This window comes from Hordeum vulgare, chromosome 3H (genome assembly GCF_904849725.1).
Source record: "Hordeum vulgare subsp. vulgare chromosome 3H, MorexV3_pseudomolecules_assembly, whole genome shotgun sequence".
Lineage (NCBI taxonomy): Eukaryota > Viridiplantae > Streptophyta > Magnoliopsida > Poales > Poaceae > Hordeum > Hordeum vulgare.
The window spans coordinates 29,448,018-29,520,106 of record NC_058520.1 but is presented as its reverse complement, the minus strand read 5'-3'; the positions used below and the strand labels follow the sequence as shown (position 1 = coordinate 29,520,106).

At 43.9% G+C, this 72,089-nt stretch overlaps 1 protein-coding gene and 1 pseudogene across 3 annotated transcripts; both read right to left on the bottom strand.

The window, feature by feature from the left end:
- Window positions 1-17,338: 17,338 nt before the first annotated feature.
- Window positions 17,339-18,578, bottom strand: LOC123439403. 3 transcript variants are annotated; one of them, XR_006630083.1, is made up of 3 exons: window positions 18,379-18,578; window positions 17,479-18,274; window positions 17,339-17,378 (listed from the first exon to the last, which is right to left on the bottom strand). XR_006630083.1 is itself a non-coding variant. In XM_045116122.1 (2 exons), exon 2 carries the CDS (start codon window positions 18,176-18,178, stop codon window positions 17,567-17,569), a length of 612 nt encoding a protein of 203 aa, XP_044972057.1. In that variant the 5' UTR covers window positions 18,179-18,274; window positions 18,379-18,578; the 3' UTR covers window positions 17,412-17,566. The 3 variants fall into 3 exon arrangements, 1 of the variants encoding a protein (XP_044972057.1); XR_006630082.1 differs by having other exon boundaries at window positions 17,342-17,385; XM_045116122.1 differs by lacking the exon at window positions 17,339-17,378 and having other exon boundaries at window positions 17,412-18,274.
- A 1,002-nt stretch (window positions 18,579-19,580) lies between these two features.
- On the bottom strand, window positions 19,581-60,176 carry LOC123441428 (annotated as a pseudogene).
- Window positions 60,177-72,089: the final 11,913 nt, after the last annotated feature.

Sequence of the window (72,089 nt, the reverse complement as noted above, 5' to 3'; positions counted from 1 at the left end):
CTCCGTCATTGGACCTATCTCCTGCCTCATCGGCTTCATCTTCGTGTCGCTCGACCTCCATTCCATATCCGGAGGCGTTTAGATAGGACGACGGAGATTCAGCTGGTTCAACATCGGGGCCGTCTTTGATTATATCTTCGAGAAGTTCTTCCTCTTCGAGGTTCCTGATATGTGGATCCATAGTTCTGCAAAAAACGGACATTTGATTAACTAATAAACTAACAAACTATATAAGAGGGGTTAGAAACTTCGAAGTGTCGTTTTATATAGGAGGACCTTTAGTCCCGGGTCTTGGCTAGAACCTAAACTCTAAAATACCAGCCGGGCGGAGCCCAGTCCCGGACACTTAAGCATATACAATAGCAAAATTAAACTAGTTCTATTAATTTTCTTGCTAAAAATAAACTATTAACACTTAAGCATATACAATAGCAAAGTTAAACTATTAACACTTAAGCATATACAATAGCAAAATTAAGCCATAATCTAAGAAACACTATTAACACTTAAGCATATACACTATACAATAGCAAAATTAAATGACAAAAAAAACATTTCTTCTTCTTGTAACCCTAAACTAATTTTTCCTCTTCTTCTATTTCTCCTCTTATTCTACTTCTTCTTCTACTTCTACTTCTCCTCTTCTCTTCTTCTACTTCTCCTCTTCTCTTCTTCTACTTCTCCTCTCCTCCTCTTCTAATTTTTTCTCTTCTTCTACTTCTCCTCTTCTTCTATTTTTCCTCTTCTTCTCCTCTCCTCCTCTTCTTATTCTCCTTTTTCTTCTTTTCTTCTCCTCCTCTTCTTATTTTCCTTTTCCTAATTCTACATATTACTAACCCTAATAATCTAGCACAAACCTAATAACAATAGGAATTAAATGACAAAAAAATATTTTTCTTCTTTTCTTCCTTTCTTCTCCTTTTTCTTCCTTTCTTCTCCTTTTTCTTCCTTTCTTCCCTTTTTCTTCTTTTCTTCTCCTTTTTCTTCTTTTCTTCTCCTTTTTCTTCTTTTCTTCTCCTTCCCTTTTTCTTCCTTTCTTCTCCTTTTTCTTCCTTTCTTCTCCTTTTTCTTCCTTTCTTCTCCTTTTTCTTCTTTTCTTCTCCTTTTTCTTCTTTTCTTCTACTGGCCGGAGTGTTGGGGAGGAGGGGGCGGGGGGCTTACCGGCCGGAGGTGTCGACGGCGCGCGGCGAGGAGGGCGGCGCGCGGTGAGCAGGACGACGGCGACGGCAGGCGGCGGCAAGCAGGACGGCGGGCAGCCTGACGGCGTCGTCGAGTTCGTCGTTGTGCCGCGCCGGGCAGGGGAACGAGAGGAAGAAGAAGAGAAATGGACGATTTGGGTTCGAAATTTTCTAACTCCCGCTTATACAGGTGGATCTTTAGTCCCGGTTCGGGGCTTGATCCGGGACTAAAGACCCCCTTTAGTCCCAGGTGGAGCCACGACCCGGGACTAAAGGCCCTTTTTCGGGCACACCAGAAGGCGGGAAGCAGGGGCCTTTAGTCCCGGGGTGTGGCAAGAACCGGGACTAAAGGGGGTCTGTAGTCCCGGGTGGAGCCACGACCCGGGACTAAAGGCCCTTTTTCGACAGACCAGAAGGCGGGAAGCAGGGGCCTTTAGTCCCGGGGCGTGGAAAGAACCGGGACTATAGTGTTGCTTATATAAACCCTCGCCCCTGCCCACCATATCCCCTGTTTTTTGGTTGTTGAAGTGTGACCATGCCATGCTCTTGCCACTCTAGTTCATGCACATGATGTGTTCGATGAAATGCCCGAGCCACTCTACTTAAGCTTTCTCCTCTCCAAGCTCGACCTCCAAGCTCCATTTTCCTTAATATTTGTCTAGGTTTGGCCGTGCACCAACTGCACAAGTGTTTTAAAAGGTTAGCTACTTCATCCTTTCATTTGTCACTGCTAGTGTAGCTCATTTCAAATGCTCAAATTAACTTCTTAGAGTCTGCACATGCGTAGGGTGTCGTCCCGTGCCCGTCCGCACCATTGTCCATCGCCCCGTGCCGATCTCGTCGCGAGCACCACCGTGGTTAGCCTCTTGTTCTTATCTTCTTTTTAAAAGAAAAAAAATCTTACTTGTATGATTTAGATACATACTTGTATAAATTACTCACTTCCATTATTTTTTGTTATTATATAGTGCGATGGTTTTGGTATCCGCCTCCGTCGGCCCTCGTCCTGTCTATGATTCGGATGTGGTATATATTATCTTTTATAACTATTTGTTTTATTTAGTGTTTATGACAATTATGACGACCAACGTGACATATTTTTTTAATCTAGGAGGTATGTGAACCGGAAATTCCAACCCACATAAAAATTCTTGTCGAGAAGTTAAATTTGGTTGAAAAAGAAAACAAATACTTGAAGAAAAAATTGAAAATAATTGAGGATAAGAATATGGAACTGGAGTTGCATGTCGCCGATGTCATCGATGATCGCAAGATGAAGATCGATGTGATGCGGTTGAAGATGGATGCAATGCGCTTGAAGATGGATGAAATGCGCTTGAAGATTAGGAATATTAGAAAATATGCCATTGATAAAGAGGCTTGGTATCATTATGCTGTTGGGTCAATTGTTACCTTAGTTGCGATTTTGACCGCGTTTGTTGTTGCATTTAAATGTTTTACATAGTTGTATGTTGTTTTATGAGAGAACTTTATGTATTTATTTTTTGCAATAATAACATTTGATCACTACTGTTCTTTGGCTTTAATGTGATGATGAACTTGTATTAATTTGGTCATATGTTCTGCAATGGTTTTTTGATATATTTAATTTCATAATAGAGATGAATCGCCAATTTGACCCTGAAATTGAAAAGCACTACAAATAAACTCTGAAAATGTTGAAAGTTGGCATGCTATCATCATTTCACCCACATAGCATGTGTTAAAAAGTTGAGAGGGCTACGACAAAAACTGGATGCACTTCGTGTGCAAAACGGACAATCTCTCTCGAAGTATCAGGGTTTCGAACGAGAACTCATCTCTTACATGGATACTATGAAAATGAAAAGTGTTTGAAATTTAGTACATTCCATACATGCATTACATAAAAGGTTTAATACATTACTACATTATTGCACCAATATTCCTATCTATTATTTCTGTTTTCTTCTGGGTCGTAGCCATGGAGAATCTTCATCATTCAGTAGGATGCTTGGGTCAGTTTTCACTTTGAAGGGCGGAATTTCATGAAACTTATTATAATCTTGTGACATGTCTGTCTTGTCATCTACTCCCAGGATGTTTCTTTTCCCTGAAAGAACTATGTGGCGTTTTGGCTCATCGGACGATATCTTCTTTTGCTGATTTCTTTTTCTCGTTTTTGTAAACATGTCCTTCACATAGAAAACCTGAGCGACATCATTGGCTAGGACAAATGGTTCATCCATGTACGCAAGATTGTTGAGATCCACTGTTGTCATGTCGTACTTTTGGTCTACAACTACCCCGCCTCCTGTCAGCTTCACCCATTTGCACCGAAACAAAGGGATCTTAAAAGTAGGTCCATAGTCAGGTTCCCATATCTCCTCTATGTACCCGTAATATGTTTCCAAACAGTGCCCATTCTCGTCTGTTGCATCAAAGCGGACACCACTATTTTGGTTGGTGCTCTTTTTATCTTGGGCAACCATGTAAAATGTATTCCCATTTATCTCATACCCTTCGAAAGTACATATAGTCGAAGATGGTGGCCTGGCCAAACAGTACAGCTCATCTCCAACGGTGTCGTCATTCATGAGATGTGTCTGCAACCAACTGCCGAAAGTCTTCTCGTGTTCCCCTTTAATCCAAGAGTCAGCCTTCCCCGGGTTTTCGAAACGTAGAATATTCTTGTGTATCACGATATACGGAGCCACCACGGTGGAATTGTGTAGAACTGTGTAGTGTGCTTGAGAGAAAGAATGCCCGTCCATACATACTTTTGCTTTCCTTCCTAGTGTGCCTTTTCTTGTCAGCCTACCCTCATACCGAGATTCAGGAACACCAATCGGCTTAAGGTCAGGAAGAAAGTCCGCACAAAACTCAATGACCTCCTCTGTTCCATAGCCCTTGGAGATGCTTCCTTCTGGCCTAGCACAGTTACGAACATATTTCTTTAAGACTCCCATGAACCTCTCGAAGGGGAACATATTGTGTAGAAACACAGGACCGAGAATTCTAATCTCTTCGACTAGGTGAACTAGGAGGTGTGTCATTATATTGAAGAAGGATGGCGGGAACAACAACTCAAAGCTGACCAGACATTATACCACATCAATCTGTAACCCTGATAGACTTTCTCGATCGATTACCTTCTGAATTGCATTGAGGAATGCACATACCTTCACAATTGCCAGGCGAACATTTTCCGGTAGAATTCCCCTCAATGCAACCGGAAGCAATTGCATCATAAGCACGTGGCAGTCATGAGACTTTAGGTTTTGGAATTTTTTGTCTTTCATATTTACGATTCCCTTTATATTCGACGAGAAGCCAGTCGGGACCTTGATACTGAAAAAGACTTCAAAGAAGATTTCCTTCTCTTCCTTAGTAAGAGCGTAGCTGGCACGCCCTTGAAACTGCCCTGGATGCATGCCATCTCTTCCTTTATGACGTTCCTGGTCCTCCTGTGCTTCCGGTGTATCTTTTGACTTCCCATACAAGCCCAGGAAGCCTAGAATATTCACGCAGAGATTCTTCGTCAGGTGCATCACGTCGATTGCCGAGCGGACCTCATGGACTTCCCAGTAGGGTAGCTCCCAAAATATAGATTTCTTCTTCCACATGGGTACGCGCTTATCAGGGCCGTTATGAACAGGTTGGCTGCCAGGACCCTTTCCAAAGATTACTTTTAAATCTTTGACCATATCAAATACTTCAGCACCAGTACGGATGACAGGCTTCCCCCGGGGTTCTGCCTTGCCATTGAAATTCTTGCCTTTTTTTCTTTAAGGGATGCTCGGGCGGAAGAAAACGACGATTGTACGGGTACACATTCTTCCAACATTTGTTCAGATATATACTTTCTGTCTGATCCTAACAATGTCTGCATGCATTGTATCCCTTGTTTGACTGTCCTGAAATGTTAATCATTGATGGTTACGAAAAGCAACGCTCGAAGGTCAAATTCCTCTTGTTTGTGCTCGTCCCAGACACGTACACCTGGTTCGGCCCACAGCTGTAAAAGTTCATCAACTAATGGCCTTAGGTACACATCAATATCGTTGCCGGGTTGCTTTGGACCTTGGATAAGCACTGGCATCATAATGAACTTCCGCTTCATGCACAACCAAGGAGGAAGGTTGTAGATACATAGAGTAACGGGCCAGGTGCTGTGACTGCAACTCTGCTCCCCAAAAGGATTCATGCCATCTGTACTCAGACCTAACCATAAGTTCCTTGCGTCAGCTGCAAATCTCGGGAACTCTCTCTCGATTTTTCTTCACTGCCGACCATCAGCGGTGTGCCTCAACTTATCGTCTTTCATACGATCTTCCATGTGCCATCATAACAACTTCGCATGATCTTTATTTCTGAACAGACGTTTCAACCGTGGTATTATAGGAGCATACCACATCACCTTGGCAGGAACCCTCTTACTGGGTGGCTCGCCCTCAATATCACCAGGGTCATCTTTTCTGATCTTATACCGCAATGAAGTGCATACCGGGCATTTATCCATATTCTCATACTTCTCACCGCGGTAGAGGATGCAGTCATTAGGGCATGCATGTATCTTCTGCACGTCTAATCCTAGAGGCAGACAAGCTTATTTGCTTCGTACGTGCTGGCGGGCAATTCGTTCTTTCTTGGAAACATCTTCTTCATCAGTACCAGCAACTTTTCGAATGACGAGTCAGTCACACCGGTCTCTGCCTTCCACTTCAGCAATTCCAGTGTGCTACCCAGCTTCTTCTGGCCATCTTCACAAGTTGGGTACAACAATTTGTTGTGGTCCTGTAACATCTGCTCGAACTGCAACCTCTCCTTTTCTGTGTCGCACCCTCGCCGTGCATCAGAAATGACCCGGCCAAGATCATCAGCGGGCTCATCTGGTTCCCGTTCTTCATCCTGATCTTCTTCTTCATTGTCTTCCATTGCGGTATCAGCATACTCAGGGAACATAGATCGGTAGTTGTCATAATCGTTCTCTTCTTCTTCATCCTCGTCTTCCATCATAACCCCTCTTTCTCCGTGCTTGGTCCAAACATTATAGCCCGACATAAAACCGGACCGAAGCAGGTGGCTCTGAATGACTCTTGAGGAAGTGTAATCCTTCTCATTCCGACATTCAACACATGGACAAAACATATAGTCACCACCATGCTTGTTCGCATCGGCTGCATCTCGAAAAGAATGCATGCCTTCTCTGTAAGCGGCTGTGCATCGGTCACCGTACATCCATGGATGGCTCATCTGTGTTATACGACAGTATATCAAATACAATCACGATCCTAAAAATTAGTACCGCACGGTCTAAACGAGGAAATATAGTTGCTAACCTTTTAGAATAAGTAGAAATAAAGAGGAAGAGGTTTAAGCGTGGCTCAGGCATCTCATATCGTAGTTGTGTTCGGTGAACTGAAGCGGCATCGCTCTAACACACATTTCAACAAACACCTGTAGTGCATAAAAAAAGTGGAGAGCTAGCACACACCCACAATCCTCCATCCAAGAAAAATGCAAGGAACAGGGGAGAGGGGGGCTGTGCTATATATAGGCAGAAGACTTTAGTCCCGGTTTGAGATACAAACCGGGACTAAAGGTGACGCACATGCGGGCTGCCCACCGCGTAGCCCTTTAGTCCCGGTTTGGGACACGAACCGAGACTAAAGACTCCTTACGGGCCGGGACTAAAGCCTCGAGGGAGGCATTGAGAATTGGGGCGACGTGGCCGGGCGTTTAGTCCCGGCCCAGAGGCAGGCCGGGACTAAAGGGTCCCGGCCAAAGGCCCGTTTTCCACTAGTGCCGCGTGATGAATGGAAACAAGAGGGGAGGCGTCGTTGCCTTGGTTTGGGGGACAATTCAAGGGGCGCCTGGTTTCCAGCGACAAGGAGAATCGATGGATCTAGCTTGGGAGGGACTCCCTAGTATCCATCCATCCATCCATCCATCGGAAGATTTGGTTGATTTCTACCTTGTATTAGACTGTCACTTGTTTCCTAGTTGGGGAAGACAATGTTGTGTGTGTGGTAAGGTCACCACTAGTGAGAAGTGATGATCACATCTTTAGCTGATTGCAACCAAACAGTATGCTAACACATTGGTCTCTTCATGCAAATAGCCTAATGCGGGTAACCAAACTACATCAAGATATTGGTTTTTAGCCTGCATTAGCTCTACCAGGTCCAATCGAGACAAGTATGCAAAATGGCCAAAAACATACTCCCTCCGTTCCTAGATGTAGGGTGTATAGTTTTTTGCACCAATATTAACGCATGGCCTGGAAAAGAAACCTTCGTTGCTTTTGGACGTAAATGCCCCTACCATAATCACGTGAGAGTAGGGAAGAAAAAAAGGAATCCTGGATCCTCTCTCTCGGTAGTTGAGTTTGTTTAGCATAACAAATCCCAGAAATCCTACGATGGCGCATTCTCCCCCGATCCTCAGGGAAAGACTCCCCCAATCGCAGCCACCCCTTTGCCCCGCGCATTCTCCCGCGATCAACATGGCGCGCGCCTCCTCCCTACTCTCTCCCGTGCGGCTAGCAGACAAAAGCCTCAACCAAATTCAAAATCTGACCTGAAAACTTTCAGCGGAGCGGAGAAGCAAAGCCTCAACATGGCGCCATTACCTGAAATTTTTTGCTTCAAAATTGGAGGAGACGGGGCTATAAAATCTCCCCTCCTGACCTCCCCACCTCGTCGTCTCATTCTCTCTCCCGATCGCATCCCTTCCCACAGTCGCCATCTGTTTCTCTTGCTCGCCATCTCCAATGGCTGGTCGCCCCTCCGAGAGGATCAAATGGGACGGCCTTGGGAACGAGGCGGATGAGGGTGCGTCTGAGATGAACTACGAGTACGAATGGGTCGTCCCCGACCACGGTATGTCCAACTGGATTAATTCATTCTCTCGCATCCGTTCTGTGACTCCAAAGTTGATTGTTTTGTGCTGTCATCATAGATGAAGACATGGAACAGAGTCCTCGCCACCGCCGTGGAGGAAGGCTTGGCCTTGCAGGAAGAGGAAGGGCTGTGGGCGTGGGACGTGGACGAGGAAGCGCTGGCCATACAGGACATGGAGGAGGCAGCGCTCGAAGATCACAACTTGCTCAGTGTGTACGTTCAGCTGTCAACCAGGCAATGACAAATGGTAACGGCGAGGGAGGAGGCAGCGAGGATGACGTGCATGCACACGGTCGACGACCGGGTCAAGGCGCGGCCCCCATCCAGTGACTAGGTGGCCTGTGGTACGTGTAAATCAAGGTATGTATTCCTGAGTATACTGCACAATCTGAAACTTTGATGCGGCAAAGTGCTCATGTTTAAATTCATGGTTAGGTGCAGTAGTTCATGTGTACGTAGATCATGTGTAGTTCATGTATACGTGTGTACGTAGATCATGTGTACGTACATCATGATCAGTACTACTACTAGGAGATTAGCAATTCGCCTGTAGACGTAGACCACATGTACTGTTATAATCTAAAAACCGCAGTACTCCAAATGTGTTGTTTGTCATAAATTAATTATGTTATGAGTAATTTGTAAGCACATGTCTGATTGCAGACGCAAACGAGAATGGCGGAGTCGGTGATTCTGTGGAACATGTAGAAGAACAACATGCAGATAACAATGTGCAAGGAGATGGGAATGGAGGAGCCTCAGGTAAACTAATTTTTTCAAACCATCCAATTAGGACAACCTTGCTGCAGAATCCCCATTGTGTAATCTTCAATTATTCTGTAGGTGTCAATGGTACATTGATTAGGAAAAGAAGGTGGTACCAACTCCATGAGAAGCATGTTGTGTACGCTATGGTGCTTGAGAGGACTGAAGCTGGGGTATTGAGTCGTGGAGTGTCCAAAGAAGTTTCTGAACTTACGAGCATACCTCAGCTGACAGTGCAAAATTGGTGGAAGCAATGCAAGGAAGCTGGTGGAATACACGCACTGGAAAACAAAAGGGCAAAAAACTGTGGCCGCAAGGGGATAGAGTTTGATCCGGAGGATGTGAAACAAGTGGATTTGAGAAAAAGAACAACTCTTAAAGATTTAGCAAATGAGTTGCACATGGCAAAGACGACGCTATGGCGTTGTTTGAAGGAGGGCTTGTTGAGGCGTCACACAAATGCCATCAAATCCACATTGACAGATGAAAACAAGGTTGGACGGGTTAGGTTTTGCTTGTCCATGTTTGATGAGCATACTATTCCAGAGGAACCAACATTCGAGTCTCAAACAAAATTCGAGTCTCGCCGCAGCCGGAACATACGTATGAAGCCATGTCCGTGAGCCAGTTAATTACCGGCATGTTCATTGTTGCTTTCACTTCATGACACTTGAGACAAGGCATGGCGGATAGCTGCATCTCATCTTTTTTTGATGAAACGGAACTGGTAGGCTTTACCTTCTCGACGTAGTCCGCCGTCTTGCTCTCCTCCTCATTACAAAGGGAAAACGCTGGCTTTGTCGAAAGCAAGGTGGCCGGCTCCGTTTGTGGCTCCATCGGAATCACCGACTGCATGGGATAGGAGGTTGCGCCGTGCTGCTCGTCCATGTGAAAGACCGAACAAAGATGACACACGAGTAGTACTGCATGGGATAGGAGTATAAGAGGAGCAAATCAGTTTTTTTTTCCTAAAATGAAGGACCGGCGGGATTTGGACTGATCTCTTTTTTAACTAACCACAAATCTTACCTAACCACAACATGCACGTCACATGTACGTAATCTCCTTTTTTCTAGGAAGACCAGGCGTGGGACTAGCTATTGCAGGGGCAAAAGTGTCAATCAAATGAATACACCTTATAATCTGAATTTTTTCACAAAAAACTATACACCCACATCTAAGAACGGAAGGAGTATATGTGAACCAAAGGTGTCCTTATACGGTCTCATTAAGCAACTATTGCTATCAGCTTAGTTTATTTTTCTTTTTCAAGCGAGTGGTTTTTCCTGTTGTGGTTTCTAGCGGTTTCTTTAGTTTTTAGTTAGATGTTTCTTAGAGTTCCAAGAAACACAGTTTTTTTTTCCCTAAAAAGGTGAAGTTTTTTAAATATTATTTTTGAGCATTGTTTTTAGAAAAACGTGATTTTTTGGGGAGGGGGGGACATTTGTTAAAAATATTGTGGAACATATTCAAAAACATAGGATCAGTTTTTTAAAATTTTCAAATAACTTAACATTTAAAAATCCCGATTTATGGAATATTTGAATGTTTTAAAAAATCCTAACATTTTTAAATTTCACAAACATTTTATAAAAAGTAGAACATTTTTAGAATATCATTTTACTGAAATTGTGAAAGAGAAAAGATAAAATCGGTAAGAAAAAACATGAAAATAGGGAACCTTCTTCAAAAATAAAAATAGTGGAAAACAAAATAAATGAGCAAAAAAATGTGGTGAAAAGGATCAAACACACTAGTGGAAAACGGGTCTTTGGCCGGGACCCTTTAGTCCCGGCCTGCCTCTGGGCCGGGACTAAAGGCCCGGCCACGTCGCCGCAATTCTCAATGCCTCCCTCAAGGCTTTAGTCCCGGCCCGTAAGGAGCCTTTAGTCCCGGTTCGTGTCCCAAACCGGGACTAAAGGGCTACGCGGTGGGCAGCCCGCATGTGCGCCACCTTTAGTCCCGGTTTGTGTCTCAAACCGGGACTAAAGTCCTCTGCCTATATATAGCACAACCCCCCTCTCCCCTCTTCCTTGCATATTTCTTGGATGAAAGAGTGTGGGTGTGTGCTAGCTCTCCATTTTTTTGGATGCACTAGAGGTGTTTGTTGAAATGTGTGTTAGAGCGATGCCGCTTCAGTTCACCGAACACAACTACGATATGAGATGCCCGAGCCACGCTTAAACCTCTTCCTCTTTATTTCTACTTATTCTAAAAGGTTAGCAACTATATTTCCTCGTTTAGACCGTGCGGTACTAATTTTTAGGATCGTGATTGTATTTGATATACTGTCGTATAACACAGATGAGCCATCCATGGATGTACGGTGATCGACGCACAGCCGCTTACAGAGAAGGCGTGCATTCTTTTCGAGATGCAGCCGATGCGAACAAGCATGGTGGTGGCTATATGTTTTGTCCATGTGTTGAATGTCGGAATGAGAAGGATTACACTTCCTCAAGAGTCATTCAGAGCCACTTGCTTCGGTCCGGTTTTATGTCGGGCTATAATGTTTGGACCAAGCACGGAGAAAGAGGGGTTATGATGGAAGACGACGATGAAGAAGAAGAGAACGATGATGACAACTACCGATCTATGTTCCCTGAGTATGCTGATACCGCAATGGAAGACAATGAAGAAGAAGATCAGGATGAAGAACGGGAACCAGATGAGCCCCCTGATGATCTTGGCCGGGTCATTTCTGATGCACGGCAAGGTTGCGACACAGAAAAGGAGAGGTTGCAGTTCGAGCAGATGTTACAGGACCACAACAAATTGTTGTACCCAACTTGTGAAGATGGCCAGAAGAAGCTGGGTAGCACACTGGAATTGCTGAAGTGGAAGGCAAAGACCGGTGTGACTGACTCGTCATTCGAAAAGTTGCTGGTACTAATGAAGAAGATGCTTGCAAGAAAGAACGAATTGCCCGCCAGCACGTACGTAGCAAAGAAGCTTGTCTGCCCTCTAGGATTAGACGTGTAGAACATACATGCATGCCCTAATGACTGCATCCTCTACCGCGGTGAGAAGTACGAGAATATGGATAAATGCCCGGTATGCACTTCATTGCGGTATAAGATCAGAAAAGATGACCCTGGTGATATTGAGGGTGAGCCACCCAGGAAGAGGTTTCCTACCAAGGTGATGTGGTATGCTCCTATAATACCACGGTTGAAACGTCTGTTCAGAAATAAATATCATGCGAAGTTGTTGCGATGGCACATGGAAGATCGTATGAAAGACGATAAGTTGAGGCACACCGCTGATGGTCGGCAGTGGAGAAAAATCGAGAGAGAGTTCCCGTGATTTGCAACTGACGCAAGGAACTTATGGTTAGGTCTGAGTACAGATGGCATGAATCCTTTTGGGGAGCAGAGTTGCAGTCACAGCACCTGGCCCGTTACTCTATGTATCTACAACCTTCCTCCTTGGTTGTGCATGAAGCGGAAGTTCATTATGATGCCAGTGCTTATCCAAGGTCCAAAGCAACACGACAACGATATTGATGTGTACCTAAGGCCATTAGTTGATGAACTTTTACAGTTGTGGGCCGAACCAGGTGTACGTGTGTGGGACGAGCACAAACAAGAGGAATTTGACCTTCGAGCGTTGCTTTTTGTAACCATCAATGATTGACCTGCTCTTAGTAACATTTCAGGACAGTCAAACAAGGAATACAATGCATGCACGCACTGTTTGGATCAGACAGAAAGTATATATATCTGGACAAATGTAGGAAGAATGTGTACCCGTACAATCGTCGTTTTCTTCCGCCCAAGCATCCCTTAAAGAAAAAAGGCAAGCATTTCAATGGCAAGGCAGAACCCCGGGGGAAGCATGTCATCCGTACTGGTGCTGAAGTATTTGATATGGTCAAAGATTTAAAAGTAATCTTTGGAAAGGGTCCTGACAGCCAACCTGTTCCTAACGGCTCTGATAAGTTACTGACATATATATATGTATATATATATATATGTATATATATATACATGTGCAGCTTCCATTGGATTCTGTTGGACATTCAAATTGATAAGGGAAGAGTTGATGCCTTCGACCCATTATCGAGACCCTTGGAACAGTTCCAAAGCCTGCAGGACATGCTCCAAGGGTAATTTCAATCATTCTTGCGCTCTATCGGTCTCTTTCGATGATTTTCTGATATATCACTTAATGAAAAACTTAGCAAACCATTATCCTTGTCGGGCAGGGTTTGGAAGCGGTTCAAGTGCGTGACTCCCGGTATCGAGCCTAAGAAGCTGACCTTTAGAGCGGCTCAGATAAGTAGTAGTATGATATACTTCTATTTTTAATACATTTATGATGCTAGATTATTATTTTGATTATATATATTCTATTCTCGTAAAGTGCGACCAGCAGCCACGGGGGACGCATCTATGCGGATACTATGTTTGCGAGACCATTCGCACGTTTACCTCTGAGCACAAGGATCATAGATTCAATGTAAGCAATGAACATTCACACCTCTATTTTTACCCGTCATTCTTTGTTATCATGATTGATATTCATATTCATCTCCTCTTCTTATATAGTACACGGCCATGAGGACGAAGGTCCTACCAGAGCAACGCGAGATTGCTGTTGTAGAGGAGCTTGCGATCTTTCTGAGGACGGAAGCTATAGATGACAAAGGACGATTTAGTGTAGCTAGGGGCCATTACTGATGTTCGTCCATGTAATCGAATAGACGGGCTCTAGTCCCGATAATTCATATCTCCATATAATTGTATATATATGCTCGCTTGTAAGATAAGTTAATCTTATATATATATATATATGCATAATTATTTTTATTTAATTTATATGAAAACTAATTCCCGAACACCAAACGAGGCATCACGTTAATCTTCCGAACACCTAAACCATAAAACCCTAAAACCCAAAAATAAACAAAATCTGAAACTCTTTAGTCCCGGTCCGTGTAACGAACCGGGACTAAAGGGCCTGCCCCTGAGGACGCTACGAGGCGCCCAAGTGGAGCACCTTTAGTCCCGGCTTGGAACAGGACCGGGACTAAAGGTTGGGCCTTTAGTCCCGCCCCTTTAGTCCCGGTTGGTGAACCGGGACTAAAGCCCCTTACGGGCCGGGGCTAAAGGCCCCGTCCCCACTAGTGACAGAAAGACAGACAAAAAGGTTTTAGAAGGTCCCCCAAATCAGTAATAAACCAAACAAGAAAAGACTTTGAGAACCGAAATCCCAGTGCGTAAGCTAGCTAAAATGGGCCATCACAAATTGCCTGCGCCTTTTGCGAAATCTTGGCCCTTTTTCATGACAAATAGGAATTTTCGTGCGACACCCAAAGCAAATAAAGGAAGATATGACAAGCTGTTGACGGATATTGAGGGCACTTGCCCGCGCACACAAGAACAAGACCCCACAATAAACATAGCAGTGATTAATTGCATGATTCTTTTCCCCTTAATCATTTTCTTGAGTACTGGTTTGAATCTAATTGTAATTGTATAGTTCAGAACACAACATAAATTACGCGAGTAGAAGAGGAAAGTTATTTAAAAGCAAATTGGGAAGTGGATTGATGAAAACATACCAACTCTTGGCAAAGTAGAACTATTGTTTAGAATTGGAGAAGAGCTACCTTGGGAAGGCAAGCACAAAAGCCACACAGTTATTCCATCAACTCGAAAAGGCTAGCAGGGGAGTTCAGGCATCAAGGAGACGAGGTATCAACCAGTTTATTACGAGAAATCAAGGTATCAACGGATACTCGGTATTTTCTGAGTCGTGCATGGCGAGGGCTTGTTTGGTACTTCAAGTTTTTGGAATTTATGCTATAGGGCCTCAAGGGTCAAGGGTAGACGTGTGCAGCTGGGCATCTGCCTCATGAGGGGCCAGTGATAGTACCCCATATGCCTGGCCTATGGGTTTGGTCTGGACTCGGCGCACAACGTGAGCTCAGGTGGAGGGAGGTGGCTCGGAGATGGCGTCACCTCGGAGTCGAGTAGGCCCTATGATGAGGTCACATTCAGCTGGACCATCGGAGTTTCCTTCAAGGCCAAGCAAGCCATACATCGACAAACTCCACAAACGAGGAGAGATGTGACGTGGTGGGGCAAGTCGTGATCTTGATGCGGCGAATGGTGGTGAGGCGGGGAGCCCCCAACTGGTTGAGTGACATTGTGGACTTCATGTGTGCCTTCTGTATGACCTCTCTCCTGCATGCACCACCACCTCCGTCGTGCAAATGCGACATGAGGCCCCGTGCAGGAGGGGAGATGGGAGGCCGGTGGTGGGTGCTCTAGCAAGGTCGGGGAAGACGGGTGTAGGTGCCAAGACACATGCAACTCACAATGAACTTGAGAGGAAAGGTAGGGACCTCTTTAGGGAGGATGAGAGTTTTTTTTTTACAAATGCATATGGCAGCGAAGCGGTGGTTGAGATGCGCATGAGATTTGATGGGATTCTTGTGGAAAGGGGGAAAGAATGGAGAGGAGAGATATATGACCACACAAAAAATATTGGATGCATTTAAAAAAAAATCGAGAGGGCTACGGTGAAAATGTTGCATTGCTCATAGCACATTTCATTCCCGAGAATGAAATACGTTGATTTGCTCAGTACAATTTGGAACTGGCTTGTCGCGTGGAGCTAGAAGGTTCATGATACGACCATGCTTGACTAAACGAAATGACACTTGCGACAAATTTTCTATGATAGTGATGAGTGTGTTTTTAAGTAGCGGATGAAAATGTTAAGGGAGGGCGTAGATCTCGGATATTTAATTCTTCTCCGGAGTTCACATGATCCCACGCGAACAATACAATAAAAAAATACTTTAAAAGAAATGATACTTCCTTCGTTTAAAATAACTGTCTTAATTTTATACTAGCTTTAGTATAAATTAGTACTAAGTTTAAGACATTTATTTTGAGACGGAGGAAGTATTTTTTTTGAAAAGCATGTTCATGCCGTCTACATGGTTGAACATGCTTCTGGGATTTCTTTTATGAGGAAAAGGTTTTCTTTTCAGATTGCAACACCTACCCAAGCTAAAAACTACAGCGTAGAGCATCCTTGCATCAGGGCAATGAGTCACATATTTGACAAGTACTTTCTCTGTAAAAAAATATAAGATCATTTGGATCACTGATAAGGAGTACCAGCGACGACACAAAGAGTACAACCATGGAGGATCTGCGGAAACTCAGCGGCCGAAAAGACCAGAAGATTCAGATTGCACATAAACAACATGAGCACGGCCACAGAATAAACAAACATGTTTTGGCACCAATGCCCACTTTATTAAAGAAAAATACACACAAAAAACTTTTAATTGCATGAACTACTTGCATGTTTTTTCGTCACAGCCGCATGAGAGTCTGCGAAGTAAACAAGTGGCTCTTGGATGTGCAGGATCATTGCAAGTTATCTCCTGACAGCATATTGTTGTATAAAAAGTTTTTTCGTTATCATGGCTGCAGTGGCATAGGTCACACTGTCTTGATACGGTTGTCTGAGGAAAATATGTTGCTGGTAGAACCCTTGTTGCTGGCTGTACTGGGATGCTGCTAGTTCTGATGTTGGCGTCCTCTCCTCCTGTTCATCATGTATAGCATATACATAATTATACTTCTTCCGGCTAAACTATAGCAGGAGAATTCGGATTTAATAGTATGCACAGAAACTCCTAAACTGATGGATCGATACAACAAGACCCAATTTGTTTATTTATGCAAAGAAATCAGTTCATCTATCATAAGATCTGTATGGAATAGTAAGAGTGATATGGATATGATAAACATACCATGGACTTGAAGGCCGCTGCACATAAGCAGAAGGCACATGACGGTGACAAGCATCTGCGAAATTTTTGCCATCAGTATGTCTAATAAGAAAGAAGAAGAATTCACTTTGGGGTCTGTGTGTTTTGTGCTGTGAATGGCTAAGATATAGAGAATGGGAATATGTACACATACGTACATGATATGGTGCAAGATAGCAGCCAGTTAATTGCCTGCACAGAAAAAGGTACGCATTTATTGAATGGATTATTTTATTTCATTGCCTGCCATTAATACTCCCTTCGGTATATCTGTGTCTTGAATGTAAGTTTAATACACATTATGGCAATCAAGGAAAGTACTAAAAAAAAGGTGTAGCGGTGCCTAGAAATCATATAGGAGTAACTATATTTAGATATAAAAATCAAGAATTCCAAAACTACTTAAATTACAGATTTGTATTATTTAATGTATAATGATTGACCATGTTAACGGTGTAGCGAGTTTGTCTTCACATTAAAAAGTTAGAACAAAGTTTATCTAAACTACCATCACATAGAAGAGGGTTGCGGTCACGATGAGCATCACCGTGATGAAACTGATCTTCATCCGGTTCCTCCTCCGCTCCCTTCTCTCTCCCGCTAGATAGAGCGCGTATCTAGCTTTCGCCTCCGCCCTAGTGGTGTATCCTTTGTAACTGTTACCACTGAAACGATGAACCTGTCTCCGACACTTCTCCCAATGATCGTAGACTCCGGGAACCTCACCCTTGTACACGACATACGACAACATCTCTATGCACTAGACAAACAAAACGTTAGTAGCAATTCACAAATAATATATAAGCAATATATAAGTATGCAACAAAAGGATCGGAAGAGAAAAGCAACGCACTAATAGCACAATTCATTTGGGTGAACACCGAACGAACTCATCAGACCGTGGATCTTGTCGCCCAAATCAACACCACTGTAGATAAATCCTAAGAAGCCCGGCTTCTTATGAGCATACCAGTCCCGAGACTCGTCGAAACATCCACTGTCAGGATACCAGTCCTGAAACTCAGTGAAACATCCGCTGCCAGGATCAGCCATGTACATTGTACATATTCATCGTAAATCAAGACGAGTGTAGAACCAACGAGAGCGGCAGCAGGAGCACCCATGTCGGGGACCATGGGCGCCGCAAAACGGACAAGGTAGCCGGTGAACGGGTTGAGGACGCACGCGGCGCGAGGGGGCTTCCTGTCCGCGAGGACGAAGAAGCTGCCGTGTGTAGTGGCAATGACATAGTAGTTGCGGAGCATCGGCAGGTACTCGCGGAGTGCGCGGCCTGTGGCGGTGTTAACCAGGAGGGGCGTGTGGCGCTGGAAGTTGATGCAGGTCGTGCGAATGACCTCGTCGATCACTATCCACTGGCTCGGGCGGAACCGGGGATCCGGGATGTTCTTGGGGTCGTCGGTGGCGCGGCTCGAGGGGCTGCACACTGTGCGGAGGTCCATGTAGTAGTCGACGTCGTTGGTGGCGAGGAGGCGGTCTGCGACGCGGTTGAGCAGATCGGACGGGAGCGCGGACCAGCCTGCCGGTTCCGCCATTGTGGATCTACGCACGGCAGCTTGGATTATGCTCTTCCCCTTGTGCGGAGCGGAGAAGGGGATCCGCGATTGCAGTCAGTTGATCCGAAATGTATCCTGCCATTTGTGAAAGAAACGAATCAGAGGAGGGCTGTCGCCAAGATGCAATGCTACGACTACGTACAATAGTTGGCCATTTCACAAGGGGAAGAGAAGCGCACCGTAGCCATGGCGGGGTTGCGGGACAAGGTCGCAGCGGGGTGACGGCGAGCCGTAAATCGGGTGAGGATCCGCTGCCGTGGGAACGGGAAGGGGATTCACGCCGGATCGAGGCGAATCGACGCAGTGGGGGAGGGGATTCAACTAGGGTTTAGACTAGGGTTCGGGTTCAAGGTGGAGAGAATGAAGTGGGGAAAGTGAGTATGGCAGGTGGCTGCCAAAAATATCTAGCCGCTCTCAGGTTATCAGTGGCGCACCTCCTAAGAATGCGTCATTGGTAATCAGGGTTACTAATGATGCACCTGGTGTGTGATGCGTCATTACTAGTTTTGAAAAAAAAATTGAATTCTTTCTGTTAATAGTGGCGCACCGTGGGTTTGGTGCGACATTACTAGTTAAAATTAGTAATGGCTCACTTTCTCCTGGTGCGTCACTGCTAAGTCTGGAAAGGGTGTGGGGCCAGGACAAAACTAGTAATGGCGCACCACACACCAGGTGCGCCATTAGTAATATGACCATTAATGACGCACTTATATCTGGTGCGCCATTGCTATATAGCAGTGGCGCGCCACATACATGGTGCGACATTAATGTCCATATTAGCTATAGCCGTTTTTCTAGTAGTGCCCTTCGCAGCACGACGACTCGTTCCCAGCGGCTTGCAACACGACGACCTCGCCACAACGGCTCGCAACACGACGACCTCGTCACAACATTGGCAGCCCAATTCGCATAACGTCGTCGCAGCACTGGCTCACAGCATGGCGACGCCGTCACAACACCGCCTTGAAGCACGGCGGCGCCGTTGCAACACCGCACGCAGCACGGCGGCACCGTCACAACATCGCCTGAGCTACGGTTGCCCTTGCAACCGAACCACCGCCCTCGCAGCACCCCTCGCATCACTTGAGAAATCACTACCAAGGAGGCCAACCATGGCGGCTGAGATCTTCATACGATGGTGAAGAGAAATGGGAACAAGATGGTTCTGTTAAGATTAATTACATATTGTAATTACGGGAAATCTCCCTTTGCCCATGATGGGTGTACGATTGTACTCCTGCAACTGATGCCTCGTCCCACTAGTTGGAACCGACGCCTCCTTGAGTAGTCGCGTCTCCTCCCCTGTATATATGCTTCTTCCTTTGGATCAATAAGACATAGATTTCCATTTCAATATAAAACACGTTATGAGCATGTAGAACTACCTGAAGAGAGGAGTAGCAACAGAGAAAGAGAGAAGGGAAGGAGCGCTCGCCGCCGGTGAGATGTCGTCCCTCACTTCCTTTTTCCTCCGCCTTATCAGTGAGGACAAACGTTAGAGTCGTTTCCTACTCATCGGTGTCGTGCTGCCCCTGGACGCGGACTGAGTGCCGCTGGTTGCGGCCGGGGTGTCGTTGGTGGTGTCGCCTGGGGGCGGTTACCGCGCACCTCGACATGCCACGGGTGGCCAGCACGCCAAAGAGAACGCTGCCCAGGGAGCTCCCATCGGCATTGGCACCACCACGCATGCCCTCGTCGGTCTTGACCCATGGCTGCTCGTCGGCCTTGCCGCCCCGATGCTGCACGCGGACGCCGCCGCATCCACAGCAGAAGACCCGCCTCCAACCAGTGCTCCGCCGGCGCACTTGCTGCCTCCACGCATGCCGACGCCCGCTACCGAGGATGCGGGCCCGAGTCACCGCCTGCCCGGCTACTTACCTATGACGATGCGCACCAAGGTGACCGCAGAGGAGGCGCACACCTTCGTCTCGGCCCCCTTCGGCGTCATCCACTTCGGGGCCGGGATCGAATCTACCAACGGACTCGCCCCACCACAGATGGAAACGCCCGTGACACTACTAGGGAAAACCCTAGTAGTAGCGCTGGAAATATGCGTAGCAATAGCGCTGGGCCAAGCGCTACTGCTACCGCGCTACAGCTAAACACTAGTAGTAGCGCTGGTATGGGAGTGCTACTAATAAGTAGTGTTAGTAGTAGCGCTTCCCAGTCCACAGCTACTGCTAACTATAGTAGTAGCACTTTCCCATAGTAAGCGCTGCTGCTAAGCAGCGCTACTGGTAAGTATTTACCAGTGCTACTTCTAACTTTTACTACTTTCACAGATTTGCACCCTCTACGTATTTGTGATGTATTTATATAGATTCCATACAATAGTTTCATCACATCATATTAAACATACACCATTCTCACATATCATAGAAATACAATAGTCTCGTCATACCATCATCATCATCATCATTCAACACAAAATATCATCACATAATCTCGAAAATTGCGATACATAAGTGCGATCATGTCATGTCTCGAATAAGTGCAACTGCATGGTCATGGCACACCCACAAGTTTCATCATCTCTATCTACAACATGATGTAGAAGAGAAGAGCGATCAGCATGAGGAAGAGCGCGACTATGTAGTACCGGCGGTCCCGCCCCTGCTCATGCTGGAGTGTCCACCTCAAGTTACTACTTTCCGCTTCGGCTCTGGTGTCGAACCCTCTGCGGCTAGCACCCGGGTACCTGTGCACCTGGGCCTGAGCGGCTGGCTGCTACTGCAACAAAAGACCTTCCAACGGCGCCAGAAATACGTGCTGACGGGAGACGTCTTGATTCTCCTCAGCAACGGCACAAGGAATCCTTCTGCTACAGCTACGCCTTTAGGGACTTCCTAGGCAAATATGCAAAGGATTTCCCCGTGGTCTTGGAGCCTTGCATTGGTGTTCCCTCGAAGCGGAAAGGGTGATGTAGCGCAGCGGTGGTAAGTATTTCCCTCAGTTTTGAGAACCAAGGTATCGATCCAGTGAAGAAGTATCACAAGTGCCTACACAAACACAAAAAGCTTGCTCCCAACGCTATGAAGGGGTTGCCAATCCCTTATATATTTTTCGCCAAGTGAGAACTGAAAGCAACAAAGTAACAAAGCAAAGTAAAAGCGAAAGTGGAAACGATAGGTGTGAATAGACCCGGGGGCGTAGTGTTTACTAGTGACTTCTCTCATGAAAGCAAGTAGACGGTGGGTGAACAAATTACTGTCGAGCAATTGATAGAACCGCGCAATGTCATGACGTCATCTATGGCAATGATTATATCTATAGGCATCACGTCCAAAACAAGTAGACCGATACTTTCTGCATCTACTACTATTACTCCACACGTCGACCGCTATCCAGCATCCATCTAGTGTATTAAGTCCAAAAGAACAGAGTAACGCCTTAAGCAAGATGACATGATGTAGATGGACAATCTCATATCTACGACAAAGCCAACCTTGTTACCCTTGATAGCAACTACACGATGTGTGCCTTGCTGCCCCTACTGTCACTGGGAAAGGTCACCACATGGTAAGAACCCAAAACCAAGCACTTCTCCCATTGCAAGAATCATAGATCTAGTTGGCCAAACAAAACCCAAGACTCGGAGAGACTTACAAGGATATCAAATCATGCATATAAGAAATCAGCAGAGACTCAAATATATATCATAGACAATCTGATCACAAATCCACAATTCATCGGATCTCGACAAACACACCGCCAAAGAGGATTACATCGGATAGATCTCCATGAAGATCATGGAGAACTTTGTATTGAAGATCCAAGAGAGAGAAGAAGCCATCTAGCTACTAACTACGGACCCATAGGTCTGAAGTGAACTACTCACGAGTCATTGGAGGGGCGATGATGTTGATGTAGAAGCCCTCCAACTCCAAAGTCCCCTCCGGCAGGGTATCGGGAAGGGTCTCCAAATGAGATCTCGCGGAAACGGAAGCTTGCGGCGGTAGAAAAGTATTTTCGTGGATCCCTTGTTTTTTTTCTATATTTTCGGAAATATATAGGCGAAGGAGCTAGGTCAAGGGGCGCCAGGGAGGCCACAAGCCTGCTGGCCGCCGCCCCTGGTGGCGGATAGGGGGCTTGTGGGCCCCCTGTAGCCCTCCTAGCTTGGCCCTCAAGCCCCCTGATCTTCTTCTGTTCGGGAAAAAATTATTTCAGGGATTTTATTCCATTTGGACTCCATTCCAAAATTAGATCTGAAAAGAGCCAGAAACACAGAAAAAACAGGAACTGGCACTTGGCACTGAATTAATAAGTTAGTCCCCAAAAAGATATAAAAGGTATATAAAACATCCAAAGATGACAAGATAACAGCATGAAACCATCAAAAATTATAGATACGTTTGAGACGTATCACTGGCCAGTGGTCGTAGACTCCTGGAACCCTCCCAACGTACACGACGTAGTAGTCCTTCGCCATCTCCGATCTAGGTACCTGCATCGTGAGTTGTTGATTTGAACGATAATATGCAACATAATGTACTTAAGAAATCAAAGAGGCATGATTAGCAAAATAAAAGCAACCAATAGTAAACATAAATGACGAAGTTCCTCATACCCAAACTAATTAACTAAAGCGATCTACGCTAGTTCAGGACCATGGTTTAGTTACATCACATAGTTTCGCCGTGCATAATTTCAAAGTTTTGCCATAGAAAGACAGTAGTGATAAGGCATGCTAGTTTAGGACCACGGTTTAGTTACATCACATTGTCATTGACAATCAGTCGTTCATGTCGGCGTTTTAATCTTCATAGTCAGGGAGGATGCACCCAAGCTTCGTGAAAGGCTTCAGGTCCAGACACTGAGCGACTAGCAGTGCTCGGACATCAACCCGCGTGATTGGCCCATGGTAGAACATCCCCGTTGGTTCGAGGACTTGCTTCATGATCACTTGGGCTAGTTCACACTGTATGTGATAAAACTCAGCTCGGATTCAATGATCCGGTGTCTTTCCTATGCTTCTGGCCCATTTGACAATCTCAGCATCTTCCCTAGTAGCTGACATGTGAAGGCGTTGATTATCCCTTCTATACTCCATCAGGTGATGTATGAGGTAGAATCAATCAGCCGTACTGTTGTGCGGTTGCTGGATGCAGCAAAAGTCGGTCTTATGGACGAAAGCCGATGCTTTATTCCTGTACTTTTTCACCTTGATATATCCACCAGTCAGGCTGAAGGTCCACAAGTCAGAGTCGAGAACACTCTTTACGTGCGTGTAATCCTTTTTCTTGACGTTCTTCGACGAGTCCAAGCACATAGCATGGGAGTATTCCGGGTACAGAACGATGAGAATGGCGTCGCCCACGCTGCGCAAATTAAGTACACCTCAAATTAGCCTCCATGCTTGCAAAGGAATGACTAACATGTACGAAAGGATATGCGCGGATGACTTACGAGGGATGATAAGGCGGGAGAATCGCTTCCTTGTCCTTATTAGCGATCATGAATTCACCGAGGTACTTGCTCGCATAGTCACGGTGCTCTTTGCAAACTGCCAAGAAGCTCTCATGCATATAGTATGGGTCCGCGACGCAGATATATTTGATGCTCTCCATATTGATGATGGAGTTGAGATACAGCGCATACATGCGGATGAACTGGAAATCCAGCTTGGTCATGTGGAACATGTTGTAGATGTAGTCAAATCGCAGGAGGAACTGATTCGCGGGCCAGGTATCGACGTACAACTTCCCACCCGGCACATGGGCCGTGTAAAGCGGGTATCCTGGATGTTTCACGACCAGAAGGCTATTCTCTCTGGCTAGTACATCATCATGGAGTCTCTTTAGATCATTGTTCAGTATGTGATCTAGCGCTTTGGCACGTAGGATCGGCTCGCTGGCTATGTGGAAATGCGGCTTACCTTCGACACGTATTCTGTCTACCACCGGGGGTTTCTGAGGCGGTTGGCTTCTTGAAGGACCTATGGTGCCTTTAGGGCCTTTCTTGGCCGGTCTCTTCCTTTGCTTCTTGGCGGGTGGCGGTAGTGAGCCCACCATACCTTCCCTAACCACCACTCCCAGTGTCCTCGGGCTAAACAGTGGACGGGCCTTGGGGGGTTGCTGGGTAGAGGCGGCATCTGGAGGCGTCTCCTGCGAGGATGGCTTGAAGAGAGACTTTTTGCATTCCGCCTTAGGACGTTCCAGCTCCGGCAAATCAGGCAGCATCAAGTCATCATCTCCACGGTCATAGCCTGAGTCTTCGGTGTCCTGAGCCATCAATCCATCATAGGCGGTATTGAAATACTCATTCGGGTCCTCATCATCATCCTCCATGTCATCATCAACATTTGCTTCTTCGACAACGGGGGCAACATGATCTAGCACTAATGGAGGCTCTCCCTCGCGTCTACGCTACCATCATCCGCCACGACAGGTGCAGGTAATTTGGTAGGTGGGGTGGTGTTCATACCTTCTTGAGAAGTTGGCGTTGGTGTGATACTAAGCTCCTCGAGACGTAGAAGAGACTTCGGCCAAGTCAAGAACCAGTTCTTGCATGCGCCAATCGGCTTAGGGGTCTCGTTGTCATCGAATGGTATCGTAGGAGGCAAATGCTCGGAGCCTGCTAAGACAATGGCCACGTTAACCTTGAATACGCCATCGGGCATCTGTCAGTTGTGGAACATGCGGTCCTTCAGCTTAACGATGGTTGCCTTTCCCACAGCCACCTTCTGGCCCTTGATGTCGTAGAGTAGGGTGCACGGGGTGTCGTGGCCTACGAAGGAGACATGTCTGGGACATCAAACATCTGAAAGGCAACTGAAACGGAAGAATATAGACATGCTGATGAAAACGGAAGACTATAGACATGCTGGTGAAAAGGAGACATGCAACCACGTAAAACATGCAACAACAAACTAGAGGACGTCTAACTTGTTTTTGCAGGGTATGCTTGTGATATGATATGGCCAATGACGTGATGTGATATATTGGATGTATGAGATGATCATGTTGTAATAGTTAATATCGACTTGTACGTCGATGGTTGCTATCCCACAGACAATAGCACCAGAAATTGACACGTTGACAGAGGCTGGGCTTGCGTTGGTTTTCCCTTGAAGAGGAAAGGGTGATGCAGCACATGAGCAGTAAGTATTTCCCTTAGTTTGAGAACCAAGGTATCGATCCAGAAGGAGGGCCTCGTCAAGTCCAGAGTACCTGTGCAAACACAAACAAGCTTGCACCCAATGCTTCAAAGGGGTTGCCAATCCCTTCAAGATTGTTTGCAAAGTGAGATCTGAAGGCGGAAAGTGCAACGAACTAAAAAGTGCAAGGCTGAAAATTTGGTGTGGAGTAGACCCTGGGGGCCATAGTGTTCACTAGAGGCTTCTCTCAAAATAGCAAGTGTTACGGTGGGTGAACAATTTACTGCCGAGCAATTGATAGAACCGCGCAAAATCATGACGATATCAAAGGCAATGATCATACATATAGGCATCACGTCGGAGACAAGTAGACCGATACTTTCTGCATCTACTACTATTACTCCACACATCGACCGCTATCCAGCATGCATCTAGTGTATTGAGTTCATGACGAACAGAGTAATGCTTTAAGCAAGATGACATGATGTAGAGGGATAATCTCAAACCAATGATGCAAACCCCATCTTTTTACCCTTGATGGCAACAACACGATGCGTGCCTCGCTACCCCTTCTGTCACTGGGTGAGGTCATCGCACGGTATGAACCCAAAACCAAGCACTTCTCCCATTGCAAGAATCATAGATCTAGTTGGCCAGCCAAAACCCACAACTCGAAGAGAATTACAAGGATATGAAATCATGCATAAGAGAGATCAGAAGAAACTCAAATAAGATTCATAGATAATCTGATCATAAATCCACAGTTCATCGGATCTCGACAAACACACCGCAAAAGAAGATTACATCGGATAGATCTCCGTGAAGATCATGGAGAACTTTGTATTGAAGATCGAAGAGAGAGAAGAAGTCATCTAGTTACTAGCTATGGACCCGTAGGTCTATGGTGAACTACTCACACATCATCGGAGAGGTCATGGTGTTGATGGAGAAGCCCTCCGTGTCCGAATCCCCCCTCCGGCAGGGCACCAGAACGTGCCCCAGATGGGATCTTGCAGAAACAGAAGCTGGCGGCGGCGGAAAAGTGATTGCGATGATCTCCTGATTTTTTCGGGAATTTATGGGAATATATAGGCGAAAGACCTAGGGCAAAGGGCGTCCAGGGGGTCCACAAGCCTGGATGGCACAGCCTCCCCCTGGCCGCGGGGTGGGGGCTTGTGGGGTCCCTGAGGCTCCCCTGCCTTGGCTCCCAAGCTTCCCGATCTTCTTCCGTTCCAGAAAAAATCTTTGGGGATTTTCTTCCGTTTGGACTCTCTTTCAAAATCTCCTCTGAAAGGGGTCAAAAACATGGAAAAAACAGGAACCGACACTTGGCACTGAGTTAATAAGTTAGTACCAAAAAAATATATAAAAGGCATGCAAAACATCCAAAGTTTGACAAGATAATAGCATGAAACCATAAAAAATTATAGATACGTTGGAGACGTATCAATGGTACGGCAACCGGCAGGAGCCATAGGGTTGTCTTTAAACTAACGTTTTTGATTGTAGATGCGTTTACTATATTGCTAGGACGTAGCTTTAGTAGTAATAGCATAAGTAGCACGACAATCCCGATGGCGACACGTTGATGGAGATCATGATGATGGAGATCATGGTGTGGTGCCGGTGACAAGAAGATCGTGCCGGTGTTTTGGTGATGTAGATCAAGAAGCACAAGATGATGGCCATATCATGTCACTTATGAATTGCATGTGATGTTAATCCTTTTATGCACCTTATTTTTCTTAGAATGACGGTAGCATTATAAGGTGATCTCTCACTAAAATTTCAAGACGAAATTGTGTTCTCCCCGACTGTGCACCATTGCTACAGTTCGTCGTTTCGAGACACCACGTGATGATCGGGTGTGATAGACTCAACATTCACGTACAACGGGTGCAAAACAGTTGCACACGCAGAACACTCGGGTTAAGCTTGACGAGCCTAGCATCTGCAGACATGGCCTCGGAACACATGAGACCAAAAGGTCGAGCAAGAATCGTATAGTAGATATGATTAACATAGAAATGCTTACCACTGAAACTATTCTCAACTCACGTGATGATCGGACTTGAGTTATTGAATTTGGATCATGTACCACTACAATGACTAGAGAGATGTACTTTTTGAGTGGGAGCTTAGCAAGTAATTTGATTAGTTAAACTCTAATTATCTTGAACATAGTCTAAGTCCACTTTGAAAATATTTGCGTTGTAGATCAATGGCTCACGCGACAATCACCCTGAATTTTAATACGTTCCTAGAGAAAGCTAAGTTGAAAGATGATGGAAGCAACTTTGTAGACTGGGCTCGTAATCTTAAGTTGCTCTTACAAGCTGGGAAGAAGGATTATGTCCTTAATGCTGCGCTAGGAGATGAACCACCCGCCGTGGCTGACCAAGATGTTAAGACGCTTGGTTAGCACACAAGGAGGACTACTCACTAGTTCAATGTGCAGTCTTGTATGGCTTAAAGCCGGGACTTCAACGTCGCTTTGAGCGTCATGGAGCATTTGAGATGTTCCAGGAGTTGAAGTTTATCTTTCAGAAGAACGCCGGGATCGAGAGGTATGAGACATCCGATAAATTCTATGCTTACAAAATGGAGGAGAATTCGTCTTTCAGTGAACACGTGCTCAAAATGTCTGTGTACTCAAATCTTCTAGTTGAGCTGGGGATTGAACTCCCGCAAAAGGCTATCACTGACAGAATTCTTCAATCACTGCCACCAAGCTACAAGAGCTTTGTGTTGAACTATAACATGCAAGGGATGAACAAGTCACTCGACGAGTTATTCGCGATGCTGAAAGGCGCAGAGTTAGAACTCCGTAAAGAGCATCAAGTGTTGATGGTGAATAAGACCACTAGTTTTAAGAGAAACAACAAAGGAAAGAAGGGTAATTCCAAGAAGAGAGGCAAGCCTGTTGCCAATCCGACGAAGAAACCCAAAGCTAGACGTAAGCCTGAAACAAAGTGTTATTATTGCAAGGGTATGGGTCACTGGAAGCGCAACTGCCCCAAGTATCTGGCTGATAAGGAGGCGGCCAAAGAAAAATTAGGTATATTTGATATACATGTTATTGATGTGTACTTAACCAGCTCTCGTAGTAGTGCCTGGGTATTCGATACCGGTTCTGTTGCTCATATTTGCAACTCGAAACAGGAACTGCGGAATAAGCGAAGGCTGGCGAAAGATGAAGTGACGATGCGCGTGGGAAACGGTTTCATGGTTGATGCAATCGCCGTTGGCACAGTTTCACTTCAGTTACCATTGGGATTAGTTATGAACTTAAATAATTGTTATTTAGTGCCTGCGTTAAGCATGAACATTATATCTGGATCTTGTTTATTGCGAGAATGTTACTCGTTTAAGTCAGAGAATAATGGTTGTTCTATTTCTATGAGTAATATCTTTTATGGTCATGCGCCCAATGTGAGAGAATTGTTCATATTGAATCTTGATAGCAATAATACACATATACATAACACTGAGACCAAAAGAGTTAGAGTTAACAAAGATAGCGCTATGTTTTTATGACACTGTCGCTTAGGTCATATTGGTGTAAAGCGCATGAAGAAACTCCATACCGATGGACTTTTGGAGTCACTTGAGTTTGATTCACTTGACACATGCAAACCATGCCTCATGGGAAAGATGACTAAGACTCCGTTCTCCGGAACAATGGAGCGTGCAAGTGACTTGTTGGAAATCATACATACCGATGTGTGCGGTCCGATGAGTGTGGAGGCCCCCGGTAGATATCGTTATTTTCTTACCTTCACTATCGATTTGAGTAGATATGGTTATGTCTACTTGATGAAGCACAAGTCTGAAACATTTGAAAAGTTCAAGTAATTTCAGAGTGAAGTTGAAAATCATCGTAACAAGAAGATCAAGTTCCTACGGTCTGATCGTGGGGGTGAATATCTAAGTTTCGAGTTTGGTGCTCACTTAAGACAATGTGGAATTGTTTCACAATTGACACCACCTGGAACACCACAGCATAATGGTGTGTCCGAATGTCGTAATCACACTTTATTAGAGATGGTGCGATCTATGATGCCTCTCACTACAAGAAATATGTCAACTAACGACCTTCAATATTGGTCACTAAATGGTCATTGATTTCCATTTGTGACCTTTTTATGACCAAAAACAAAAGGTCTAAAGCTGAGGGTCTTTAGTGAACTATAACGACCTTTTTTCTGGATTGGTCGTAGGATTTTATGACCAAACAGAAGGTCGTAGGTTTAACGACCAAATGATTTGGTCACTAGCAATCTGCCCACACCACGTCAGAACCACCGTGGCAGGCTGACGTGGCAGAATTATAACCAAATGAAAAGGTCGTAAATAAGATTCAGCCCGGTCCATTCCGGCCGTCTACATGGGCCGGGCCTAATAATCTGGCCTTTTATTTTGTGGGATAGAATCTTTTACTGAGCAGGTTTTTTATTAGTCCACTTTTCTTTTGGGCCTTGGCCGACTCTTTTTAGTCCAGTTCTTGTTTGGGCCTTGGCCTACTCTTTTTTTGGGCCCAAGCCTTTTTAGACAAATTCTAGTTTGGGCCTTGGCCTACTCTTTTTTTAGGCCCAAGCCTTCTTAGTCTATTTCTTGTTTGGGCCTCGGCCTTTTTGGTGTCCAAACTAACTTTAGTGCCCAAAGAAAATGGTCCAAACAAAACTTAAATAATTTACAACTTCACAAAATACTTCATCAGGTTCAAATAGAGCAAGACATTGTTTCATCACCAGAATGACCAATCACTTAAATAATTGACAACTTCACAAGTGCACAGCTTCACAAAAACTCATCACGCATTTCCACCAAGCTCTCAAAGTCCATGCCCAGCGGACTTTCCTGATGGTCCGTCGCAGCCGCTATAGTTGCTTTCTGCCTTGTGACTCTATCAGGTTCATCAGGTTCGAGGATCCTCTTTGTTTGTACTGAGCTCTTCCTCTTCTTGCTGGCTGTCTTCAGTGCCTTGTATAAATAGCACAGAAAAAATTAGATCACAAGATAAATATGTGAGCACAAGGAAACACAGAGCATACAAGAACCCGAATCCTCCAAGCAAGACAGAGTTTGCACCTTAACAGTCTTGTGCACTACAAACTTCATCCTCCTTAGGATTGTACACTGGGTCATCACTGATAACTCCACTACCTTCTTGAACCCCATTAGTTGTACCTTCTTGTACATCATTTGTTTTCCTAATCATTGACGCTATTGCATCAATGCCAAGGGACTGGAATATCTGATTGTTCCTCATCATATTTCTATCCCTAACCTTCTCGTACTCGGTGAGAGGATGCTCATCTTTGCAAGGCAAAGTAAACATAATTATTACGTTAATTGTTGGAATGCATGGACAGACAACCAAACATATCTTATTATATTTTATTATCATTTAATCCTACTTATTCAGCTAAGGAAGAGTAACAGCACACAGGCACAGCTAAGCCAGCTAATTCAGATTACAACAATACATTTGCATAATAAAATCTGAAAGTATTTTACATCACCAGCCTCCAAGATATTTTACTTAGCATATTACATTTCACTTAGCATATTAAGACACATTTTATAAATCTGACAGTATAACCACAAGGAGCAACTTGCATACCACTGGTTGGCCTCGGGTTTGACCTTGTCATCCTTGACATGGATGATCTTGAGGTGGTGCTTGCAAAATAGAATAAACAACAATCAGATACAACAAGGATAAAGTAAAATGATGCACTTATATCAATAAAGGAAAGCATTTAGACGATCATGCACATACATGTAATACATGTGAAGCTAGCAAACTTCTTGGATCAAAAATATAGTGATGTAGTTAATGCATCAGTACTAATACATGTAAAACACTTGGACCAGCATGCACATACACGTGTAGCAATGCACATACAGTTAATGCATCAGTACTAAATGACAGTTGAAGCAGGCAACTAAATTGAAGCACTTGGACTAGCATGCACATACAAGTGTAGCAATGCATCGGTATTAAAACATGTGAAACAGGAGGAAGTAATGTACTAAACTGATAGTTGAAGAAAACTATATATGTGAAGCAATGCATTAACTATTTACAACAATTACTTTTATGTTTTAACTTGCAATTTTATCCATGTATCTGCAATCATCTATAAGCAAAGTAATTACTCAATTGTATCCCTAATGGAGGCAAACATATGCATTCATAGCAACTGGTTGCCCAACATTTGGTGAATAAAGAAGCAAGCAGTGTGCAAGCAAGCAAGCAAAGTGCATAAGTGCTACTAATACAAGCAAGCAAGCAAGCAAAGTGCATAAGTGCTACTAATACAAGCAAGCAAGCAAAAGAAGTGCTACTGATAGAAACAAGCATAGTGCTACTGATAGAAACAATCAAGCAAGGAAGAAAATTGAAGAGGAGCAAGCAAGCAAGTACTGTTGATACCAACCCTAGTAGCTTCTTCTCCAAGTGCTACTGATACAAGCAAGTATTGCTGATGGAAACTCTAATTAACCAGAGGGGGATAGAATGAACCACTAGGAATAAATCCCATGAACATGAACAAGAACCTCCACGAGCTCCTAGATTGACTGAATCCTAACCCTAGATCGACCAGGTGGGGGATGTACCCCCATTTGTTACCCATCACAAATGCATGACCCCATGATCCAGCCCCATTGATCCAGCCCCATTGATCCAGCCCCATGACAACTACAACCCTAACCCTGTGAATCTAACCCTAACACCATGAACCCTAACCCTAACCCCATGAATGTACCGAACCATCCCAATTGATCCAGCCCCATGAACCCTAGAATAACACATGAGGGGGATCTATCAAACCCTAGAAGAACACATGAGGGGGATCTATCAACGAGAGATGGGTCGAGGGGAGAGGTACCTCTCGTCGTCGACTGTTGATTATGTAGATGTACCCGCTGTCGTCGTCGATGTAGTCATAGCCGTCGACGTCGATGTAGATGTAGCCGTCGTCGTTGATGTAGATGTAGCCATCGACGTTGTCGATGTAGTCGTCGTCGATGTAGATGTAGCCGTCGACGTCGTCGATGTAGTCGTCGTCGGGGAGAGGGGAGAGGGGCGGCGCGGAGCACGGGAGGGGCGGCGGGGCAGCGCGGAGCAGGCGAGGGGCGGCGGAGTGGGGAGTGGAATGGATCCCGCGTGGGTAGTGGGGAGTGGAATGCAGAGGGGAGTGGGAGAGGGAGTGGTGGGTCCCACGTGGTAGTGGGAGAGGGAGTGGAGGGAAATTTTGGTGGGGTGGGAGGGAAAATTTGGTGGGGTGGGAGGGAAAATTTTCACTAGTTTTTTGGGGTTTGGAGGCATACTTTTTTTTATAAACATTGTAGAAATAATGGTTAAAATCATACCGAATATTTCAAGAAGACATCGATACTCAAATTTATATATCTTTTCTAGTTGGCAGGTCACATGTGATGATGCGACACAAAGGTTTCCCATTTTTTTGAATTTTTCATGGCCGTTTCAAAATGCGGTCGAAACGGCGGGCATGACCGTTCCTACCTAGTGGTTGAATCTTGGAAAACTTTTGGTGTTTCTATGATTAAATAGATACTTGTGTACCTACAATGATTTTTGGAAAAAATAAAGAGCAAACTATAAGGCAGTCGCAGTTCAAATTTGACCCGCTTCCAACTGATTCGACATAGATTTGTCTTTTTCACGAGAGATGGATAAAACCTTTTGACACCCAACCATTTTGTCAATTGTACATTAAATATGGCTTAGTATGTTAGAAAAATGATTTGGACCAATTTTGAAACAAATATATGGTATGTCCTTCACAAAAAAACTTGAAAAATGAATTTTTCATACAAGGAAGATGAAAACTTCCTTAATCAACATTGTTTGTCACTCCAACATGCACCATTATGCAAAATATGAGACCATTTCAACAAACTATGCCATGAATATGGCCATGAGATTGATCATGTGGCTTGAAAGCCATGAATCACTACTGGAATCTGCTGGTTTGCCGACAGCTAGAGCTGATGGAAAAGGACAGTTTAACTGATGGCAAAGGCTTTGCCGTCAGTGTGCTGTCGGCAAAGGTACCGGCCAAGATTTTATCGGCAATCACCTTCTTTGCCGACAACCGGAGCTCGACCGACGGCAAAGACTTTGCCATCAGCTTTGTGGCACGGGCTGACGGCAAAGAGCAGTGGCGGCAACGGCGCAGGCCGAGCTCCGTTAGAAGGTTAACGGCAGGCTTTGCCCACAGCCGTAGCAAAGCTGACGGCAAAGCCGAAACCCCTAGGTCCCCTAGGTCCCCTCTTTACCCACAGCCGTAGCAGAGCTGACGGCAAAGCCGAAACCCCTGGGTCCCCTTGGCCGCCTCTTTGCCGACAGCTGGAGCCCAGCTGACGGCAAAGCCGAAAATTTGGTATTCCCAGAGTTGCCAGGATACACAGGCTGCCGCCACGTGTCTTCTTTGCCGTCAGTCCACCGACGGCAAAGCCTTTGCCGTCAGTAAGCTGTAGGCAAAGACCCTCTCTACTTTTTTTTCATATTTGTTTTCTGTTAATTCCCTGCATTTGCAAAACATAGATACAAACAACAACATATATATATTTGCCCAGCCCCTAAACAGCACCACAAGTGCATCACAAAGTGCAAACAACACAACACAAGTGCAAACAACACGAATATATGTAATTAAAGTGCAAACAAGATCACAAAGTATTACAAAGCATCACAAGTGCATCCACAAATACAATTGCATTACAAAGTTCATCTAAGACTACACAAGTGCATTACAAAGTCCCTCGAGCATCCATCCATATGCCATGCTGCTTTATCAAAATCTGCATAATGAGAAAGAAGTTAGAAGAAGAATACAATAAGAAAGAAGTTATCTACATTAAGCTAAGCAATTAGAAGAAGAAGTGGAAGAAGAAGAAGAAGAAGAAGAAGAACAAGAAGAAGAAGTGGAAGAAGTGGAAGAAGAAGAAGAAGAAGAAGATAGAGAAAAAGAAAGAAGAGAAGTTATCTTTTTCTCCTCTTTCTTCTTCTCTTATTTCTTCATCTCTTGTTTGTTCTTCTCTTCTAGTTTCTTTTAACACTTTCTAAACTAATTATGTCATTTTTGAGCTCTAATATCAACTAGAATTTACTAAGCTAACTAAACCATGGCTAATATCAACTAGAATTTACTAAGCTAACTAAAGCCTGGCATAATCTAAGTTGATCTAAACAATAAGAATAATAAGATGGAGAGGAATAACTTACCGAATGCCAAGAAATGGAGGAGAAGCTGCATCTCCGTTGGTCGCTGGGTTGCTAGGGCTCTCACCAGGAGAAGTAAAGGGATCATGGGATTCAACTCTGGAATGATGCTGCAACAAGGCAAGAGTTAAAATATGTGGTTAGCACGGCGACAGACAATGGTATAAGACCGTGCAGGGTTGGTCATTGAAAGGGAACTCACCATTCCCACTGGAGAAGGCATCGGCGGAGGGGGCGGTAAACCTTGCTTCTCACACATAGCCTGCAAATTAGTTTTCGCGGAGTCAAAGAAATAGCCTTGTTGCATCTCACACAACTGACTTACCGCAATGAAGTCGTGCATGGCCTTCGCATGGGCATTATTGCGTGCCCTCTCCTCGTCAAGCAACCTCTGCGTATTCCGGTCCCTCTCCTCCAACAAGAGCCTGGTGGCCTCCCTCTCCTTCATAAGTGCGGCCTGCAACCACTCCTCAAAAGGAATTTTCATCATCCATCCAGGACAAAAGAACGAAAGAAATAATGAAGAAAACTAACCTCGATGGCAAGATCAACTGGTCTCGCGCGTTGCCGTATTGCAGGAGCGGAGCTCGTTTGCCTCGACTTGATCTGAGATAGAGTCTCAGTGATAGGGACGAAGCCATCACACATGGCCAGCGTGCCATGACTCTTACTGCCACCAGAGATCATTAATGCCTCTGGATCGATAGGATTCTGGCTCGGGTCAAAGTCAGGCCCGCGCAGCTGTTTGACCACCTCAGAATAAGACATCATCTTGTTGTAGGCAGACAGGCTTGTGTACGCCGACGACCCGTCCCCCTCAGAATATGCCTTCACCGTCTTGTACGAGCCCTTATGAGGCATGCTAAACGTGGCGTATCCCTTAGGCTCGGGCTGATTATTGTGTTTGGCCTACACGAAAAGACAAAGAATTAGTACAACAAAAATCATGAACGAACGAATTATTGATGAAACAAAACAAGGCACACATACCCATTTTTTGGCATATTGCTTGATGTTGGCATTGCCTTGGTGGTGTGGCACACCAACCAATTGGGCACGACGGTCCTTGGCCATAGTGTGGGTGCTCAACCAAGCCTCTGTGCACCACCTGTCCGCTATCATCTCCCAACAATCCATCTTATCGGCCAACCATCTCGGGGGCACCTATGAATGTAAGTTAATGAAGAATGAAACTAAGTATTATAACTAAATAGACCTAACTAGCCCTAAGAATTGATCTTTGGAATGTACATACCTCCATGTACTCGGTCTTATCAAGGAAAATCTTTCGACATTCAGTCTTTGTCTTCGGCTCCCCTTGCTTGGCGTACCAATCTCGAACAGCCTGAACACGCAGATCGTGCCTCGTGTTATTCAATAAACTCTTGCACTCTTTCACGAGGTTCTTCTTGGCCGCCTCCTCTGTCCCCTCCTCGACCCTAAAGTAACTCTGCAATTATGCCAAATAGATGCCTAGATGAATAGTGAAATGATTTGGAAGGAAATAACAATATATAACATTGTATACTTTTTATTGGGTAAATTAATAGTTACCCAAAAATCAGCCAACACCTTGTCGGCCACGCTCACGCAAACAACACCATTGACATGTGTGTTTTTCGGGAGTAGAGCGGCTTGGTAGTGCTCCCACTTGAGTCCTGGCTCGGGAACCATACCCTCACCGGGCAACTGCACTATCCCGAGGAAGTGCTCCCTAAGTAAAGCACCAAGGAGGCAGTTTGGATTCCGGGTATTCTGCGGGTAATCCCACCGCCTACATAATGATAAGGCAAAGACATTAGCTACTTGGTGAAATATAATGATATAAGGTACACAATATATATCAACTTACTTCTCGCCATCTGGCTTAATGAACGGCCTATGCTGCAACTCCAATCGGTCTGGAACTCGTGTCATACCACGTTGGTAGACCGACTTGCTGGCAGCCCCCTCAGCCTCTGCCTCAGCCCCCTCCGCCTCAGCCTCCGCCTCAGCACCCTCCGCCTCAGCCCCCTCCGCCTCAGCCTCCGCCTCAGCACCCTCCGCCTCAGCCTCCGCCTCAGCCCCCTGCATCGGTGTCTGCTCCTGGACGGTAGGATCCCGCACCGGTGACACCCTCGTCTGCAAGGGTGAAGTGGCTGAGACAGAAGTAGCCGAGGGTGGTGGCGATTGGCTCCTATCATGCAGCCTCCCTCTCCCACGACCACGTCCTCTGCCTCTCTTCTTTCCTACGCCTCTCCCACGGGGCTCCTCGGCAAAGCTCTGCAACATAGTTTTCCGTAGCTGCCCAGGTGCTATCCTCAACTTATCCCCACCTGCCATGTCTCATCACCTGTAACGATAAATAGTTAAATAATTAGTACAAATTCAAGGACAATAATTAAATGAACAATAATAAATACATGAATAATTCAACTAATAATTGAATAATTAAACAACAATGTTTGGATGCATACAAAGTACTAATAGTCTGGATCATCTGTCTCTTCTCCATGGTCAATTGAAGCAAAATCATCATCAGTATCACATGTGTTGTCATGACTGATATCGTCATCGGGTTCAGGGACATCATGTGGAAGGCCTTTTTGTAACCGATCAAGCATTGATAGCTCATCGACATTGGTAGCTTCTTCTACTTCCACTTCTTCCTCATCATCACGTGAGTCTTGTTCCTCCGTGTTCAGGGTGGACGTAGAGCAGTTTCGGGTACGACGTCTGACACCACGTGATTCTTGGAAGAATTCTCCATCATATGTTATTGGGTAAATTTGAGGTTCATAATCGTCTTCATTTGGGGGAGGTGGTCTAAAATGTGGCGGCACATCGAACACGACATACCAACCTTCTAGGTTCTTAACACTTTGACGACAGTATGGCAGATAGAAAACTTGGGTGGCCTGTTGAGCCACAATATAGACATCGACACCGCTTAACTACCTGTCTTGTCGAATTTCGACAATCCCAAGATGTTCATGAGTCCGTCTTGTCTTAGTAGGATCGAATCAATGACATTTGAACACAACAACGTTCGGAGGATTTTCACCATAATAATGAAGTTCGTAGACTTCTTCAAGTCTTCCATAATACTCGACACCTCCCTCGCCTATAGCAGAGACACCGGAATTGTTTGTTTTTCGACCGGGCATTGAAATCTCTGTGCTAGCAGTACAAAAGCGATACCCGTTGATGTCATACTTTTGAAATGTACGGACCTTAAAGTCAAAACCATTAGCTATTTGTCTCAATTCATCGTCGACTTGCTCATCTGAATTAGCCTAGAAGTTAAGAAAAGATAGAGTTTGGTGTGTTACTCATGAGTAATAGCAACAAAGGAAATCACTTATTATATATATGGGACGTACCGTTTTTTGAACCAAGAGATGAAACCGGGATAGCCGCCTCCTGTCTTTTCAAGAAGTTCATACTCGAGAATGGATTCTTTTTCGTTTGCAACACCATTCAAGAATTGTTCGACGTATCGACTGTATCAATTAATAATAGTTGTGAGACACAAAACTTGTTACAAGTTGCGAAACAATGTACAGAGCACTTACTCGATGTATGGCCGAACTTCTGTTAAATTGTTCAATATATACATCGTTAGTGTGTGCCACTCCTCGACGCACAACAACTTTGGTTTTCCCACACCAGAAGGTGCGAGCTTCCCTTTGAAAAGGCTGAGATTGGATTCACGTCGTTTGGGGTCGCCCAGATTGTACCGAGGCTTTGGATTATGCAAGCTGTGCATTGTGGCATCATGGTGTGCTGTTATGAAGTTTGCCACCTCCTCGGTAATGAACGCCTCGGCCATCGATGCTTCAATTCTACGTTTATTTTTACATTTTCCTCGAAGTGTCTTCTGCATTCTTTCAGTTGCATAGCACCAACGATTTTGCACAGGGCCACCCAATCTTGCCTCGGTTGGGAGATGCAAAATCATGTGTTGCATCGGATTAAAGAAGCCCGGTGGAAAAATCTTCTCTAACTTGCAGAGCAACTCAGGCGCCAACTCTTCCATGTCATCTATCAAGTCACGCGACAACTCTTTAGCACAAAGAACATGGAAGAAATAGCTCAACTCGGCCAATACTAGCCATTCAGCCTCGGGGATATAGCCATGCAACATCACCGGCATTATCCGCTCAAGCCATATGTGCCAATCATGACTCTTGAGCCCAAAATTTTTCATTTTTTCAATGCTCACTCCCCTCGCTAGATTCGCAGCATACCCATCGGGGAACAACAACTTTTTTGCACCCATAAGAGGATTTCCCTTATTGCTCCCTTCTCAAGATTGTACCAGGCAGGTGGTTTGGACCAATTTTTTCTTCCTTTTGGTTCTCGCATGTTTAGTGATGGCCTATCACACAGAGTCTCCTGGTCAACTCTAGCCTTTGTATTATCTTTGCCCTTATCAGTGCCGAAAAATGTGCCAAGAAGGGCCTCGGCGATATTCTTTTCAGTGTGCATCATGTCAATGTTGAGTGGAAGTAAGAGGTCTTCGAAGTAGGGGAGATCCCAGATGCATGGCTTGTGGGTCCACGCGTGTTCCTCATTATAACCCAAGAAATACCCTGGACGGTTTGGATCAGGCTCCATAGATTTTAACTGTTCATTAATTTGTGCCCCCGTCAACGCAGGTGGTGCTGAGTGTTTGACAAATTTACCTTTCATGAAATTCTTCTTGTCTTTTCTGAATGGATGGTCCATATGCAAGAACTGTCTATGCAAGTCAAAGCAGGAATACTTCCCACCCGCCGGCAACCAATGAAACTTAAGAGCTGCCTTGCATTGTGGGCATGGGAACCTTCCATGCACACACCAGGCAACAAAAAGCACAAATGCTGGCAGATCATGCAACGAGTATTGGTACCAAACATACATTTGAAAGTTCTCTTTCTTAGGTGCGTCGTATGTGTTGACCCCATTCACCCAAACTTCTTTCAAGTCATCCATCAGCGGTTGCATGTACACACTCATATTCTTCCCTGGGTGGTTTGGCCCTGGAACTATCAACGTCAGAAATATGTGCTTTCTTTGCATAATGGATGATGGTGGAAGATTGAGGGGAATGACAAATACAAGCCAGCAACTATATTGGGTAGCCGTCATACCAAAAGGATTGAACCCATCGAGGCTGATGGCGATTCAACAATTCCTTGGTTCTTTAGCTTTTTCCTTATGTATACTATCGAATGCCTTCCATGCGTCACCATCTGAAGGGTGTACCAACATCGGAACTCCGTGTTCATCTAATTCTTTCCTAATTCCATGTTTGTGCCATGTCATCTGTTTTGCTGTTTCTTCGAGCATGTAAAGTCGTTGAAGTCTTGGTAGGATCGGCAGATACCGTAGGACACTCACGGGGATTTTGCTCTGCTTCTTCTCACCTTCACCGTTTTCTACCTCAACATATCTAGAGGACTTGCAAAATGGACAATATGTTTCGTCCGCATACTCTTTCCTAAATAAGGCACATCCCTTCTCACAAGCATGTATCTGCTCATACGACATCTTGAGTGCACTAAGGATTTTGTCTGACTCATATAGGTTTGAAGGCATAATATGACCTTCTGGTAGAAACGCCCAAATAGGGTCATCACTGAGTCAAACAGGTCTCTTCCAATGTTGAAGTGGGCTTTCAGAGCCATTACTTGTGCGATGGCATCTAGCTGAGAAATCTTAGTGTGCTCGTGAAGAGGACGTTTTGAAGACTCCAACATGGCATAGAAGGCTTTCGCGGATTCCTCCATCTCTTCGTCCTTGTTCCGAGCATCATCAAAGTCATTCACCATGTCTTCAATCCCTGTACCATGATCATTGGTGCACCGACGCAACACCTCGTCTTTGTTACGTTGGGCCGACTCACCATGAAATGTCCACAAGGTATAGCCGGGAGTAAAACCATGCATCTGCAGGTGTTTACCCATTACATCCTTTGTCAGTCGCGAATAATTCTTGCACTTAGTGCAGGGGCACCATGTTTTTTGCTGGCCTTTAGAAAATGCCATTTCCACGAATTCATAGGTTTTGCTCAACCATTCATCGGTCATATCTCTCTGACTATGGTGACCGGTGTACATCCATTCACGATCAGTCATTCTGGCAAGCTAGCTACATAGTATCTACATATAAAACAATATAAATTATCAATTCATCAAGTATGTTAAATTAATTATGGCCATTTTTAATCATGGTTAATACATTGGGATGCACGACATGCACACCTACCAGCTACTAGGTAAAGATGGGTCCTAATCCCACCCGAGTATGTGTAGATTGAGTCATTTCCCCATGCTCTGCTCCCGACCCAACGCAAAATTTCGGCAGCACCTCCCCGCTGTTCTCCTGATACACGTCTCGGCAACTAACCGAGAGGATGTGTACCCGGAGAACAACAAGGAGGAGCTGTCGGAACTCTGCATGGGATCCGGAGCAAAGCGTGGGAAACGACCCAATCTACACATACCTGGGCTGTCCATGGATAACGTTGGACAATTCGAAAGAATCACCGTTATAAATATGCAAATGCATGCATATTTATGTCAGGAACCCTTTCGAACGGGAGACACATATTGGTTACGGAACACCTTTGCATTTTAATACTAAAAATACCTAGCTAGATAGTGTCATCAGCACGAATGCCGGAACAGAGCAAAATAAAGGGGGTGGAGGAGGAGTTAACAAATGTGCTCACTTTCGAATGCATGGGAGGTCCTCAAAAACCAATCCCTCACGGAGAAGCTACTGCACATTTAAATGCACTCAATCAACACAAATACGCACTCGCGGTAATTAAGCTAACTAATACTAACATCTATTATTAATAATTTATTATTCAAGTTTTGTTACTCTTCTCTTCTTCTATTTCTTTTCTTCTTATTATTTTCTTTCTATTGCTAACAACTAGCTAACTAATACTAACAGCTAGCTGACTAATACTAACAGCTAGCTAACTAATACTTACATGTACTAACATGTATTGCTAACTAAATCTAACTAAAAATCTACCACTAAGTAATTGCTAACTAAATTTAACTAAAAATCCACTACTAACAGCTCTAACTAAGGCTTCCTTTGATTTGAAGGATTTTTCATAGGAAAAACGCAGGAATGCAAATTCCATAGGATCTAACTAAGGCCTCCATTTCAAACGTTTCATTTGTTTCATATTCATGTACTTTTCCTCTGTTTTTCAATCCTCAGTTTTACACATGCATCTTCTATTCTTAAATAATTGCAACCCACAAAGTATTTTTTCCTAAGCATGCAATGCTTCCACACCAACAAACCATGCATGTATGCCACATAATTAATCTACAATCCCACTAAATATATTTTCTATGCAAGCAACCCTTTTCTATTCTTAAATAGTTTCAACCCACAAAGTATTTTCCTAAGCATGCAACGACTTCCACACCAATAAAACATGTATTTTCCTAAGCATGCAACGACTGCCAAATCACTAGTTCCGATAGTTTTCCTACATTTTTCCTATTCCCATGTTTTTGCGATCCTGTAAATCTAAGAGGCCCTAACATAGAAAAAATAAAATAAAAAAACAAAAAAGGGGGAGGAGGAGCTCACCGGCAAGTCGGGGCGGGGCTGGCGCGGGGCGGCGGCGGGGCGGGGCTGGCGCGGGGCAGAGGCGAGTAGGGGCGGCGCGGGGCAGAGGCGGGTAGGGGCGGGCGCGAGGGCAGAGGCGAGTAGGGGCGGCGCAAGGGCGGGGCGGGCGCGGGGCGGCGCAGGGCGGGGCGGGCGCGGGGCGGCGCCGGCGAGCAGGGGCGGCGCGGGGCGGCGCAGGGCGGGTCGCGAGAGCAGGGTGGGAGAGGTACGTGAGAGAGAGAAGAGGGGTTAGGTCATGGCACGGGGGGATAAGGCACGTGGCTTTGTCCTCAGCCAGCTGTCGGCAAAGACAGGCGTTAGTCTTTGCCCTCACCCAGCTGTCGGCAAAGACAGCCGTTAGTCTTTGCCCTCAGATGGCTGTCGGCAAAGACGGCCCCCGTTAAGCACTGGTCGAACGTGCGACCGGGTTAGCCCCCTATGCCGTCAGCCTCCCTATGCCGACAGTGTATTTGTCCTTTGCCGTCAGCTGGCTAACGGCTTAGATAAAGCGGACGGCATAGATTTTCTATGCCGTCAGCCTCTCCTATGCCGTCAGCATTTTATTTTGGCTGAGGGCAAAGTCTCTTTGCCATGAGCCCCGTGAAATTGCTGACGACAAAGCTTAAAGCTGTCGGCAAATTATGTTTTTTCAGTAGTGAATCTTCACACATGATAGCTCATTTGTGTGAATACTTTTTAAAAATAATTGTCGTATTACAAGTTTATTATTTTACATGGTAACTTTACCACATATGATGACATAATGCAAAGGTTTCCTATTTTTTTGATTGTTTTTGAATTTTTCATGGCCGTTCCAAAATGCGGTCGAAACGGCGGGCATGACCGTCCTACCTAGTGGTTGAATCTTGGAAAACTTTTGGTGTTTCTAAGATTAAATAGATACTTGTGTACCTAGAAATGATTTTTGGAAAAAATAAAGAGCAAACTATAAGGCAGCCGCAGTTCAAATTTGACCCGCTTCCAACTGATTCGACATAGATTTGTCTTTTTCACGAGAGATGGATAAAACCTTTTGACACCCAACCATTTTGTCAATTGTACATTAAATATGGCCTAGTATGTTAGAAAAATGATTTGGACCAATTTTGAAACAAATATATGGTAGGTCCTTAACAAAAAAACTTATTTCGGGCACTTGAAAAATGAAAAATGAATTTTTCATACAAGGAAGATGAAAACTTCCTTAATCAACATTGTTTGTCACTCCAACATGCACCATTATGCAAAATGTGAGACCATTGCAACAAAATATGCCATGAATATGGCCATGAGATTGATCATGTGGCTTGAAAGCCATGAATCTTCACACATGATAGCTCATTTGTGTGAACACTTTTTAAAAATAATTATCGTATTACAAGTTTATTATTTTACATGGTAACTTTATCACATATGATGACATAATGCAAAGGTTTCCCATTTTTTTGATTTTTTTGAATTTTTCATGGCCGTTTCAAAATGCGGTCGAAACATCGGGCATTACCGTTCCTACCTAGTGGTTGAATCTTGGAAACCTTTTGGTATTTCTATGATTAAATAGATACTTGTGTACCTATAAATGATTTTTGGAAAAAATAAAGAGCAAACTATAAGGCAGCCGCAGTTCAAATTTGACCCGCTTCGAGGTGATTCGACATAGATTTGTCTTTTTCACGAGAGATGGATAAAATATTTTGACACCCAACCATTTTGTCAATTGTACATTAAATATGGCCTAGTATGTTAGAAAAATGATTTGGACCTATTTTGAAACAAATATATGGTAGGTCATTCACAAAAAAACTCATTTCGGGCACTGAAAAATGAAAAATGAATTTTTCATACAAGGAAGATGATAACTTCCTTAATCAACATTGTTTGTCACTCCAACATGCACCATTATGCAAAATATGAGCCCATTGCAACAAACCATGCCATGAATATGGCCATGAGATTGATCATGTGGCTTGAAAGCCATGAATCTTCACACATGATAGCTCATTTGTGTGAACACTTTTTAAAAATTATTGTCGTATTACAAGTTTATTATTTTACATGGTAACTTTATCACATATGATGACATAATGAAAAAGTTTCCTATTTTTTTGATTTTTTTGAATTTTTCATGGCCGTTTCAAAATGCGGTCGAAACAGCGGGCATGACCGTTCTTACCTAGTGGTTGAATCTTGAAAACCTTTTGGTGTTTTTATGATTAAATAGATACTTGTGTACCTAGAAATGATTTTTGGAAAAAATAAAGAGCAAACTATAAGGCAGCCGCAGTTCAAATTTGACCCGCTTCGAGGTGATTCGACATAGATTTGTCTTTTTCACGAGAGATGGATAAAAGCTTTTGACACCCAACCATTTTGTCAATTGTACATTAAATATGGCCTAGTATGTTAGAAAAATGATTTGGACCAGTTTTGAGACAAATATATGGTAGGCCTTTCACAAAAAAACTCATTTCGGGCACTTGAAAAATGAAAAATGAATTTTTCATACAAGGAAGATGAAACTTCCTTAATCAACATTGTTTGTCACTCCAACATGCACTATAATGCAAAATATGAGACCATTTCAATAAACTATGCCATGAATATGGCCATGAGATTGATCATGTGGCTTGAAAGGCATGAATCTTCACACATGATAGCTCATTTCTGTGAACACTTTTTAAAAATAATAGTCGTATTACAAGTTTATTATTTACATGGTAACTTTATCACATATGATGACATAATGCACATGTTTCCCATTTTATTGATTGTTTTTGAATTTTTCATGGCCGTTTCAAAATGAGGTCGAAACGGCGGGCATGACCGTTCCTACCTAGTGGTTGAATCTTGAAACCTTTTGGTGTTTCTATAATTAAAAAGATACTTGTGTACCTAGAAATGATTTTTGAGAAAAATAAAGAACAAACTATAAGGCAGCCGCAGTTCAAATTTAACCCGCTTCCAACTAATTCAACATAGATTTGTCTTTTTCACGAGAGATGGATAAATGATTTTGACACCCAACCATTTTGTCAATTGTACATTAAATATGACCTAGTATGTTAGAAAAATGATTTGGACCAATTTTGAAACAAATATATGGTAGGTCCTTCACAAAAAAAACTCATTTCGGGCACTTGAAAAATGAAAAATGAATTTTTAATACAAGGAAGATGAAAACTTCCTTAATCAACATTGTTTCTCACTCCAACATGCACCATAATGCAAAATATAAGACCATTTCAACAAACTATGCCATGAATATGGCCATGAGATTGATCATGTGGCTTGAAAGCCATGAATCTTCACACATGATAGCTCATTTGTGTGTACACTTTTTTAAAAATAATTGTCGTATTACAGGTTTATTATTTTACATGGTAACTTTATCACATATGATGACATAATGCAAAGGTTTCCCATTTTTTTTGATTTTTTTGGAATTTTTCATGGCCGTTTCAAAATGCGGTCGAAACGGCGGGCATGACCGTTCGTACCTAGTGGTTGAATCTTGGAAACCTTTTGGTATTTCTATGATTAAATAGATACTTGTGTACCTAGAAATGATTTTTGGAAAAAATAAAGAGAAAACTATAAGGCACCCGCAGTTCAAATTTGACCCGCTTCCAACTGATTCGACATAGATTTATCTTTTTCACGAGAGATGGATAAAAGATTTTGACACCCAACCATTTTGTTAATTGTACATTAAATATGTCCTATTATGTTAGAAAAATGATTTGGACCAATGTTGAAACAAATATATGGTAGGTCCTTCACAAAAAAACTCATTTCGAGCACTTGAAAAATGAAAAATGATTTTTTCATACAAGGAAGATGAAAACTTCCATAATCAACATTGTTTGTCACTCCAACATGCACCATTATGCAAAATATGAGACCATATAAACAAACTATGCCATGAATATGGCCATGAGATTGATCATGTGGCTTGAAAGCCATGAATCTTCACATATGATAGCTCATTTGTGTGAACACTTTTTAAAAATAATTGTCGTATTACAAGTTTATTATTTTACATGATAACTTTATCACATATGATGATATAATGCAAAGGTTTACCATTTTTTTGATTTGTTTTGAATTTTTCATGGCCGTTTCAAAATGCGGTCGAAACGGCGGGCATGACCGTTCCTACCTAGTGGTTGAATCTTGGAGACCTTTTGGTGTTTATATGATTAAATAGATACTTGTGTACATGTAAATGATTTTTGGAAAAAAATAAAGAGCAAACTATAAGGCAGTCGCAGTTCAAATTTGACCCGCTTCCAACTGATTCGACATAGATTTGTCTTTTTCACGAGAGATGGATAAAATCTTTTGACACCCAACCATTTTGTCAAGTGTACGTTAAATATGGCTAGTATGTTAGAAAAATGATTTGGACCAATTTTGAAACAAATATATGGTAGGTCCTTCACAAAAAACTCATTTCGGGCACTTGAAAAATGAAAAATGAATTTTTCATACAAGGAAGATGAAAATTTCCTTAATCAACATTGTTTGTCATTCCAACATGCACCATTTTGCAAAATATGAGACCATTTTAACAAACTATGCGAGAAGATCAACAACTAGTGGTCATGATGTGTTTTTATGTGTGATTGATGGTCATGATCTGTTTATAGCAACATGTTAGGTCTTTTCATGGGCACTTAAAGACATTTGCAACAAATAAGAAGTGACTTAAACCAATCTATGAACAAATAAGATACAACAAGTAAGATCAACCAATCTATCAACATACTTGGGTTGAACAAAGATAAAGTCACTTAATCATTCATAATTAAGAGATTCTTCTCATCTGGCATTACAATCATTGCTACAAAAGAGCAACACACCAACAATAGCATAGTACAGTTACAAACATAGCATAGTGGAGTCACTTAATCATACATAATATAGAGATTCTGATCATCTTGCATTACAACATTGGTACAAAAGAGCAACACAGCAACACAACAACACATCAACCATAGCATAGTGGACTTCATCTTCATCTGATCAGCTCATCCATCCAAAATGTCCCTGATCATCTTCAACTTCTCTTGGTTCTTCTCCAATGCCTTCAACTGATCAGCAATATGGATCTTTAGCTCATCCCTACGTTTAATCAGATTCTCAATTCCTTTCTTTAGAACATCAATGTGAAGGTTGAGCACCAAAATTTCATCATTAAGTTTGTCCTTCTCCTTCAAATGATTTGCCTTCTGGGTCCTAATGACCCCGCCTTGAGCTTCTACAAGGTTGAGCAGTTGATTCACATCTTCTATTAGTTTGTCATAGTTTGCATCAAGATTTCTTTTCTCCTTCGTGAGGTGGTGAATTTTCAGTGAATTATCCAAATTATCATCCCTCCTAGCACTCTTGCTGTCTTGCAACATTTCCCATAGTTTTAACAATGCATTTTGCATTGTGGGAGGCCACTCTTGGTCTACCCAACCAACAAAACCATAGTTTTGAGGTGGCTGCAATACAAAATAACCAGTACTTCAGCAATACAAAATGACCAGAAAATAACAAGCCAAAATTCTGTAATAAACATGCAATGACACTGCTGTAATAAACAAGCAATGACAGTGCTGTAACAAGCCAGAATCTTTTAGCTAAACTAGCAATGACAGTGCTGTAATAAACAATGACAGTCTGAATATTTGAGCTAAACAAACAATGACCGTGATCTAGTAAACACTGACAGTCTGAATATTTGAGCTAAATAAACAATGATAGTGATGTAGTAAACACTGACAGTCTGAATATTTGAGCTAAACAAACAATGACAGTGATGTAGTAAACACTGACAGTCTGAATCTTCTGAGCCAGATAGAAAAAACAGAAGCAACTTCATGCATGTCTAATACTAAAGAAGATAGAACTAACCGGCTGAGCACACACTAAAAATCTTCTCCCTCTCTCAAATCCTTCGAATGCTACGCGACGCTCAGGCGGAAGCCCATGCTCCAAGCAAACATCCATGGCAGAATTCTCGATGCCCATGTAGTCTTTGTCGTCGATGCTAGCAGGGGTCTAAAGAAGAACCAAGAAACAGAGATAAATCCCCAATGTGAAGAAACCGAAACCCTAAACCTAACCCTAGCTCTACAAATTACCCGGTACATCATGCCGTCCCAGGAAGAGCTGATGTCCAGGCTCGATAGGTCGTTGCTACTCTCATCCTCGTAAACCATGGCGTGGCGGAGGTGGTGGCGGCCAACGAGCTTCGACGATGAGTGGGGCAGAGCGCGAGCAGAGTAGACTGGCTCGGTCGACCAGGTTCGAGCGAGACACAAAGACCGACCGAACCGGTTCGTGCCGACCAGGTTTGAGCGGGCCATTTGTTTTTTTGAAGGTGTCTATGCCATTTGTTTTTTTGTAAGATGTCCCGGACGGCACGTGGCGGACGGGACGTTGCAGGAACTATCACATCATATAAAGAGGGAACTGCCACTTCGTCTCCCTCGTCTCCCTCGTCGCCTCGTCTCCCTCGTCTCCCACTTCGTCGCCTCGTCTCCCACTTCGTCGCCTCGTCTCCCACTTCGTCGCCTCGTCTCCCACTTCGTCTCCCTCGTCTCCCTCGTCGCACCGTCTCCCTCGTCGCCTCGTCTCCCAATGGAAGGCGCTTGTCGCGCCGTCGCCGTTGCGGATCTGCCGAAGCAGCAGGAGGTCGACACGACTGCAACCGTTGTCGCTGCCGCTGCGGAAGAGAAGGAGGTGCCTGTGGCGAAGCAGGAGGACATGACCGCAACCGCTATCGCTACTGCCGAGGTGCCGAAGCAGGAGGACACGACCTTGAGCGGTGCTGCCGACGATGAGGTGGGTTTTTTAGATAGGGTTTTCTGGGTTTTTTATAGTTGATTCGTGCTTGAATGCTACATAGATTTATATATTGAGACTTGGATTTCTTTAATTTCAATCTTGATTTGTGCATGTGGATGTGGTAATGCTTCCCGTTCCCCTGCTTTCGTAGTTATCGTTGATAAGCAGGAGATTATTTAGATAGGGTTTTCTGCTTTCATATATTCAAAGAGCAGAGCACACTCTGCTTTTGCATGTGTTGGCAAACTTTTGCATTTTGTTGGCTTGAATCAACGAAATCTTTCTCTTATTAGTAAAGATTTCACCTAAGTCACGTGCTTGATATATACGAACACCCATTATTCCTAAATTTCGCCTAGGTCTGCCCCCTCTCTTGCATTTTATTAGGATTATTAGTAAGGAACTTGATTTCTGCATGTGCTTAGATTTTATTATGTGCCGGATATGTTGATAGATTTGTTGTGGTTATCCCCTCACCGGGGCACGACAGGGGCTGAGCAGCCCAATAGTGCAATGTTCTGCTATATAAAATGCAGAACAGAGAGAATCGTCTTATGCAAACAGATAAGAAAAGATAATGAAGTGATACCTACAATTGCTTGCAGACATCACATTTTGGATGAAAGCGCTCCTTGTAACAAGTTTTATGGTATGGATGGTTTCCTGACATGGAGAAGTCATGTTTTTGTTAGTAAAGTCAATACCAATGCAACTGCTTAATTACTACACAAAACAACAAAGAGCTTCCTCATAGCCATATATTGGCTGATTACAAGCATATAGTACATTATAGTCATATATTGGCTGATTACGTCCATGGCCAATTTCATTGTGACATCCAGCACATGTCCTGACAAAAGAAGTGTATACATAACATATAGTAACAGAGTACAGTTTGATTTTTTGAAAGGACATTTAAATCTTTGTATGAAGGATCGAAAGATTGTATAAGTGAAATGCACAAAGGACAAACCCAGTGCAGAGAATAGGGTGGCTGATGCTGCAGCACTATGAATGTAATTAGAAGCACATTGTTGAATGCTTGACCTTTTGAATACTGTGTTACATTGTTTGTACTAATCGAATTACTTATATTATAGGAAAAGGAAGCTACATGCATGAAGAGGAAGCTCGCCAAGACTGGGTTCAAGAGCCCGTATGACTCTGACTACGACGACGACGAACCATATGAGGTAATCCCAACTATTTTAGTTCAGCGTAAGCACTATATGAATGCATGTTGGTGGGCTTTTTAATGAAATTGATGTAGAGAGTGTTTCAATGTTGTTTGTTTAATTAGATTACTCTACATGACTTTTTTCTTTGTTTGTTCATTAAAATTTGGTGTTTGTTCATTGCATCATTCTGAATCAGAAGTGTGTGTTCTGGCTCCATAATACCTATATGAATGCATAATGTGTGTGCAATTAATTTGTGTGTGCAGTATAACTCTGGAGATGACGTGGAGGACGGTAACAAAGAGTCCTTCATTGAGAAGGAAGCCCAGAAGATCAGGGAGAAGGGGAAGGCGGCCTACTTCAGGAGGGGAATGTTCAGATGCCCATACTGCACCACAAAGCCAAAGCCCAGGGATGGTGTTTATGAACACCTGATGTCGCATGCACACGGTTTATTGCGGAGTGCTGATCAAGACATCAAGACCAGGGCAGAGCATGCAGCCCTCCTGAAGGCTCTAGGTCCCATTTAGTCGTCACCCTCCATGATCCTCGGTTTATCGTCGTCGTTGTGTGTTGTACTTTTGCGCACTGTGTTATCGGCCTGTTGTTGTGAACTGTGTTAGAATGTCTAATACTTTTGATGTTAATTATGGCAGGATGTTATGGCTGCTTCTATTTTGCTTCTTCTATTTTGCTGCTTCTATTTTGCTGCTTCTATTTTGCTGCTTCACTGATGTTATGGCAGGATGTCATGGTCGACTGGTTAGCAACAGGCAACATCTCAATTCAGCTCTCTGATGTAGATAGCAACAACAACAGCAACAACTGCCGATGGGTGAGGTGGCCGTGGTGTCAGCACCACCACCGCTGGTCACCAGCCTAGTAACTACCATTCATATTGGTCATTATCACCTAGAAATAAGGCAGTGCATGGTGCTGTCCGCTTTATGACCTTTTCCAGTAAGCAAGTGATGACCTTTCTGATGAAAATGGTCGTTGGTTTTTGGGGCTAGGACCCCTCGAGACAGCTTACGACCAAATGATGTCAAATGGTCATAGATTTATGACCATTCCTTCCAGGGTCACTGACAAAAGGTCGTTAGTTGACATATTTCTTGTAGTGTCTTACCAATTTGTCGTTATCGTTTTGGGGTTATGCATTAGAGACAGCTGCATTCACTTTAAATAGGGCACCATAAAAATCCGTTGAGACGACACCATACGAACTGTGGTATGGCAAAAGACCAAAACTGTCGTTTCTTAAGTTTGGGGATGCGATGCTGATGTCAAAAAGCTTCAGCCTGAAAAGTTGGAACCCAAAGCGGAAAAGTGCATCTTCATAGGTTACCCAAAAGAGACAGTTGGGTATACCTTCTATCTCAAATCCGAGTGCAAAGTGTTTGTTGCTAAAAACGGAGCTTTTCTTGAGAAGGACTTTCTCTCGAAAGAATTGAGTGGGAGGAAGATAGAACTTGATGAGGTTGTCGAACCTCTAATCCCTCTAGATGGTGGCGCAGGGCAAGGGGAAACCCCTGTTGCTGCAGAGCCGGTTGAGGAGCAAGTTGATAATGATGATCATGAAACTTAGGATCAAGTTCCTATCGGACCTCGCTGGTCAACAAGATCACTTACTACTCGTGAGTGGTACGGTAATCCTGTCTTGACAATTATGTTGTTGGACAACAATGAACCTGCGAGTTTTGAAGAAGCAATGGTGGGCCCGAATTCTAACAAATGGCTGGAGGCCATGAAGTCCGAGATAGGATCCATGTACGAGAACAAAGTGTGGACTTTGGAAGTGCTACCTGAAGGCCACAAGGCGATTCAGAACAAATGGATCTATCAAAAGAAGACATACGCAGACGGTAATGTGACGTTTATAAAGTCGACTTCTGGCAAAGGGTTTTTCACAAGTTTAGGGAGTTGACTACGATGAGACTTTCTCACCGGTAGCGATGCTTAAAGTCCATCCAAATCATGTTAGCAATAGTTGCCTTTTACGATTATGAAATCTGGCAGATGGATGTCAAAACGACGTTCCTTAACGGTTTTCTTAAGGAAGAGTTGTCTATGATGCAACCCGAAGGTTATGTCGATCTAAAGAATGCTAACAAAGTACGCAAGCTCCAGCGATCCATTTATGGACTGGTGCAAGCATCTCGGAGTTGGAATAAGCGCTTTGATGAGGTGATCAAAGCATTTGGGTTTATACAAGTGGTTGGAGAATCTTGTATTTACAAGAAAGTGAGTGGAAGTTGTGTGGCGTTTCTAATATTATATGTGGATGGCATATTGCTGATTGGAAACAATGTGGAGCTTTTGGAGAGCATAAAGGATTACTTGAATAAAAGTTTCTCTATGAAGGACCTAGGAGAAGCTGCTTACATTCTAGGCTTTAAGATCTATAGGGATAGATCGAGATGCCTGATAGGACTTTCACAAAGCACATACCTTGATAAAGTTTTGAAGGAGTTCAAAATGGATCAGTCCAAGAAAGGGTTCTTGCCAGTATTACAAGGTATAAAATTGAGTAGGACTCAGTGCCCAGCAACTGCAGAAGATAGAAAACAAATGAGTTCCGTCCCCTACGCTTCAGCCATACGTTCTATCATGTATGCAATGCTGTGCACTAGACCAGAAGTTAGCTTGACCATAAGTATGGCAGGCAAGTTTCAGAGTAATCCAGGAGTGGATCACTGGACGACGGTCAAGAATATTCTGAAGTACCTGAAAAGGACTAAGGAAGTGTTTCTCATTTATGGAGGTGACAAAGAGCTCGTCGTAAAGGGTTACGTCGATGCAAGTTTTGACACCGATCCGGATGACTCTAAGTTGCAAACCGGATACGTATTTATCCTTAATGGGGGTAGAGTAAGCTGGTGTAGTTCGAAGCAGAGCGTCGTAGCAGATTCTACATGTTAAGCGGAGTACATGGCTACCTCGGAGGCAGTAAAGGAGGGTGTCTGGATGAAGCATTTCATGACAGATCTTGGAGTTGTGCCGAGTGCACTAGATCCATTAACTCTGTTATGTGACAACAGTGGTGCCATCGCCTTAGCAAAGGAACCAAGGTTTCACAAGAAGACCAGACACATCAAACGACGCTTCAACCTCATCCGCAACTACGTCGAAGGAGGGGACATGAATATTTGCAAAGTGCACATGGATCTGAATGTAGAAGACCCGCTGACTAAACCTATTCCATGGGCAAAACATGATCAAAACCATAACTGTATGGGTGTTCGATTTATTACAATGTAAATCGCATGGCGATGTGAGGACTAGATTAATGACTCTAGTGCAAGTGGGAGACTGTTGGAAATATGCCCTAGAGGCCATGATAAATAGTTATTATTATATTTCTTGTTTAAATATAATCATTTATTATCCATGATATAATTGTATTGAATGAAAACATAGATACATGTGATGGACTAGACCCAAACTATGAACGTAGCATATTGATCGTGTCGTTTTATTGCTATTGTTTTCTGCATGTCAAGTATTTGTTCCTATGACCATGACATCATATAACTCACTGCGAGCGTCGGAGAGCTACCCACCGCATGTGTGTACCCTCTGGAACTCTCTCCCCTCATCCCCTACCTCCTGGCCGCCTCTACCGACGTCAATTCGCTGCTAGATTGCCGCCACGGCGACGAGCTCTTGAAGCTCCGGCCGTTGTCGTGTAGCCCCTCCCCTAGCCTATTTAAGCGCGTCCCTGAGCTCCCCTCCTCACCAGCAAGCCCAACCCCCTCCGAATTGAGCCCCAAAGCTCCCTCCCCACCGCAATGGCCGAAGCCCCATCGCCACTCCCCTCGCCCAGTCTAGCGCCCCGGCCTTCCCGTCCTATCTGCCCGCGGCTGCCGCCTCCTCTATGTCTCGCCAAGCCCCCGCCGTCCCCGTTTTAACTAGGGAAGTGCTGCTGGAGCAGCACCCCTGGCGCCCGTCCACCGCCGCCTTCCGGTCAACGGCTGCAACGCTATGAGCCGGCTCTCGAGCCTTGGTGACCATCTGCGGACGAAGCCGAGCACCGCGATCTTGCCCCGCCCCTCCATGGGCACCGCCGTGGCCCGTGCGTTGGCACCGTGCCCGGCTGGCGGCGACTCCGTTCTCTTTCGCGGGCTAGGAGATGACCAGGAGGAGAGAAGAAGGAGGCAAGAGGAGAGAGAGAGGGGGGGACCCGACAGGTGGGCCCCGACCCCACTTGTCGGTGAGAGAAGGCTCGGCCAGTTGGATAAGTGGAAGCGGCTCGGGCGTGTTTATGTTTTCCCCACGGGAAAGCGTATTTCCCTGAGTGCGCGACCAGACAGGCTATGAGGGACTTGGTTGTGAATATTATTTTTGTAGATAAGTCCGTGTTGCCAAAACCCTTATATCTTTTTGACCGTGACTCCGATTTTGGTGAAACCAATGCTCACGTCTTCAGTTCGTCGATCCCGTTCCGATGGTATCATTTTCATAATGTTTTCACATTCTGAAAATGACCATTTCCCCTTGCCTCCAATCATCCCCCTCCGAGAGAGAACGGTTTCTGGCGATCCTTTCCACGGACTCTCGGCACTTCTTCCCGGAGTATTCTTCGACCCCAGGCAAGCCGATCATCTGATATATGCCCTGAAGCATTGCTCTGTGTTATTCTTGCTTGTTTAATTAATGTTATGCTTGTGCTAGAAATAATTAAACTCCTCCCATTTTGATATTGTCATTTACCTTACCTGCTACTGCTCATCTTATCATTGCACTAATGACTTGTCGTGATATTATATGAAGATAAGTGGTTATGTGTTTATCATGCTTAGCTACTGCCATCTCAAGTTATTGTGATAAACAACCATGCTTGTAAAATACTGGCTAAGACTAAATCTAGTCGGTTGATCTAGAGTCACCTGTCCGGGCTTATCCATGCAACCACATTTGCCCGTATGGGACAGCCGTGACTTGGTCTGATCGCGTGCTCTTTCACCGGTACCTCCAAAGAGGGAGGGTTATGCACGCGCGCTACCCTGATCAGGTAGGCAGTGATAACCCTGTGAACCCAGTTGGGTTGTTTTGTGCGCACGTCCCCGTTTGGGACAGTTTAGTTTGGCCACGACGGTGGGAGGTGTCATGAGGACACAGGGGCCACCCAGGACAGGACTCCGGGGGAGGATGAATGCCGGTGGTACGATGAGAGTCACGGGTCAGGCAGGTTTCATTGGAGCAATGCTGGTCCACCCGAATGGGATCATGAGGCGAGGTGCTCCATGGTGTGGGTAAAGTGTGCAACCTCTGCAGAGTATAAAAATCTATTCGAATAGCCGCATCGACGGTATTGGGCATCCCGTCCAGAGCTCAGTAGGTGGTCAACCGTATCAGCGATAATAATGATGGAAGAACTCGTCTTGTGCAGACATCAGAAGATGTTAGGAATATGACATGTTAGCCATGGGATGGCTATGAGATGAGTTATCGGAGAACCACATGAGTTGGATTGGATTTGGATCTGATTCAGATTGGATCATGAGAACATTCGAAGTATAATTTATTAACTTAATATTCTTTACCTTATCATATTTACTTTAGTTGTTATCTTGCTTGATAATCCTATTATACCATGATATTAAATCAAGCTAGATAGGTAAGCTATGCCATGATAATTAATATTGCTCTAATAACAAGTGCATGCTTGAATGTCATAGATTGCTTTGCTTAGTGTATATGTTAGTTTGATTTGCTTGCGAGTACATTTAAAAGTACTCATCGACCTTTAACATGGCCAGGTTCACATAAGGATCCGGCGTCCTTCGTCAAGGAGCCAGAGCGTCCGCGGGCTAGGAGAGTAACCCAGTCAGATCCCTGTGGATTGGGGCCGCACCAAGACCATGCTTCCTTAGATAGAGATTTCCTGCTGCCATCACCCTTGTAGTATATCATGTAAGACTCATATATCCATTAATAGAAATGCATGTGTTCATGATACTTGTTGTAAACGTGCATGCCAGAGTGATTTCCTGGGCTGGTATGCGCGGCGACCTTCTGGCTACAGTGGTAATCAGGCGGGGTGCCACATCTTTGTATTATATTGTATTAGTACATTTGATATAATAAGATTGTATTTTATGTATTAACATAAGGTCTTCCTATTGTAAATTATTTTTTTATATAGTTTTATACGGGAAAAATCCAATGGAACAGGAATTATGCCTTGTGGATAGTGGTACCACAAATTCCATACCGAGGGAGATGAAATATTTCCAAACTCTGAAAAGATGAATGCAGATATTCTAACTACCACTGGACGCGATAGAGTGATTGTTAATACTGCACATGCCATATTCACCCTCCCAAGTGGCACACAAGTGACGATCGAGGATGCTTTATTGTGTCCCGACTCATCACGTACCCTGACCAGTTATCGAGATATACGTAAGAATAGTTTTCATATAGAAACCCATGAAGACAACAAAGAGGAGTATCTACTATTTACTAAAGATCAAAAATATGGGAAAAAGGTACATGAGAAAATTCCTTCTCTATCATCTGGTTTGTAATATATGTACATCGAACCCGTGGAACATGTTGCATACAAAGTAATTTTTCCGAATGTTGACGCATTCCAAACATGGCATGATTGCCTGGGCCATCCCGGAATCAGGATGATGAGAAATATTACTAGCAATCCATTGGTCATAATTTTCTTGAGTCAAAATTTCCTCAATCTTCTGATTTTGTGTGCACATCTTGTGCACGGGAAAGCTAATTTTGAGGTCCTCGCATTTCGAAATACAAGCTGAACCACTTCAGTTCCTTGAACGTATTCAAGGAGACATTTGTGGTCCCACTGATCCATTATCTGGACCTTTTAGGTATTTCATGGTTCTGATTGACGCATCTACATGATGGTCACATGTGTGTCTTCTATCCACACGGAACCATGCATTTTCCAAGATAATGAGGCAAGTCATTCAGTTCCAAGCCCATTATCCTGAAAGTCGAATTAAGTGAATTCGAATGGACAACCGTGCAGAATTCTCCTCATGTGTTTTCAATGATTATTGCATGGTTTTGGGGATTGAAGTTCAACACTATGTCCATTCATAAAATGTCTTGTCTGAAGCATTGGTTAAGAGGATTGTACTCATTGCAAGACCTTTGTTGATGAATTGCAATGTGCCAACCTCTTGTTGGGGTCACGCTGTTTTACACGCTGCTGACTTGTATAATTGAGGTCAACTACATATCACAGTTCTTCCCCTTTGGAATTGGTACGCGGAAATCCTCCTAGCATTTCCCATCTGTGTAAGTTCGGATGTGCTGCATACATCCCTATCTCACCACCACAGTGGACATCTATGGGACCACACATAAAGTTGGGGAACTATGTGGGGTACAGATCACCGTCGATTATTAAGTATCTCGAACCCCTTATTGGGGATATGTTCACAACCCGTCATGCTGATTGCATATTCAATGAGGATCATTTTCCGGCATTAGGGGGAGATTTGAAGTACCAGAAAGAATGCTAAAAAATTGATTAGAATGCTCATGCCATTTCATCCTCTGATGCACGTACCCATGAGACCGGACTTCAAGTTCAGAAGATCATTAATTTGAAACATCTTGCAAATAATCTGCCAGATTCATTATTAATGTGAAAGGTGTTACAAAATCCTTAAATACGACCAGAAACGCGCTAGAAAGAGTGGAGGTAGCAATAAAAACCACTTAACTCCATGTTCCTAAAAGAGGGGGAGTAGTACGACACTCACTTGGAGCAAGCTTCTAGCAGGCAGCAAAGTAAATCGAGGATAAAAACCTCAGAGTCACTAAATGCAGGTCAATTGAGCGTTGACAAACACCTGATGGGTAGTATATACCCAATGGAAGGGCAACCTCCACAACCCAGATCCAGTGTGCACAAACTGGCTAGAACATCGGAACACCCACACTCAATCGTATTGGGAAATCGCAAAGAGTTTCTAGGGGTGCACGAAATTTCCATCAACTATGTTGATTCTGGAGAATCATTTGACCCTAAAGCTACGAGTATCGACATATATTTTGCTGAAAAGATTGCAGATACCCTTCTCACTGATCATGATCCAAGCTCTATCGTTGAGTGACAAAGGAGCTCGGACTGGCCTAAATGGAAGGATGCAATCCAAGCAGAAATTGGCTCGCTTAACAAAAGAAAGGTATTCACTGAAGCAATACCTACACCTCCCAATGTTTTCCCTATGGGACTCAAATGGGTTTTTCAACGGTAACGAAATGAGAACAATGAGGTGGTGCGATATAAAGCAAGGATCGTAGCACAAGGTATCATGCAGAAACCCGACATTGATTTCAATAAAACATACTCTCCGGTAATGAGTGGAACCACTTTCCAATATCTTGTATCAGCAGTGCAAAATAGTTTATCCATGCAATTGATGGACGTCGTGACCGCATATCTTGACGGATCACTAGATTCAGACATATATATGAAGGTTCCTGGTGGAATCTCTGTCTCGAACAAAGGTGCAAATCGCAACATGTATTGTGTAAAGCTGAATAAGTCATTATATGGCATAAGACAATCGGGACGAATGTGGTACAACTGACTCAGTGAGTTCCTTCTTCAAAAATGTTACTCTAATAGCAACGATTGCCCATGTGTCTTCATCAAGAAGTCCTCTATAGGATTTTGCATCATTTCTGTGTATGTTGATTATCTCAACGTCATTGGCAACAGACCAGACATTGATGAAGTACGCAATCATCTAAATATGGAATTTAAGATGAAGGATTTGGGTAAAACCAAATTTTGCTTAGGTATCCAACTTGAGCACCTTCCCTCAAGAATCATGGTACACCAAGTTGCCTATATCCAGAAAATATTGGACAAATTCAATATGGAAAAATCCTATCCATCTAAAATAACTATGATGGTTCGATCTCTAGACGTAGAGAAAGATCCGTTCAGGCCAAGGGATGATGGAGAAGAGGTGTTGGGACTTGAAGTTCCATACCTTAGTGCCATTGGAGCACTTATGTATCTCGCAAATTGCACAAGACCTGATATTGCATTTGCATTTAATCTACTTGCTAGACATAGCGCAGCTCCCACCAAACGTCATTGGTTTGGAGTGAAGAATATCATTCAATATCTCCAAGGCACAAAGGATCTTGGCCTATTTTTCCAGTTCCATAGAAATCTAAACTTTGATATGATTGGATATATAGATGCCGGCTATTTGTCTGATACCCATAATGCGAGATCATATACCTCCTTTGTGTACCTACATGGTGGTACTGGTATATCATGGAAGTCTTTGAAACAGACTTTGGTGGCAACATCTACAAATCATTCTGAAATAATTTCATTATTTGAAGCATCATGTGAATGTTTATGGCTTCGCAGAATGATAAACCACATACAATAGTCGTGTGGAATTGGTTCAATATAATCACCCACCATTATTTATGAGGATAATGCAGCCTGTGTTGCACACATGCAAACATGATACATCAAGAGTAATATCACTAAGCATATTTCTCCTAAGTGGGTTTTCCCCTATAATATTCAGAAAAGCAGGGAAATAAGCATCTTGCAAGTCAAATCATGTGACAACCTTGATGATCTATTTACTAAGTCTCTACCAAACTCAACATTCCATAGATATGTTCATGGACTTGGTAAGCAATAACTTAGGGACTTGCGGGCATCCGGGGGAGTCTCTTCTTGAGATATCCTTGTTTATGACATCACATTATGCTATCTCTTTGTGAGTTTATGTTTCAGGTTCTCATCAAGTTTTCATCAAGAACTTTTTGGAAAAGAATCCTTTTGAGATGATAGCACTACCCGGACAATTGTGGAATGATTCTACATGGTCAAGCGTAGATTAGGGGGAGTGTTAAGATTAATTACATATTGTAATTAGGGGGAAATCTCCCTTACCCATAACGGGTGTACGGTTGTACTCCTTCAACCGACGCCTCGTCCCACTGGTTGGAACCGACGCCTCCTTGAGTCATCGTGTCTCCTCCCCCTATACATATGCTTCTTCCTTTGGATCAATAAGACAGGGATTTTCTCAAAAAGGTTTGATCAGGGGTGTGGAAAATGTGTGGCTGAAATAAAGGATAAAGAGATATGATAGAGCGGTGGAAGCGGTCCCACATGTACGCGTGGCAAACAGGTGAGACGGCTAGCGAGCGAGAAATCTGCAGCCAGATGTTTGAATCAGTTTCCAAAGATAATATATCTCGTTGTACGTTAATATCGTTAAATCAAGCAGACAAAAAAACATGATGGTATGGAGTCGTCCACCTAGCTAATACCATGGTACTCCATTTAATGCGTTGGAGTACCACTAAAATCTGCTCCTCCATCAGCAGGGGTAGTTCAGTCCTTGTATCTTTTTTGGGTGTTGCGGGTCAACTCGACCTAAGAGTATCTCTATAAGACCTCGTATAATGCCCTGACCTGCAAAATAACCATCAAAATACGGATCCGTGCAAAAAAAGTTGCCCGATCAGACCCCATAAATGCGTCAGACCCGAAAATATTTCTACGGGATGCGGTAAAAACCTCCTCCCGATTTGCAAAAACACACTTTTCACGTCTGCTTCTATGGTGCCTTGTATCCAGAGAAAATAGTTGGCGGGCGCCCAACTGCCATGGAAACTTCCGCGTCCACCATCCACGTCCACCGTACGCCGCCCAGGACGTCACCTCACCCGGCCTCGGACGCCGCCTTGCCCGTCCTGGCGGCCTCCCTGCTCGTCCTTGCCGGATTCGGCATCGACGATCGAAGCTAGCTAACTAGCTCCTGGATCCTCGATGAATTCGGGGACAGGAGATAGCTAGCTAGCTCCTAGATGGATTCCATCACCTGATCTAGCTAGCTAGCTAGTTCCTGGAAGGATTCATGGACGGAGGAGCTAGCTAGCTCATGGATGGATCCGTGGACGGAGGAGCTAGCTAGCTAGCAGCTTCGATGGATTCAGGAACCGACAACTCTGTATTTAGCTATTTCATACGTTCTCTGTTGGCTTTTAGGAACAAATTTAGTTGACACGGGCGAGAGGAAGAAGAAGATGTGGGAAAAAATGTAAGCAAAAATTCGATTTACAGTTTAAGTTTATGGGGTCTGTTTGGCCGCAGCTCGAACCGACCAGTAAAAAAGCATCTTGTGCGAATATCTTTTTTTACAGATCCGTTTTATGGGCTTTGACTTTGTCCTCGCCCACACAGACCCACTGACTAAGCCTCTTCCACGAGCTAAACATGACCAACACCAAAACTGTATGGGTGTTAAATTTGTTACAGTGTAAATCACATAGAGATGTGATACTAGATTATTGACTCTAGTGCAAGTGGGAGACTGTTGGAAATATGCCCTAGAGGCAATAATAAAATATTTATTATTATATTTCCTGTTTCAAGATAATTGTTTATTATTCGTGCTATAATTGTATTGAATGGAAACGTAAATACATGTGCCGATACATAGACAAAATATTGTCCCTAGTATGCCTCTAGTTGACTGGCTCGTTGATCAAAGATGGTTAAGGTTTCGTAGCCATAAACAAGTGTTGTCACTTGATAACGGGATCCCATCGTTAGGATAATGATGTGATGGATAAGACCCAAACTATAAACGTAGGATGTGATCGTTTTATTTTGTTGCTATTGTTTTCTGCATGTCAAGTACACATTCCTATGACCATGAGATCATGTAACTCACAAACACCAGAGGAATGCCTTGTGTGTATCCACGGGATCTTGTATTACCGAACGAGTAAAGAGACTTGCCGGTAATGAGATTGAAATAGGTATGGCGATACCGACGATCGAATCTTGGGCAAGTAACATACTGAAGGACAAAGGGAATGATATACGAGATTGTGTGAATCCTTGACATAGAGGTTCAACCGATAAGATCTTCATATAATATGTAGGATCCAATATGGGCATCCAGGTCCCGCTATTGGATTTTGGCCGGAGAGTGTCTCGGGTCATGTCTACATAGTTCTGGAACCCATGGGGTCTGCACAAGTTTCGATGACGTTTCAGTATAGTTGAGTTATAGGTGCTGGTGATCGAAGGTTGTTCGGAATCCCAGATGAGCTCCGGAATGGTCCGGAGGTAAATATTTTTATATAGGAAGTCCTATTTTGGTCACCGGAAAAGTTTCGGGCTCATCGGTAGTCTACCGGGATTTGCCGGGAGGGTGCTGGGGGACCACCGGGAGGGGTGTGACAACCCAAGAGCCTTATGGGCTGTGAGAGGACGTGGACCATCCCCTGGTGGGCTGGACGAAGCCTCTATAAAAGTGTGTTATATCGACTAGAGGGGGGTGAATAGGCGATTTTTAGAATTTCATCACTGAGGAAATTCCTCACTGATGACGAACTTACAGCGGAAACAGTAAAGGATGAGGAGTGCAAAGTTTCACTACAACAGTTTTTCAGGATGAAGAATATGAAAGCAGTTTGCACAGTATGCAGGCACGCAGAAAATATATGAAGATTATCTTGCGTGAAGAATTTGGGGTTGAGGAATTTTAGAGAAAGTCTTCAGCAAATTCTTCAAATAGTGACAGTGAAAATCATCAACACACAATCTGAGGAATATAAAGAGTTGAGGAAATAGAACCCGTTTCACAGTGAAGACAGTGGTTGATGACCCAGTTCCAACTGTTGTGACAGTTGTACATCTGGTTTGGAGCGGCTTGGTATTGAAACCAAAGGACACACAGTCCCGGGACACACAATCCCTACCGTATTCTCCTTGGGCTAAGAACACACAGTCCTCGCCCAACACTCGTGGTAAGTCTTCAGGGCAGACTTCCAAACCCTCACAAACTTGGTCACCCAGCGATCCACAATTGACTGCTCGATTGCTCTAGACCATGACGCCTAACCTTCTGGAGGATGCACAGTCCTCAAAGGTAAAAGGCTTCAGTCCCACACATGAACAACTTCTTCAGTGATGCTCAATCACTTGGTTCTCGGTTTGTGATTTGGTGTTTTGGGGTATTTCCTCACTGATGAATTACTCTCGAAGACTCTGAGGAATTTGGGTTGCTCTTATGACAAGTGTCAGTTTCTAACGGAGCAGCCAACCAGCTAATGGTTGTGGGGGGCAGCTATTTATAGCCCGGGAGCATCCCGACATGATTTGACATTAATGCCCTTAAATAATATGACCGTTGGTGCGGATAAGACCAATGATGTGGCGTGGCTATTGATAACGGTCGGGACCCTCAACTGTGAGAGTCCTCATGTCTCTCATATTCCTCACTTGAGGCTTTTGGTAGGATTAGGCTTGGGTTGAGCATCATGAGGAAATTCATTCCAATGTGTTACCTCGACCCCCTTTAACAATACGGTGTTCCTATTACTCAAGTGTGAAGAAAACAAAATAGAAAGAATAAATCTTCATGCTTCAAAGTCTTCCGATTGATTTTCTTCAGGACACACCGAATTCCTCAATTTCAATATCTTCATGAGGAATATCAATTTCATCGCAAATTCTTCACGATTCAATTCTTCAGCTTTAGACCAATTTCTTCAACCAAAGATATACATTTTTAGGGGTCGATTTTCATCGAATATTCCAAACTCCTCAGCGACTTATAGATCATGTGTACACTCAAGAACACATTAGATACTTAACCTATAAGTCTTCAAACCACCAAAATCACTAAGGGGCACTAGATGCACTTATAATCTCCCCCTTTTTGGTGGTTGATGACAATTAGGTTAAGTCTTCAACAGGGATAAAAATATGAAGTGTAAATACTCATTTGAGGAATTTGAAATCAAGATTCAGAGAGACTCCCCTTGAAGATGTGCATATCTTGAGGATTTTGATTTTCACAGCAAATGCACATTGGTGATTTATATCATGGAGATCTCCCCCTGAGTCTTGTAAATCATGCATACATATGACATATAGTATGAATAAATTGAGGATGCATGATGACAAATGGTATCTGACGAATTCCAGCATGCGTGCATTAAAATCTTGAGGAATAAGCATGCGAAGAAAAACGTTCAAAAAACGTTAGAGTAGCATCGGGCTTAAGTTACAACTCATTACATAAAACACTTCAGAAGAGCCAAGAGTTTGTAACTTAAATAAAGTTTATAAGCACCCAAAATATCCCGCGTGAAGTCTAACTCTCAAGTTTCTCCCCCTTTGTCATCAAGTGACAAAAAGGGACAAACTGAGGACTAACGCCCGTGAAGACTTTCACTCCCTGGCAGTTGAGGAAGACGCGTGAGGATTCTTGGGAGCAGACTTCCTCCTTGGACCGGTGGCAGTGTCTTGTTGTTCTTCACCTGATTCAGCAGTGCGGAATGAAGAAAAAGAACTGTCCTCAAGGTCTGGAACTGGGATTGGCCTGAATTTCTTCTATGGTGGCCACGACCAGTCGAAGTCCCGCACAAACTCCAATTATTCAAGTTCTGTTGGAGTCTTCAGATGAGCCAGTGTAGCCCAGGTGCGATCAAAAACCTCATGAAGATAATAATGGTTAAGCTTCACAGCATTCTACGTTTCGTTGAGGGTTTTCATAATGGCGCCGAACTGGCGTTTGACCCACTTGTGATTCCAGCTCTCTGGTATTCATCACCCTAGGAGCAACAAGACTCGGACGATGGGTTTCAGTGTCATCCCATGAAGAACAAGCTTTGTGCTCTTTGAACTGGCCATCAAGGGGCCGACTACCGTCATCAATGACAGACTTGCCTTTTCCTTCAACAGGCTCGAAAGTCTTCTCGTTGACCCTTATAGGAGGCATATAACCGACATGGTTGTTGAAATCAGCGTGATAATTGATGCCTGACCTTGTTCTGATGAATCTCATGATCCATGGAGCATATATCTTGTGGTCAAAAGGAGCCATAACATTTTCGGCCAAAGTCCTCAAGAAGAAATCATGAATGTTGATGGGAATACCATGTGTGATGTTGAAGAGGATATTCTTCATGATGCCTATGACATCTTCATCATCATCATGGCCCTTGATTGGCGCAAGAACGCTCCAGAGGATTCTGTAAACCGTCCTGGGTTCATATTTCAGCTCATGGACCAGGAAGGTTGTTCTTGGTGGTTGCCCCTTAGACAAAGGCTTCATGAGTACATCCATCAGCTTGTTAGCCAGCTCACGTTCATCATAAAGCTTCACGGCGTGCTCTGAGGGAATTGATACTGGTAGTTCACGCAGTAGCTCATTGGCAGGAACCTTGAAGTGTGTGGTTTGCGTCATCCAATCTAGCACCCATGTGTTGATGTCTGTTGGATCTCCTGAGATGTGAAAAGTTGCATAGAATTGAAGAATGAGCTCACTATTCCAATGACAGATATCCGAGGACATTGGGAGGAGTTCAGCTTCAAAAAGGACGTTGAGGACTAGAGCAAAGCATGGTATTTCTTCAAGCTCAACATGAGGAATGTGCCTGTGCTGGAAAATCTTCTTTCTTCCACACAACACAGAGGCATAGTAATTGAGCTGTGTCCTTGTCCAAAACTTCAGATGCCTGATGCGAGGCTTGTCATAGGGATTTTCTTCGATAAAGAACATGCGTTCTTCAAAGAAGGACTCCTTTTGAAACTTTGGCCCCTTGGAGAACGGCTGACGCTGCATTGGCTGAAGATTTTGCGGCTGGACTTGAGGGGAGACAACTATTGCAGACTCTGGGTTGAGGACGACAAAGGCATTGTCTGGGTGTGGTGCATTTTCCTCGGCATGGTCCTCAGGGTGAGGAATTTCATCAGCTTGAGCTTCAGGCTGAGGAACATGCTCTGGTTGAGATTGAGGCTGAGGAATGTCGTCAACCGGAGCTTCCTATTGGGGATTTTGCTCTGGAGGAATTGGTTCATCCTGAGCCTCAATTTGAGGGTTTTGCTCAGGAGGAGGAGGAGTTGGGTCAGCCTGATCCTCAAGTTGAGGATTTTGCTCAGGACTGTGACTTTCATTAGGCTGAGGATTTTCACTTTGTTCTTCCCCAGCTTGCTTGGTGATGGAGCTAGATTCATCAGCTGGTGCAGCTGATCCTTGTGCAGTTTCTTCATGAGGAATGGAGGGCTGAGGACTGTCATCAATGAAAATTTCCTCATCAGTATGTTCCTCAGATTCAACATTCTTCATTTCCTCATCTGCCCCTTGCTCCTGGTCTTCGCTTGCGAAGGGAATCATCTCATATGATGGAGCGCTGTTAAGAGGCACACGATCCAGAGGAGCATTTTCTTTAAGTGCTTTGAGGCGCTTGGCCTCAGTGGATTCTTTTGCTGATGAAGCTTTTCTTTTCTTGGCTTCCTTTTCAGCAGCCTTGGTCTTTTTCACGTCTGATGCAGATGGAGTCATTTTCTTCACCTTTGAAGCTTTTGGTGAAGGTGTTTTCTCAGCAGAGACAATTTCATCAGCTGGTGCAGAGGTATCAGCTGGCTTTGAAGCACCAGCTGGAGCAGAGTCATCAGCTGGCTTAGAAGCAGCAGCTGGAGCAGGGTCAGTCTCACCAGCTGTAGCAGAGTCATCAGCTGGATTTTCCTTGGTGCTTTCCTCAATAGCCGGTTCATCAACACGGCTTTTCTTGATGGATTTCCTCAGCATGAGCAGTTTCATCAGCTGGTTCTTCAATCAGAGGCTGAGGAGTTGGTACTAGAGGGGCAGTCTTCTTGTTGTAGTTGTCAACAGCTTCAGTGGCAGATTTGTTGTAGTTGTCAACAGCTTCAGTGGAGACTTTGACGGTCAGAGAGCTTAGAGTACTTATCTGTCAAGGTCTTCAATTCAGCCTGTGTTGACACAAGTGCATCAGGCGTCAGGTTGATGAGATTCTGCATGAGGAATTTCTCCCTTTTGAGCTTGGCAACCTTGGCCTGTTTGGCTTGCTGCTCCTTCCACTTGCCCTCGTTGATGAATGTGGCCAGCATGTGGCTGATGCCCGAGGAAGTTTCAAATCATCAAGTGGAGTGTTGGGGTCCTCATACCAGATCTTGATGTAATCGAGGAGGACTTTTGGGTCCATGGCCAGAGGAACGGAGCTGCCAGAAGCTTGAGCTACCCTCTCTTGCTTGTTTCTGATGATGGCTTGCAGAGTGTCATCATCAAATTCATCACTACCTTCTGATGCAGAAGGGACCTTGATGAGTTTGCTTGGGCTTGGTCTTGTTCCTCTCCCAGAAGTCACTTTAGTCTTCAGAGGAGTTGGTGAAGACTTTATCTCCGAGTTGTTGCAGATGGGACTGATGAGCTGGAGACAGCGGGCAGTTGCTTCACTATCGGCTTCTGTTCAGGCTTTGAATCCTTTGGAGCTGAGGGTTTTGGTGCTGAAGGTTTTGGTGCTGATGCTGGTGTAGTTTTCTCTTGAGGCTTTGAAGCCTTTGGTTTTGGTGGCACAGACTTCAGTTGAGGAATTTCCATGCCAGAAGTCTCAGCTGTAGAGGAAGTAGCGGCAGTTGCAGCAGCAGCAGATTCTTCATTAAACTTCCTCACATCAGCCTTTGCTTGCTTGTGAAGCTTTGACAAGTGTTTAGACTTTTCCTCAGGATAGTCATCAATTTTCTTGAGGCTAGAGGGGTGTGCTTCATGTAATACTCAAGTGGAGCCCGTTTGCCAGGAGGCTTCAGAGCAAATTTCTTCGCGTATTTGGGAGTGACGAATCTGTACTCCTTCCACTCCTTATCCCATCGACATTCTATCTTTTGAAGCCTGATCTTTCTCTTGGGCATAGATTCATGTTCATCAGGAGTGCAGTAATCCAGGTATATATCCTCAGGGATATCTATGGCAGTGTTCTACTTGAGTTTCTTGCCTCCCTTTTGCTTCCTTTCATCCTCCATTTTCTTCAGTTGAAGCTTTTGCTGATGAGATTGAACTCTTGAGGATTCTGATGAAACTTGCAGATTTTCTTCAAGAAACACTGCAAATGAGTTAATTTGATGAGAACCGAGAGATTCATCAGGTAACATGTTTGTACCTGTGAACAAAGTATAATTGCGAGGAATTTGGAGAGGTCATATGCGTTCTCAGATTTGATGAAATGAAAATTATTGACAGTTGAGGAATTTGACCAGTGGTTGAGGAATTCGTCTAAGCATACTATTCTTGGGTTCCAGAGTTGTACATATCCGAAAATTCACACAACTGAGGAATCTCGTGAAAATCTTAGATTCTTAGTGAAGTTGATCAATAGTTGGGTGATAGGCAGTGTTTCAGGAAAAGAAACTGATGAATTCTTGAGGAAAAAAAGATTTCACATCTCTAAGGTAAAATAGTAGATCAAACTGGCTTTAAAAATAGGGTTTTTATTTACCCTAGATGGCGCGCACGAAGAACAGAGAAGAGGTAGCAGTAGATGCTCTTGCGGTGCGAGTCCAATGCGCCCTAACTCGACAGCAGAGGACGGCTACGGCGGCGGCGGACGAAGATGGTCCGGTTCCGGCGTGGTTTCGGCGACAGAGAGGTCGAGGCTGTCAAGCTCTTCTTCGCCGGCATCGAGACTTCTAGCGGTGGCGCTAGGGCTTGGAGCTTTGCTGTAGCAGGAGGGCAATGGGACGAAGAAGATTTTACCGAGGGAGATGGGGACATATTTATAGCCAGGCGGTAACTGTTGGAGCGAAAATATCGGACCAAATAGCCCCTGTTTCTACATCTCCGCAGGACACGTGTAGCTCACGACAGAAGTGGTGGAGATCGTTGTTATCCAAACGAGGAAAGTGGGGGGTTCAGTTACTGTTTATAAAAAAACCATTTTTGAAGCTTTGAGGATTTTGTTACAAAATCATCAGCTGACAAGGACGCAGTGAGGATTTCGAACAAAGTTTCAAGTAGAACGCATATGAAGAATTGAATAGACTAGGTGAGAGTAGCAGAGAGGGAAAGTAGGGTCCGATCACATTCACTTAGATGAAATATCAAACTGAAGAAATAGCTATAAGTGAATGTTGTTGAGGACTTGAAATCAGAGTCTATCTAGGTAAACGAAAATCATCAAGTGTTTTTGAAGATTTTGAATAACTTGAGGATTTTGTTATAAAGTGTCATGATGATGAATTTCAGTTCTGAAGAAAAGCGATTTTGAAGAACAACTGTTTTGAAGAAAATCAACTTTTGATGAAATTCAGCTTTGAAGAAATTTAACTTGAGGAATTTCAAGTTGGGTGGTGGCGTAACCCACCATATAAGAATGTTGATTACAGACGCCGCGTACAATTGTCGTAGGGCCCTGAGAATCAATTTCTTCGTTGATTTCCTCACACTAATAGTGATATTCTTCATTGGTTGAAGAAAATCGATTCATCGTGTGTTGCACATATAAGTCATCAATTTTGCATAAGTGTTAGGATGTGTGCATGTTTTTACAAAACATTTGAAGATTCTAAGATATTTAGCTCACACCGCAACTTGCAAAACCTTTTCTCATCCAAGGGCTTAGTGAAGATATCTGCCAGTTGATCATCAGTCTTCACATGGTCGATGAGGGTATTGCCCTTGAGGACATGGTCCCGAAGAAAATGATGACGAATCTGGATGTGCTTGGTCTTCGAGTGCTGTACTGGGTTATATGCAATCTTGATTGCACTCTCAGTGTCGCAGTAGAGAGGCACATTCTTCATGTTGATGCCGTAGTCCTTGAGGGTTTGCTTCATCCATAGCAATTGAGCAGAGCATGAACCAGCAGCAATGTACTCAGCTTCGGTAGTGGAGAGTGATACGCAGTTCTGCTTCTTTGAGGACCAGCAGACTAGTGATCTTCCGAGGAAATGACATGTGCCAGAGGTTGACTTGCGATCCACACGGTCACCAGCATACTCAGAATCAGAATATCCCACAAGATGAAGATTTGAACCCTTGGGGTACCATAATCCTAGTGTTGGTGTGTGAGCTAAGTATCGAAGAATATGCTTCACAGCCTTATGGTGTGATTCCATTGGTTTTGCTTGAAAACGTGCACACATGCAAACACTAAGCATTATATCTGGCCTAGATGCACATAAATACAGTAAAGAGCCAATCATAGAGCGATATACTTGCTGATCGAATTCTTTACCATTTTCGTCAGTGCAGAGGTGGCCGTTGGTAGGCATTGGAGTCTTGGCACCTTTGCATTCATGCATGTCGAATTTCCTCAGAACATCCTTGAGGTATTTCTCGTGTGATATGAAGATTCCATTGCGTTGTTGACGAATTTGAAGACCTAAGAAGAATTTCACCTCCCCCATCATAGACATATGATATTCTTCACCATAATGTAAGCAAATTCATCACTGTATCGTTTGTCAATACAACCAAATATAATGTCATCGACATATATCTGGCACACAAATAGCTCATTATCATAGGATCTAGTGAAAAGAGTTGGATCGAGTGAACCAGGTTTGAAGCCTTTCTTCATGAGGAATTCCTTCAATGTATCATACCATGCCCGAGGGGCTTGCTTGAGACCATAGAGCGCCTTTTTGAGTCTGAAGACTTTGTCTGGATTCTTTGGATCCTCAAAACTTGGGGGCTGAGCTACATATACTTCTTCCTCAAGCTTACCATTGAGGAATGCATTTTTCACATCCATTTGATATAAGATGATGTTATGATGATTAGCATAAGCAAGTAGTATTCGAATAGCTTCAAGTCTAGCAACAGGTGCAAAAGTTTCATCGAAATCTATTCCTTCAACCTGTGTGTAGCCTTGGGCTACAAGTTGTGCCTTATTCCTCACCACTTGACCATCCTCATCTTGCTTGTTTCGGAAAATCCACTTGGTTCCAATGATATTGTGCTTGCAAGGATCTGGTCGTTTGACGAGCTCCCATACGTCATTCAGCTTGAATTGAAGAAGTTCGTCTTGCATAGCTTGGATCCACTCCGGTTCCAGGAAAGCATCAACAACTTTTGAAGGTTCTGTGATAGCGACAAAGTGTGAGGCTTTTGAGCGAGTGAGAGGATCTGGCGCGTTGATGTCATTGAGGATTTTGTAAGTTCCACTTCATTTGCAATCCTGGGATGAGCTGGTTGAGGATTTCGTCTGGGCTGAGGAATTGGTTCTGTAGCAATTTCCTCAGGAGCATCTTCTTGATTTTCATCAGTGATGGGAATGATATCTTCAACAATTTCCTCAGTGGGAACAATGTCTTCAGTAGCTTTGAGCTTTATTTCTTCCTCATGAGACATCTTATCTGGATCAGGAGGCAATTGCTCTCTTTACGAGCTATTAGTTTCATCAAACCGCACATCTACAGTCTCAACAACCTTGTTGTGATAGTTGTTGAAGACTCTGTAGGTTTGCGAGTCCTTTCCATAACCGAGCATAAAACCCTCATGTGCCTTATGTTCAAATTTTGAACTATGGTGAGGATCTCTAATCCAACATTTTGCACCGAAGACTTTGAAATAACTTACATTGGGTTTCTTGTCAGTGAGGAGTTCATATGAGGTTTTCTTGAGGAATTTGTGAAGATATACCCTGTTGATGATATGACATGCAGTGTTGATTGCTTCAGGCCAAAAGGGGCGAGGAGTCTGATATTCTTCAAGCATGGTTCTTGCCATCTCAACCAGAGTCCTGTTCTTCCTTTCAACGACACCATTCTATTGAGGAGTATAAGGAGAAGACAATTCGTGAGTAATACCAAGTTCATCAAGATAATTATCAAGACCAGTGTCTTTGAACTCTGTTCCATTGTCACTCCTGATGTGTTTGATCTTGATGCCGAAGTTCGTCGAGGCCCTTGAAGAAAATCGTTTGAAGACTTCCTGCACTTCAGTTTTATATAAGATGATATGCACCCACGTATATCTGGAATAATCATCAACTATGACGAAGCCATATAAAGATGTTGCATTTGTTAGTGTGGCATAATGAGTAGGTCCAAATAGATCCATGTGAAGCAATTCAAATGGACGAGTAGTGGTCATGATAGTCTTCGAGGGATGCTTG

Excerpts from the sequence above, each read along its gene's own strand:
- LOC123439403 (XM_045116122.1), bottom strand. The coding sequence starts at position 18,178 with ATGGCGGAACCGGCAGGCTGGTCCGCGCTCCCGTCCGATCTGCTCAAC.